Source organism: Notolepis coatsorum (assembly GCF_963971535.1).
Source record: "Notolepis coatsorum genome assembly, chromosome: 6".
Classification (NCBI taxonomy): domain Eukaryota; kingdom Metazoa; phylum Chordata; class Actinopteri; order Aulopiformes; family Paralepididae; genus Notolepis; species Notolepis coatsorum.
The window spans coordinates 190,444,148-190,516,236 of record NC_140170.1 but is presented as its reverse complement, the minus strand read 5'-3'; the positions used below and the strand labels follow the sequence as shown (position 1 = coordinate 190,516,236).

At 43.1% G+C, this 72,089-nt stretch overlaps 1 protein-coding gene across 1 annotated transcript; it reads right to left on the bottom strand.

The window, feature by feature from the left end:
* Positions 1-36,323: 36,323 nt before the first annotated feature.
* On the bottom strand, positions 36,324-50,741 carry LOC311231067 (protein NLRC3-like). Its single transcript, XM_084317535.1, has 7 exons — positions 50,670-50,741; positions 46,027-47,833; positions 42,149-42,322; positions 41,641-41,814; positions 37,620-37,793; positions 37,462-37,505; positions 36,324-37,148 (listed from the first exon to the last, which is right to left on the bottom strand). The coding sequence occupies exons 2-7, from the start codon at positions 47,721-47,723 to the stop codon at positions 36,613-36,615; spliced, it is 2,799 nt and encodes a 932-aa protein (XP_084173661.1). The 5' UTR covers positions 47,724-47,833; positions 50,670-50,741; the 3' UTR covers positions 36,324-36,612.
* Positions 50,742-72,089: the final 21,348 nt, after the last annotated feature.

Sequence of the window (72,089 nt, the reverse complement as noted above, 5' to 3'; positions counted from 1 at the left end):
AAGGAGAGGAAGAGTTGAAGTATCGTCGGCATAACAATGATAGGAGAAGCCATGAGACGTGATAATGTTCCCGAGTGATTTAGTGTAGAGGGAGAAGAGACTGCGATTCAGACAGGTGGGCGGGGCATTCGGCGGTGGCAGCAGGAAGTGACGCGCAACCCCCTCTCTACTCTACCAACAGACACCCAGCACACACATGTTTGAATTCAAACAAAACATAAATGCTGAGTTTTTGTTGGTTGGTCAGGATGTTATGAATGTTATGTTATTGTTGGAAATATGAAGTAATTTCAGATATTAACAGACAGTGGTAGCGTTGCTAGTCTTGTTACCCGACTGAAATGATTCTTGATGTTTGGCTGTTGGTATTCAAATATTCTTGTCTGGATATTTCAAACATAACTGAACATTCAAAGCTTCTATTGAAGTATTCGAATGAAGCTTCGAATGTCTGTCGTCATATTTTATGACGTAATCATAATAATCTTTTTTATTAAATCAACTTTCTTTAACACATTGAGTGCCACGCCCCTTCCGGGAAGTGACCACTTCCGTGCCGTCCATTAACCCCATGTAAACGTAGTTGTACTTTGTAGACCTAAACCTATATTTTATAGTATAGCTATGGGTCTAATAACGCTGTCGAGTCTCATTGAGCTGCTTCTGGTCAACATGCAAAAAACAGATTATTTTTTCATCCGTACATTTCTGTTTTATACCGATTTGAATATGAACATAGTCCGGCCGCTTCTGAGCAATTCCAGGGAAAAGACACGAAAACAGCGTTTTTGTGTAATTCAATAAACACGTTGTCATTTTTTGCCTGATTATCGGATCTTCCTGAAATCAATGCTAGATCATCACTATTATCCTTCCTCATGCACGCATCCAATGTGATTTAGACTGGCGCGCCCCCTCCTGCAACCCAACGGCATACATCCAAACAGCTATAACACAGATAGCTTCAATCGCAGTAGAAATAAATATCAGATCAACGCAAGCTTTTATAGATGGTGTCCTTACCTGCAGTGTTAATTTTGTTGACTAAATTGATGACGAAAGATGTTCGTCAACGAAGGTTTTTTTCTTGACGACAACGAGACGTGACGTCACGTTATTGAATACCATGTGACGCTAACGAGACTAAATAGTTTATTAAATATCGTTGACCACAACTGACGACACAAAAATGTAATTTATAAAAACCAGGACGAAATTTCTCTTCATGTATGTTTATATTGTTGACTAAAACAAGACGAGACAAACTAATTATAACTTTTCTTAATGCCATCATCCCGACAGAACAGTGTGACGGCTGACGGGAGCTCTGTGTTATTAGCATTAGCTGAAGATCTATTTGAAAAGCTAGTTTTATCTTAACGTTACCTTGGCTAAAGTTGGGACTATTCATAATCCAGCTGCAGACCTGCAAGCAAAGTACAGCAAGTTGGCAAAGGAGTATTCCAAGGTAAATAACTTTGTCACCAGTAACGTTACATTGTTTGTATGTCCATCTAGATCGCGTTAGCTAGTGGCTAAGCTAGCTCACGCTAATGTGGCTAACTGCACACAATTAATGACATAATGCAGACAGCCATACCGGTGACAATGTTTAGCTTTTAGTGCCAAATGATAAGAGTCTGAGGCGGAGTCTCAAAGGAGAATGTTGAATATTTATTTTGCATTAAAAATCACAACAGTGCCTCTGCTAGGAGCTAACTGAACCACCGGAGCCGACTGGATAGGAAGTGCGCAACAACGTTTCCGTGGGTGAAGCATAGTTGAGCATAGTTGTCATTTAATGATACTAATACTAATACAACCACCTGTTGTTGAATAAATACCATTACTTTCTAGTTATTACTAAAAAACAGTATATATAAAACAGTAGCTGTAAAAAAAGAAGAAAAAAAAAGTTTTATCATTTATATAATATAATTCTTTTTAGTACATTAACTAAAAATAGACAAAAATGTCATCCGTTTTCGTCAACTAAATCTAGACTAAAACAAAAAGACAAAATTGAGACAAAAACTGACTAAGACTAAAATGCTCAGACATTTAGTTGACTAAAACTGACTAAACGAAAAATAAATGAAGATGACTAAATATGATGAAAACGAAAAAGGAGCACTTGACACATGACTAAGACTAAAACTAAAATGAAAATAGCTGCCAAAATTAACACTGCTTACCTGGTCTCTGAAGTAATGCAAAAAAAGAATCCAATAATCTCATCGCCATTCCAGTTATCCACAGCGATCGTGCCTCTGACGTTGTAAGACATTGCACTTCAACGGGCGGGCGGGGTCAGTAGTCCAAACCACCCCTACAAGCGTGTGTTTTGCCGGAGTGTTTAGGACCCACCCCCATGCCGCAGCTCAGTAGAGAAAATAAACCAACCCGTTTCTAACGGGGTGCATTACTGGCCGAAGGCGTTAGAGGGCGGTATAATACCGTCTGACAGCTCAGACACCCTCTGAACAGTATGCACAAGGTGCCCCGCTGAATTATGAATGGCAATAGATAATAAAAGAAATACCGTGACAGAAACGTAGATCTACGTTTTCGACACTCAACGGTCGGGCCACAGAAACGTAGATCTACGTGAACGGCAGTCAATGTGTTAATGAATATAACTCGTCAGTTTCGTCAACATAAATAATCCAATAAGGGCACGGTTGGTACGAAAGTGATGGTGACGTCTTGATGGAGCGCAGAGCGGATGCAGATGTTTTATTTAAGCATTACATCACGCAACAGAGTGTGTTATACTCATTAGATCACGCCTAGGGGTGGTTGTTAGGCCCGACGTGCAGCGGAGGGTCGTTAGACCCCCCTATGCGTGATCTAATGAGTATAACACACGACTTCAAGTGATGTAATGCTTTTGTACAATGGCCGAATTCACCCAACCTTATTGCTATACAATAAACACACAGTAATTGAAGCATAATGGAGATTTATTCACAAAACCATCCACAGAAAAAGTAGGTAAAAAAAAAAAAATTGCCTCCGCGTCTAGAAGCAGAGGGAGGTGCTACAAAGCATGCCATCTAACAACAAACTTCATATAAATCCCGCGATTTATTATTGTTTTGACAATGGGTCACGACAAACCAATTACATAATCCAACATATGTGTAACGAACTAACATATTCCAGTTGACTGTATCTTTTTTGGAGGATTCGTTCAAAATATATTCATACTTCCATTGTGTCTATCTATGGCGGATTCATTCAGTCTCATTCAGAAAAAGAAAAAACTAGTAATTCGGTTGTGGGGAGGGATCTGGGGTCACGTGGAGTGTTATACGAAATAACAATGTCTAACTTGACTGTTTCAGCCAATCAGAATCAAGAAATGTGCATGCCATTGTATAATTAAATTTGTATGACGAGTCATATACTATAATAGTATAATACTATAATATCAGTGTAGCCTAATCTTTATCTGCAACTGTGAAGAGAAGCAGAATGAATAGACACGTAATTATTATTATAATTTTTTTTCAAATACATGTTGATTTAGAATTTGAATGTCAACGTTATAAATGAAGCTTCGAACTATTCGCTACATCCCTAGATACTTTGCTGGGCGTTTAGCCACCTGGCATGCTAAACACCAGCCCTGCCTAAACCTCTTGAATCTTGAATCTCTCCACGGAGATCTATGTATCCCATAGGGCTGTACCGAATAGTTCGAAGCTTCGAAGCTTCATTCATAAAGTTGACATTCGAATTCGAAATCAACATTCGAAATCTTTAGTATAGTAATATATTTAATAATAGTATCCCAGTTTTTTGTGCTATAATGTTGTGTTATAATACATTTTTATTTTTCTTCAAATTTTGCTTTTGTTGCTGGTTGATTCTCCTCAGCTTCTCTCTGGTACTATAAGAGAAGATAAATATAACACTTTTAAAACCCTTTGTTTCTCTTTAGATCAGACATTTAAAAATAACTAAATTATCTAATCTAAATCAAACCCCCCCTCTTAAAAACAAAAACCTGTGTTTAACCTAGCCATCTATAAAACATCATGCTAAAACTGTGAAACAAATGTCCTACTTCCCTAAAGAAAGAAATACATAGCAAACATGACTCAGTTATGCAATAATGCTGCTGCTTTTTATTTGGTTAAAATCGTTTAGTTAATAAGACTAAAAGACTACAATATGACTACAACAATTTCATGCCGGCTTCCGGTTTGCGGAGCTATGCTCGGAGCATTAACGTTACATTTTCAACAAGATTGCTGCTAATTAAACACTTCATGGAAACGGGGTAACGTTAGCGTTATGTCGAGTTCATACGTGTAGTGTAGTATGAACTCGACATAACGTTAACGTTACTCCGTTTCCATGAAGTAATTATATTGTGAATTATAAGGTGGCCAGCTAGCTAGCATAAGCTAACGGAATAACGATTAGCTAACATTAGCTAATAGCTGTAACGTTACTAACAACGCATCAGCTGTTGATATTATGAGCCATCAGTAGACAATGTCTCATGTATTAAACTAAAGTTAATGGTTTAATGTTTAATGCTTTGTTGACAAGAAGACACTGAAGACGGGTCTGTGAGGGGGAGGAGGAGGGGCCAGCGTGCTCTGCAGCAGCGTGTGTCTGTCAACAACTTGCGGTAGAAGACTGCGAGCAAGCCAGCTGGTATCGATACTGCAGAAAGTATCGATATTGCGGGAAATGAGTATCGAAACCGTTTTAAATATTCAGAATCGATATGTATCGATTTTTCGATATTTTTGACAACACTATAGCAGTCTGACCCCTCCATGTTTTCTGCTCCTAGCAGTCTGACCTCTCCTTGTGTTCTGCTCCTAGCAGTCTCACCCCTCCTTGTGACCTCTGACCCCTCCTTGTGTTCCGCTCCTAGGACAGCTCCTCTCCTCCCCAGATGGAGTTTGTTCCGTACAGGAGGACAGAGGAGATCTACTGCCTTGACCCCCGACCTCTCTCTGACCCCCACAGACACACAGGTCAGTAGCACACACACACTCACACGCATGCACACACACGCGCACGCGCACACACGCACACACGCACACACACACACACAGTAGTGAGTAGGTTCAGATCTGTTTCTGAAGGCGTCTTGGGTCGTCTCTGAGGTTTCAACCAGGGTTCTACCTCCCTCCCTCCCTCCTTCTCTCCCTCCCTCCCTCCTTCTCTCTCTCTCTCCCTCCCTCTCTCACTCCCTCCTTCTCTCTCTCCCTCCCTCCTTCTCTCCCTCCCTCCTTACCTCCCTCCCTCCCTCCCTCCCTCCCTCCCTCCCTCCCTCCCTCCCTCCCTCCCTCCCACCCTCCCTCCCTCCCTCTGCTCTCTGTTCCCAGAAGCCCTCTGGCCTGGCAGCCCCTCCCCCCCTCCTCCTGCTCCTCCCTCCCAGGCAGACCCTCACCGTAAGCAGGAGATCCTGAGAGGCCTGGCCCAGCTGAGACAGGTACACACACACCCCAACACACACAGGTACAACACCCCAACACACACACACACACACACACACACAGGTACAACACACACACACACACAGGTACAACACACACACACAGGTACAACACCCCCCCCCCCCCTCCCCCTGTGTTGACCCTCTCTGCCCACATGGAACATTTCAATCCGGCTACCAAATCGACAGCTGGGGTGAGTGGCGTAGTTCATGGAAATTGAAGACCTGGAGGACATTTTGGATTATCGCATTCATGCTACTCGGCTTTGGAGCACTTGCGTTACGTGGTTGTCTACGCTATGAGAAGATTTGGGATCTGTTTGCCGCGCACAGGACCTGCCTCGATGAACTGACTCGACCTAGCATACCGTGCGGCAAAGGGAACTGCTCCCGCCTACCTCCGGTCAATGGTCTCTAACTACACACCCTCAAGACCCCTACGCTCTGCATCTTCTGGCCGCCTCAGACCTACTCCTATCCAAGCTCCGGGAGGGTCATCAAAGAGAAGTCGCCTATTCTCAGTCCTTGCCCCACAATGGTGGAATGAACTACCCACCCCAGTTAGGACAGCCGAAACACGTCCAATCTTTCGCCGTCGACTAAAGACACACTTCAACCATTATCTGAATAAAAAAATAAAAAAAAAAAATAAAAATCTAACCATACTGTCATGCACTTGTCCTAATAAACTAACCTACACTGTAGCACTCAACACTTTGATGAACATTGTTACTCAGCTGATAGAGTTGTGCCCTTCCTGATGGCTTGTCGTACAGAACTTGTAAGTCGCTTTGGATAAAAGCGTCAGATAAATGACTAAATGTAAAATGTAATGTAAACTGACTAAGACACTTGCTGCGTTCCACACAGAGGACCTGCGTCGATGAACTGACTAAGACACTTGCTGCGTTCCACACAGAGGACCTGCCTCGATGAACTGACTAAGACACTTGCTGCGTTCCACGCAGAGGACCTGCCTCGTTGAACTGTCTAAGACACTTGCTGAACTGACTAAGACACTTGCTGCGTTCCACACAGAGGACCTGCCTCGATGAACTGACTAAGACACTTGCTGCGTTCCACACAGAGGACCTGCCTCGATGAACTGACTAAGACACTTGCTGCGTTCCACGCAGAGGACCTGCCTCGATGAACTGACTAAGACACTTGCTGCGTTCCACGCAGAGGACCTGCCTCTATGAACTGACTAAGACACTTGCTGCGTTCCACACAGAGGACCTGCCTCGATGAACTGACTAAGACACTTGCTGCGTTCCACGCACAGGACCTGCCTCGTTGAACTGACTAAGACACTTGCTGCGTTCCACACAGAGGACCTGCCTCGATGAACTGACTAAGACACTTGCTGCGTTCCACGCAGAGGACCTGCCTCGATGAACTGACTAAGACACTTGCTGCGTTCCACGCAGAGGACCTGCCTCGTTGAACTGACTAAGACACTTGCTGCGTTCCACGCACAGGACCTGCCTCGTTGAACTGACTAAGACACTTGCTGCGTTCCACGCAGAGGACCTGCCTCGATGAACTGTCTAAGACACTTGCTGCGTTCCACGCAGAGGACCTGCCTCGATGAACTGTAAGACACTTGCTGCGTTCCACGCACAGGACCTGCCTCGTTGAACTGACTAAGACACTTGCTGCGTTCCACGCTCAGGACCTGCCTCGATGAACTGACTAAGACACTTGCTGCGTTCCACACAGAGGACCTGCCTCGATGAACTGTCTAAGACACTTGCTGCGTTCCACGCAGAGGACCTGCCTCGATGAACTGACTAAGACACTTGCTGCGTTCCACGCAGAGGACCTGCCTCGTTGAACTGACTAAGACACTTGCTGCGTTCCACACAGAGGACCTGCCTCGTTGAACTGACTAAGACACTTGCTGCGTTCCACACAGAGGACCTGCCTCGATGAACTGTCTAAGACACTTGCTGCGTTCCACACAGAGGACCTGCCTCGATGAACTGACTAAGACACTTGCTGCGTTCCACACAGAGGACCTGCCTCGATGAACTGTCTAAGACACTTGCTGCGTTCCACGCAGAGGACCTGCCTCGATGAACTGACTAAGACACTTGCTGCGTTCCACACAGGACCTGCCTCGATGAACTGTCTAAGACACTTGCTGCGTTCCACGCAGAGGACCTGCCTCGATGAACTGACTAAGACACTTGCTGCGTTCCACGCAGAGGACCAACGGCTGCATTCAGTCATTTTGGACGGAGTTGTCAAAATTCACTCCGCTACTACTCAAAGTAAAAAATTACGGAAAGTGACCTGAAATGGATGAAGACCACGTGGCATTTTTCCCTTCTGAAAATGCCTGCCAGCCAAAACAAAACAAAACAAATTCCGGCGAGAAGAGAGAGCGGACGACCCACAGGGCTGATAAGACTTTTCCAGCTGCCCACGCCATCTTGGGAACACTCCCTGCCTGCCCCCCCCCCCCCCCCCCCCCCCCAGCTGCTACTGTGCCTGGGGCGGACACCAGGTTGCTGATGATGTCTTGCCCTCCCAACACCCCCCCCCCCCCCACGCGCACCTTAGCATGGCGGCGGAGATACACATACATCGGTCTCAAGACCAGTCCTGCATGTATCAACAAATGCGCATGTTGTTGTGAATTTATGTGTGCCATTATTACTACCAAATGTAATAATTGTGGAATATTCCTATAATGAGGCTGTATGTGTATGAACCAAACATTTCACTGTAATGTACATGTACTTTATACGTGACTAATAAAATCAACTTGAACTTGAACACACAGGTACAACACCCACACCCACATTTTAATACTTTATTTGGTTCCACAAATTATATTACATAAACAGGGAATCAAATGTATCGGGGCCAAGCAGCACTGAACACTTAAGGGTACACATAGCACCTCCTTCTCCACGTGGCTAAGCTGCCAATAATAGCTGAGACAGAGCAATATTTGGCAATTTGTTTGGCTTTTCTTTTAGACATTGCAGCAATTCTCAGACCGGTCATGGTGGATTTGTGTACATGGCCAAGACTTCCGAACACAAGTACACCATATCTACACCTATACCCAAGGTCAGCCATCACACTGAGCAGTGGTTGGTATTTGATATACTTGTCCCGGAAGGCCTGGTCTGTGTACAGATCAAAGGTACAGCCTACTTCTATGACCAGCACCTCTCCGTGGCTGGTGTCAACAAAAACAACGTCCGGTGTATTGGGTATGTTAGCAAAAACATCGTTGGTAAGGCCAAACCACTCTGGTTTCACTCTGGCATGTTTGTACATTGCTGCACTAGATGGTGATATGTTCCGTACCGCATCAGACACAATGTCCACAATACGGTCATGACGAGCGATGTACAGGTGTTTGTATGCATTACATCCGTTTGTTATGTGTGCAATGGATTCTAGGTGTTGTGAATCCTGATGGTTTAAACAGAATGGACTGTGAGTTTGAGGATACCAAGTGGACAGATTGTATTGTACACACACACACACACACACACACACACACACACACACACACAGGTACAACACACACACACACACACACACACACACACACACACACACACACACACACACACACACACACACACACACACACACACACACACACACACACACACACACACACACACACACACACACACACACACACACACACACACACACACACACACACACACACACAGGTGGCGACAGTGGCTCAGGAGGTAGAGCAGTCATCTGGTAATCCGGTAATATTCCCGGTTTGATACACACACACCTACACACACAAAGGTATGTGGAAGTAAATGTCTGACACCTGTGGGTGTGTGTGTGTGTGTGTGTGTGTGTGTGTGTGTGTGTGTGCGTGTGTGTGTGTGCGCGCCTGTGTGTGTGTGTGTGTGTGCCTGTGTGTGTGTGTGTGCAGGGTTTGTTTCAGAAACAGAAGGAGCTGGAGACTGGTCTGAACTCCATGACAACAGGCTCCGTGACAACAGGCTCCGTGACAACAGGGTCAACACAGTGACCCCCCCACCAGAGTCTGAAACTGTAATCCCTTAAGCCCCTTTCACACATGCACTGGCCTCCCGAATTTAACTGCACATTAATCAGGGCCTCCACTAACAGCAGCGCTAGCTTCATGTAGCTCCAGGCTAGAGTCAGCGCTAGCTTCATGTAGCTCCAGGCTAGAGTCAGGGCTAGCTTCATGTAGCTCCAGGCTAGAGTCAGGGCTAGCGTCATGTAGCTCCAGGCTAGAGTCAGCGCTAGCTTCATGTAGCTCCAGGCTAGAGTCAGGGCTAGCTTCATGTAGCTCCAGGCTAGAGTCAGGGCTAGCTTCATGTAGCTCCAGGCTAGAGTCAGGGCTAGCGTCATGTAGCTCCAGGCTAGAGTCAGGGCTAGCTTCATGTAGCTCCAGGCTAGAGTCGGGGCTAGCTTCATGTAGCTCCAGGCTAGAGTCAGGGCTAGCTTCATGTAGCTCCAGGCTAGAGTCAGCGCTAGCTTCATGTAGCTCCAGGCTAGAGTCAGGGCTAGCGTCATGTAGCTCCAGGCTAGAGTCAGGGCTAGCTTCATGTAGCTCCAGGCTAGAGTCAGGGCTAGCGTCATGTAGCTCCAGGCTAGAGTCAGGGCTAGCGTCATGTAGCTCCAGGCTAGAGTCAGGGCTAGCGTCATGTAGCTCCAGGCTAGAGTCAGGGCTAGCGTCATGTAGCTCCAGGCTAGAGTCAGGGCTAGCGTCATGTAGCTCCAGGCTAGAGTCAGGGCTAGCGTCATGTAGCTCCAGGCTAGAGTCAGGGCTAGCTTCATGTAGCTCCAGGCTAGAGTCAGGGCTAGCGTCATGTAGCTCCAGGCTAGAGTCAGGGCTAGCTTCATGTAGCTCCAGGCTAGAGTCAGGGCTAGCTTCATGTAGCTCCAGGCTAGAGTCAGGGCTAGCTTCATGTAGCTCCAGGCTAGAGTCAGGGCTAGCTTCATGTAGCTCCAGGCTAGAGTCAGGGCTAGCTTCATGTAGCTCCAGGCTAGAGTCAGGGCTAGCTTCATGTAGCTCCAGGCTAGAGTCAGGCCTAGCTTCATGTAGCTCCAGGCTAGAGTCAGGGCTAGCTTCATGTAGCTCCAGGCTAGAGTCAGGGCTAGCGTCATGTAGCTCCAGGCTAGAGTCAGGGCTAGCGTCATGTAGCTCCAGGCTAGAGTCAGGGCTAGCTTCATGTAGCTCCAGGCTAGAGTCAGGGCTAGCTTCATGTAGCTCCAGGCTAGAGTCAGGGCTAGCTTCATGTAGCTCCAGGCTAGAGTCAGGGCTAGCTTCATGTAGCTCCAGGCTAGAGTCAGGGCTAGCTTCATGTAGCTCCAGGCTAGAGTCAGGGCTAGCTTCATGTAGCTCCAGGCTAGAGTCAGGGCTAGCTTCATGTAGCTCCAGGCTAGAGTCAGGGCTAGCTTCATGTAGCTCCAGGCTAGAGTCGGGGCTAGCTTCATGTAGCTCCAGGCTAGAGTCGGGGCTAGCTTCATGTAGCTCCAGGCTAGAGTCGGGGCTAGCTTCATGTAGCTCCAGGCTAGAGTCGGGGCTAGCGTCATGTAGCTCCAGGCTAGAGTCGGGGCTAGCTTCATGTAGCTCCAGGCTAGAGTCAGGGCTAGCTTCATGTAGCTCCAGGCTAGAGTCGGGGCTAGCTTCATGTAGCTCCAGGCTAGAGTCGGGGCTAGCTTCATGTAGCTCCAGGCTAGAGTCGGGGCTAGCTTCATGTAGCTCCAGGCTAGAGTCGGGGCTAGCTTCATGTAGCTCCAGGCTAGAGTCGGGGCTAGCTTCATGTAGCTCCAGGCTAGAGTCAGCGCTAGCTTCATGTAGCTCCAGGCTAGAGTCAGGGCTAGCTTCATGTAGCTCCAGGCTAGAGTCAGCGCTAGCTTCATGTAGCTCCAGGCTAGAGTCAGGGCTAGCTTCATGTAGCTCCAGGCTAGAGTCAGGGCTAGCGTCATGTAGCTCCAGGCTAGAGTCAGCGCTAGCTTCATGTAGCTCCAGGCTAGAGTCAGGGCTAGCGTCATGTAGCTCCAGGCTAGAGTCAGGGCTAGCGTCATGTAGCTCCAGGCTAGAGTCAGGGCTAGCGTCATGTAGCTCCAGGCTAGAGTCAGGGCTAGCTTCATGTAGCTCCAGGCTAGAGTCAGGGCTAGCGTCATGTAGCTCCAGGCTAGAGTCAGGGCTAGCTTCATGTAGCTCCAGGCTAGAGTCAGGGCTAGCTTCATGTAGCTCCAGGCTAGAGTCAGGGCTAGCTTCATGTAGCTCCAGGCTAGAGTCAGGGCTAGCTTCATGTAGCTCCAGGCTAGAGTCGGGGCTAGCTTCATGTAGCTCCAGGCTAGAGTCGGGGCTAGCTTCATGTAGCTCCAGGCTAGAGTCAGGGCTAGCTTCATGTAGCTCCAGGCTAGAGTCAGGGCTAGCTTCATGTAGCTCCAGGCTAGAGTCAGGGCTAGCTTCATGTAGCTCCAGGCTAGAGTCGGGGCTAGCTTCATGTAGCTCCAGGCTAGAGTCAGGGCTAGCTTCATGTAGCTCCAGGCTAGAGTCAGGCCTAGCTTCATGTAGCTCCAGGCTAGAGTCAGGGCTAGCTTCATGTAGCTCCAGGCTAGAGTCAGGGCTAGCGTCATGTAGCTCCAGGCTAGAGTCAGGGCTAGCTTCATGTAGCTCCAGGCTAGAGTCGGGGCTAGCTTCATGTAGCTCCAGGCTAGAGTCGGGGCTAGCTTCATGTAGCTCCAGGCTAGAGTCGGGGCTAGCTTCATGTAGCTCCAGGCTAGAGTCAGGGCTAGCGTCATGTAGCTCCAGGCTAGAGTCAGGGCTAGCTTCATGTAGCTCCAGGCTAGAGTCAGGGCTAGCTTCATGTAGCTCCAGGCTAGAGTCGGGGCTAGCTTCATGTAGCTCCAGGCTAGAGTCAGGGCTAGCTTCATGTAGCTCCAGGCTAGAGTCAGGGCTAGCGTCATGTAGCTCCAGGCTAGAGTCGGGGCTAGCTTCATGTAGCTCCAGGCTAGAGTCGGGGCTAGCTTCATGTAGCTCCAGGCTAGAGTCAGGGCTAGCTTCATGTAGCTCCAGGCTAGAGTCGGGGCTAGCTTCATGTAGCTCCAGGCTAGAGTCAGGGCTAGCGTTATGTAGCTCCAGGCTAGAGTCGGGGCTAGCGTCATGTAGCTCCAGGCTAGAGTCAGGGCTAGCGTTATGTAGCTCCAGGCTAGAGTCAGGGCTAGCGTTATGTAGCTCCAGGCTAGAGTCAGGGCTAGCGTTATGTAGCTCCAGGCTAGAGTCGGGGCTAGCTTCATGTAGCTCCAGGCTAGAGTCGGGGCTAGCTTCATGTAGCTCCAGGCTAGAGTCAGGGCTAGCGTTATGTAGCTCCAGGCTAGAGTCAGGGCTAACCCTGCTCCACAGCAGCATGGGATCACAAGACAGGGAGAATAGGAAAATAAATAATTAATATATATATACATATCTATAGAGTGAAACATCTATCCAGCACCCCAGGGACCCAGAACATCAATCTCAATGACACTCCGACTCCCCGAGACCCACCAGCCCAAAGCCATGACCATCAAAAAAACAAAAAACAAACAAGGGCCCCAAACACGCCACCCCCGAATACACAAGCATAGAGATACAAATGTAATATTGAATACAATTATAATAATAAAATGATAATGCTTCGCCGTTAAATACTGTTGATATCTTTTCTGAAATAGGGTTCCACTGTGGCCCAGCACCAGTGGAATATGGATCATCACCTCCACATTACATAAAACCTTGTTTCACATGATCAACTATTTTTCAACAACCAGAAATATGATGAAAATCACATGAAACCAAATTAAATGCATCCTGGGAACGATCTTGATAGACAAGCTGTTCTTCTAATACAGACAAATACATTACAATACAGAATTAGTAGGCTGTAATTTTAAAGCTTGTAAATTATATTTGTTCTTAGTTGGAGAGATCAGAGTATCTTTGGCTAGATTAAACACAAATATTTATTTAATTGATTGTCCTATTGTTTACAATTTTGTTTTTGTTTGTTTTGTTTATTTACACATATAAAAACAATTACATATAATACAATATAATCCACAAAGAGATGTGAAGGAGAATTGCCTAAAAATCTGAAGATGATTCACTTGATGAACCTAATGAAACAGAGGCTGAGAAGAATGACTTCGATGTACACAGCTGATTTTTTTTAATTTACACTGGTGGCAGCAGTGTGTTACCTCGGCAACGCTCCATATTTCATGCTGATCCATATTTAATATGACACCAGCATTCATTGAGAATATCAGATTTGACCACAAAGAGTTAAAACTCAGATCTCCTGTTTGTAATGAAATCCCAATTTCTTTTTAATTTGAAGTGAGGAGATTATGGCACTTTATTTGTTCAAAGTACTGTAATAGCCTATTGAATGTCTTGCTGGTAGGTGTGTGTGTGTGTGTGTGCATGTGCGTGTGCGTGTGCACGTGCGTGTGTACGGCTGCGACTGCTTCTCAATACGCTCAAAATAGTTATGGAAAGGTTTTGATTTCACCAAACTGTCTACAAACGACAACATATAGAAACTGTTTGTGGCGTGTTAACCCTTTCACTGCCACACGACAGAAGGTTAACCCTTTACTATCACACAACCGACGGCGATGCTCCATCATTAGCATCATTGGCTATCGTGGGGCAGTGAAAGGGTTAACACGTGGCGGCCGGTCCATAGGGGGCGCTGGGGCGCCGCCCCCCCCCCCCCTGGTGAAGAGAGCAGGAGAAGAAGAAAATGTTTTATTTTTATTTTTATTTTAGACTCCTAAAAATAAACTAAACATGTTTAAAATGAATAATATTTACTCATTTTAAGTGTTTGTGTTTCAAATGCACAATAACGTTAATATATCAAATATAAATCATTGTTTTGTGATTCACATGACGTCACTGTCTCTCCTGATATAGAGAGTACCTCTAAAGCTGGGCGCATAGACGTAGCGTGCACACTGTGCACGTCTCTCTCTCTCTCTCTCTCTCTCTCTCTCTCTCTCTCTCTCTCTCTCTCTCTCTCTCTCTCTCTCTCTCTCTCTCTCTCTCTCTCTCTCTCTCTCTCTCTCTCTCTCTCTCGCAGTACGCGTTGACTGGAATACAAAAAAAAAAGCTTTACAATTTACATACTGTAGCTGTCCCTTTGTTCATGAATGTTTAACCTAAATGTAGAACAACTCGCCAAAAGTGACCATTGCACTTGCATTTGAAAAAAATCTAGGAAGGTGGGGGTTTTGCCCCCCTTCACCCCCCCCCCCTCCCCCTACCCCCTGCGCCCACCCAAAAGTGGATCGGACCGGCCGCCACTGGTTAACCACAATGTGAATTGGGAGACGTGGCTCCTGTGGCTTTCATCATCTTGATATTAATATCTCACTGTTGAAGTACCAAATGAACCATGAAGTATCAAATGTATGATTTTAGCTCATTGTCCTTGAAGGTCCTGTGATTTGTGAATGTTAAATAAAGTATAAATTTTTAATAATATTGGTGTATCTGTTCTTTTGAAACAACTAGGGGCCTTGTTGTGTATACAAATGCTTTACATTCAATAATGTGTCATTCGAAATTTGTTGTAAAAGAAGTTATTGAACTGTGAAATTGTCAAAAGTTAGCATCTCTATGCTAGGTCCTGACTTGACTGGAGGTTGTCATAGTGGCTGTGCAGACATGAGAGGCTGTGCTGACATGAGAGAGAGGGTGTGTGGGGTGAGAAATCAACACCAGCTAACTGCTGCTAATAATTAATAATAATAATAATAATTTTGGTAAGTTCGTCTACACTTCGACAGGTACTAGGCTCTTTCATATTGTAACCCCCACACTATACCGCCAGTTAAATAGAAGTGAGGGCCTGTTGTAAATGTGAAGCCAGAACCTTAGCTAGGATTTTCTGGCCCACATTTAAGAGAAATATGGGTCTATAATCGGCACATTCAAGAGGGTCTCCGTCCTAGAATTAAAAGTGTGTTCACAATTGAATAAACTATAGCATGAGATGGCCGAGTGTTTAAGGCAAAATACTGTAGAACATTACATATTAGCATGATGATTTATTAATGCCAATACTGAAGACTACGCAATTGGCTCTTGACAAGTGTAAATGATGGATTAGTCCATTGCAGTCAACATCACACCCTTTAGCGCAACTAGTGAGTGCAGCTGCCTGTGGATCCTATGGTCCAAGGTTCAAATCTCTTAGTTGGACACGTTTTTTTTTCTTTTTTTTTCCCATTAATTTATGCTTTATCCACCCTGGTTGGATGATGTATTGTACTGTATAATGACAATACATTTTAATCGGATCTCATCTTGAGATCGCTACCTGTTGAGTGGATCAGCATGGTGCAATGCCGAACCTCTGAAGCTGTTTTATATACGGCACATTTCGCCACTATCGTGTTCATATGGTTGTGTTTACCTCGGCCTGAGTAACGCCCCCCATTGATGACGGAGGACGGTGGAACATTGGTTCTCCTTAAATAGGTGTCGTCAGGCATACCTGTCAACAGTCCAGTTTTTCCCGGGATTGTACTGTATTTCAACCTTCTTCGTGCCCTGTTCACGGTTCACAGAATTGGCACGTTTTTCCAAAAAAATATATATTGGGTCGCACCTAAATCGTCGGTCGGCAACCGGAAACAAACCATTATTTTTTTAGGCCTAAGTGGTTGCCTAGTGGATATTTAGGATTCACTGACTGTACACTGTAAGAAAAAAAGCTGCAAGAAAACTAAATGTCTGGCATCAATGGTTTCCAAATACTGTCAAATTACAGTAAAATCAAATACATTTACCGATTACAACCTTTATTTAATGGTTAATATTTTGATAAAAGGTAATTTACTGTATTTTTATAGCATTTACACTTACAGTAGGAAAACAAAAGTAATCTGTAAAATAATACAGTGAATTTCCTTAATACAGGTTTTGACCAGCAGATGGCAGCGACGATGCAGCTCCATTGGGAGGGGGCGGGGCCGGGTGGGAGGGGGCGGGGCTAAAATATGCAAGTTTTTTCTCCTGCCAATGTTGACAGCTATGAGAGCACCAAGGTTCAGAGGCTCCAGAACGGAGCCGGAGCTTGAACCGGAGCCCTGCCGGTGTGAAAGGGGCTTGAGTGACTTTCAAGATTGATAAAACTAAGCAATAGGACCACGTGGCAATGTGTTGCAAATCCATTGTCCTCTGCACGACAGGACATGTGTTCAAGATTAATAAAATTATGTTCTACAAGATGAGGTGGCTGAGTGGTTTAGTCAATGGCCTTCTAATACATTCTTCTCTGCATCCATGGGTTCAAACGCCTTCATCTTAGATCCAAAAATGATCTACCCACAATGGTCGAGTGCACTGCAGAACTACGAAAAAGTTACAACCTTTTAGTGAAATAAAAAATGTGTTCACAATTGATTAAACTATAGCATGAGTTGGCAGAATGTTTAAGGCAATAGTTCTACTCAAACATTCTGTTCTCCATTTGTCGTTTCAAATCCCATTCTCGTTGATCAAAATATATTCCATCCACAATAATAGGGCATACAGTAGGACAGAATTATGAAAAAGTAACAACCCAAATCCAATTTCAAAATTTATAAAACTAAGATCTATAGGATGAGATAGCGGTGTGGTTAAGGTAATGGAAAGTGAATCCATTGTGCTCTGAATGTGTGTATTCAAATATCATCCTAGTTGATCAAACCTTTATCCAGCCACAGTTGTAGAGCGCATGGCAGAAAACTATGAAAAAGTGACAATGTGTAGCAAATTTCCAAATGTTTACAATAGGATGAGGTGGCCGAGTGGTTAAGGCGATGGACTGCTAATCCATTGTGCTCTGCACGCGTGGGTTCGAATCCCATCCTCGTCGATCACAATATGTTCCAGCCACGATAGTAAAGCACACGGCAGAACTGCAAAAAAGTGACAAACCTTGAGTGACTTTCAAGATGGATAAAACTAAGCAATATAGGACCATCTGGCAATGTGTTGCAAATCCATTGTCCTCTCCACGATTGGGTTCCAATCTAATTTTGTCTATTGAAATATTTTCCACCACAATAGAAGAGTGCACTGCAAAACTATAAAAAAATGTACAACCTTGAGCGAATTTTAACGTGTTCAAGATTAATAAAATGATGTTCTACAAGATGAGGTGGCTGAGTGGTTTAGTTGATGGCTTTCTAATACATAAAACGAAGTACTATAGGACGACACCCACTGACCAATCAGCTCAATCGTCACAAGCACAGGCTCTATATTATATACATAATGTAAAGGCTTGTCTTTTTTTGTTGTTGGTTTTTAAGAAAAATGGCAGCAAACCTAAGCATGTTGAACAGAGCGCTGACATAGGATTTATCTATCAGATACCAGCCCGGATTGCTTTTATATTACACAGTCATACTGGGCTCTGCCAAATAGCAGAGCCTCTCCAAAAATACTCTGAACTCCTAAGTGTTCCTCTCCACGGAAGTCTTTAGTAAAAGGCGGACGGCTTATACGTATTGAAGAGAAACCAGAATCAATATAACCCCAACCCCTACGAGGCCTTGAGCATCCTCAGCTGCCTCTGGCAACAGCCAAACGGTGCATTGCCCATCAAGGCGGGCGCCTTCTTGTACGCTGTGACCTGCTGGGGTAGCGGACTGAGAGCAGGGGACACAAACAGGCTGGATAAGCTGGTCAGGAAGGCCAGTAGCGTGGTTGGGGTGGAGCTGGACTCCCTAGCAAGGGTGGCGGAGAGGAGGAGCCTTGCTAAGCTCCAGGCCATCAGGGAAAACCCCTCCCACCCACTACACACAGCCTTGGCTGACAGGAGGAGCATGTTCAGTGCTAGGCTCACACTACCCAAATGCAGCACTGAACGGCACAGAAAGTCCTTCATTCCAACAGCCATCAGACGTTACGATGCATCACTGTGCCTAACTCCATCACTGAGCACAGGGTGACAGTTACCATCTTCCTGGACTCCTACTTTTGAAACAGCACTGTGCAATATTACACCTACTGTAGACCTCAGTATATTTGTACTGTATTTATTTACTGTATATTTTATTCCATTTTTATTCTACTTTATTTTACTCTTATCTTAGGCAATTTGATTTGTTTTGTTATTCTTATTCGTGACCTCATTTCTGTCTAAATGTTTATTGTTGAGCGATTTGCAGTGTCAAATTTCCCTCGGGATAATACAAGTATTTCTATTCTATTCTATTCTAACCATAGTCTGTCGTCCAAGTTGACTCACAAGTGGCCCCACCCACTGACCAATCAGCTCAATCGTCACAAGCACAGACTCTACATTATATACATAATGTATGGGCTTGTATTATTTGTTGTTCTTGTTGTTGTTGTTTAACCCTTGAGAGAACAAAGGGATTTCGAATGTCTCCCAAATGCTCAGGAAGAAATCGGTAAAAATAGAAAAATGACATATTCGAGTGCTATTAGATGTTATATATATATATATATATGTCTCCTTACTTGCTAAACTTAATACGACTTGTAAATATGTTTAATTCTTGCTCAATTGTATAGTTCTAATTACCCCCGTATTCATGGGAACTACAACGCGTCACGTACACGTCACATGCGCACACACAAACAGCGGCGTGTGCGGTTGATGGGTGTTAAATCACTGAGTGATGCCAATACATTCCATGCAGAGCGAGAGGGGGGAGGGATCGTTTGTTTCTCACAGTTTGTCGCTGTCTGTGACCTCACTGCTCTCTGAAAAGCTATCTCGGCCATGGGGCTGCATATTTCTCAAACAAATCATATACCGTTTATAAGATCTATTTTCTGATATTCCAAGTTTTAGTTAGGATAATGGAACCTGCATTATCATTCTCGAGAATCCACTTTTCATTGGCCGTGTTTCCAGCTCCTCACGGACCCCGACGGAACGTTATGAATTAAACGTTTATTTATAATAGCATTTGAATCCACCATTTAGGGCTAAACCGTTACAGTGTATAAATATAGCCTAACAAATAAAATGTAATGTGTCTCGGAACATTGGCTTGCAGTTGCATTATTTCAAACTAAAGAAATGTGAATTCAAGAAGTTAAGATGAATAACAGGCTGAAAAAACGATTGTTTTAGAAGCCTATATTTTACGCACAACGAGCTCCCATTGGCTGGTGCAGATTTTTGACTACGTGATTGGTTCAGATGCATCAAACCTGTCAAAACGCGGTGTGTGCTGTGAAACTAAACAACAGATTGGCTTTTCATAATATGTATGAATTATCTCTTGCAATCATATCCACGGGACTCGACTTTTTGCAGTCGTTGTGTTTTCAAGTTTCAAGTTTCTTTATTAGTTGTCATACAGAAGTACAGAATACTTTTATATAAAATGCTTCTTTCTGTTTTGCTCCAGAGATTGTGCTAGATAAAAATAGATAAGTATAAAATAAGTATAGTGAGTATAAAATAGAAGTCAAGTACGTAGACAAAAGTGTTCAATGTGTGTCACGAACACACACGCCAACTATATCCTGCGTGTGGAGCGGACATTCTCTCACAGCTGATAGAGAAAATAAAAGCAAAAGTATAGAGTTGTGCTCAGCTAAATGACTAAATGTAAATGTAAATGTATACATATCCCTTACCTACTCTAGTAGTTCATTCAAGCGGTCACGCAACAGGCAGATAAATCCCAGAAGGCCACGGCTGGCCGCCTGTTTTGTATCCACTGTAAGATGATGTAATGGGAAATATTAAAGGACAAAACAATGAGCCGTTTGGGTCATTATTAATAATAGAAACATAGTTTATTTCATCTGTGGCCACAAAATGAAAGTTCAGTTTACAGTCAGAGACAACATGTGTTCACACACTGAATCTGACCAGCAAAGTGACAAAGAGCTCTGGTCAGACGTACATTAAATACACAGTTTCAAGACGTAACACAATACATCAGATATGATGATGAAAGTAAATAAAAATGGTTCCCAGTTACGGTAATCAACCTTGGCTAGGCGGTGATGTTTGTTATGTTCTTAACTGGAAAGCTCAACAACCTTGCTAGCAGAGGAAAAGATTTAGGTAAAAAGTCATCCTCTCCTCACATTAAAGGGACCGTAGTCTCTGCCAGTGTCTGACTAGCAAGCTGTACAAAGATAAAATGATATCTCAACACAGATCTATAATGACATGATAATATATTCCACGACAATGAAGACCCCCTGGAAGTGCGATGAATGTGGTGTGGCCCTCTTTCTCATTCCAGACAGGAACTGCTTTTTTCGCAAGTGTCAATCAATCAATCAATCAATCAGATTTATTTATATAGCACATTTAACATGACACGTGTCAACCAAAGTGCTGTACAGAGGGTAGACAACAATCACACTCCGTTTTATGGGCAAACACATAGGAAAACAGGGCATGAGTCAGTGAACGGGAAAGGCTAGTAGGTAGAAGTGGGTTTTAAGCCTCGATTTGAAGGCATCTATCGAGGAGGTGAGCCTAATGGAGGTGGGGATGCTGTTCCACAGTTCAGGGGCTGCGATAGCAAAGGCACAGCCCCCCCTGAGCTTGAGGTTAGACCTCCGGACTGTCAGGAGCCTCTGATCAGCTGACCTGAGGGACCTGGTGTTGGAATAGGGGGATAGGAGGTCTGAGATGTAGGAGGGGGGGGTGACCATTAAGGGCTTTAAAAACAAATAGGAGAACCTTAAAATCTATCCTGTAGCGTACTGGAAGCCAATGAAGGGAGGCAAGGACAGGGGTGATGTGGTCTCTCTTCCGGGTTCCGGTCAACAGTCTGGCAGAAGCGTTTTGTACCAGTTGTAAGCGGTACAGGGAAGACTGGTTAATGCCTATATAGAGGGAGTTGCAGTAGTCTAATCTAGATGAAATGAAGGCGTGGATGACTCTCTGAAGGTCTGCAGGGGAGAGAAGGGCTTTGAGTTTGGCAATGGTGCGTAGTTGGAAAAAACATGCCTTTACCACTGAGTTCACTTGTCTGTCGAATTTAAATTGTGGAGCAAAAAATTACACCTAGGTTCTTGACATAAGGCTTGACCAGGGAAGACAGGTTGCCAAGGCTGTTGGTAAGGGTGGTGACAGCGTCTGGGGGACCGAAGAGGATTATTTCACATTTGTTTTGATTTAGTTGTAGAATGTTTTGTGCCATCCAACATTTAACGTCATCCAGGCAGGACATGAGACTGTTAAGTAGAGACTGGTTTTTAGGTTTCAGGGAAACGTAAAGCTGTGTGTCGTCAGCATAACAGTGAAAAGAGATGTTGTGCTTCTGAATGATTGGACCAAGGGGTAGCATGTAAAGAGAGAACAGGATCGGGCCAAGGATGGACCCTTGCGGGACCCCACAGGAGAGGGAGGTTGAGGGAGAGGAGCAGTTGGCGATGTTGACAGCAAAGCTTCTATTTGTGAGATAGGAGGAGAACCATGCTAGTGCAGTGTCACTGACACCAACCCCATGTTGGAGACGATCTAATAGAATGGTGTGATCAACAGTGTCGAAAGCTGCGCTGAGGTCAAGCAGCATTAAAACAGAGCAGTCACGGTTGTCAGCGGCGAGGAGTAGGTCATTTGACACTTCAAGGAGGGCTGATTCTGTGCTATGGCCAGTCCTGAACCCTGACTGAAATGTCTCCAGGATGCTGTTCTGGTGCAGGTAGGGAGACAATTGGCACAGAACAACCTTTTCGAGTATTTTTGACAGAAAAGGAATCTTGGAAATGGGCCTGTAATTACTGTGCAGGGTGGGGTCGAGGTTTGGTTTTTTCAATAGGGGCTGGACTACTGCATGTTTAAAGCAGGATGGAACAGTACCAGTTGCCAGGTAGCTGTTAATAATGGAGAGGATGCTGGGACCGGTTGTGTGAAAAACCTGTTTCAGGAGAGCAGTGGGAACGGTGTCAAGGGGGCAGGTTGCAGGTTTCATAGAGGAAACTATCTCTGTGAGGGTGAGTAGACTGATGGGCTGAGAGCAGGTCAGTGTGGATGAGCAGACCGGAGGGACAGCTAGGTTACGTGTGGGGGGTGAGATGTTCCTTCTGATATCTTCAACTTTGGTGGTGAAAAAAATTGAGAATTCCTCACACTTAGCTGGGGACACATCCAGGCAGGTACTGGGGGGGGGGGGGGGGGGGGGGGGGGCTAATGAGAGAGTTGATGGTAGTGAACAGGGTCCTGGGGTTGTGGGAGTTGTCGATGAGGTCAGAAAAATATGTGATTCTCGCCCCTTTAACCGCTAGCTGGTAGTTAATGCGACTGTCCATAAGCATTTCAAGTGAAACTTGAAGTTTGTCACGTTTCCTCTTCCGCTCTGCCTTCCTATACTCTTTTCTCTGGGCTCTGGTGTTATCATTGAGCCAGGGCTGCCCTTTAGGCTTAGGTTTTTTCTGTCTAAGGGGGGCTACAGAGTCTAGAGTGGAGAGGCAGGTGGTGTTGAAAAGGGATGTAAGCTCTTCAGTGCTAAGATGGGAGGGAGAGGCTTCAATAGTGCAGGTGTTAGGGGCAGCTATGAAGGCAGTGGAGAACTTACTGGCAGTCGAGGGGTTAATGTTGCGAGAGAGACGTGCAGGGGGAAGGGATTTGGGTGTGGGGAGTAGCAGAGATAAGGTAAACACAACAGCCAGATGATCAGATGAACACTGGAAAACCAGATGTTAACACTAGATCTAGTGTATGGCCCAACCTGTGGGTAGAGTCAGTGACGAGCTGGGAGAGACCAAACGAGTCAATCAGATGTAAAAAGTCTGACACCATAGGCTTGGAAGAGCAGCATACATGAATGTTAAAGTCTCCAAGGATCAAAACTTTGTCATGCTTTGACATAATATTAGAGAGAAAATCCGAGAATTGTAAAATAAAGTTCTTACTACTTGGCGGTCGATACACAAGAACAATTAGGAGGGGAGAGTCCAAGTCTAGCATAATCAACTGTACCTCGAAGCTGGAGAAATTGTCACAGTTGAGAACATGGCAGTTGAAGGTTTTTTTTAAACAGCACGGCCAGACCTCCTCCTCGTCCGGAGGATCTGGGTGCGCTGAAGAAATTGCAGTCATTGGGGCATAATTCAACAAGGGGTGCAAACTCGCCAACGGTTAGCCAGGTTTCAGTTAGCAGTAGGAAGTCCAGTCCGTTTTTGATCACAAAGTCATTTAAGACGAAGGTTTTGTTGGAGGTGTGATTCGCGTTGATCAGAGCCATTTTCACTTCAACTGGGTCGGGGGCAGCAGTGGTGGTGTAATCCGATGACGGTGGTATCCACACCAGCGGGCGGAGGTTGTCAGAGACTACCCCCCCCCCGCGTTTCGCGCGCGGCCTAGAGGGGGAATCCCCGCCGTCGGCAGCCCATCCAGGTTTACGTTTAGTGTAATCGCGCGAAGTGAGATGTATCTCGGCTCCAGGGGACGTCTGTGGATGTAGTAGGAGGAGCGCTGAGCGGGTCCATCGTCGTAGAGCTGGAGGAGAAGGAGAACGGGAACCGGCGAGGCTTTTCAGCTTTAACCGAGTTACCTGCACGTTTACCCCGCCTTCTGAATCACCTCCTCCGGTAACAGGGGCAGCGCGGAGCCCATACTCCCTCAGGGAGACGTGAGAACAGGCAGCGGTGAGTATTCCCGCCGTTGGCGTCCGGGGTGCATATAGAGGGTCGAACACACACACATACGACGGTACAAACGGAGCGAGGACAAACGAAAAAATTAGGAGCAGCAGCAAGCGATGACAAGCAGCCAACAACACTGGCACGGCCATTTTGGAATGCTTGGAATGTGACGGTGTGTGAGAACAGCTGTCATCATCGGACGAAGTGTGATACAGAACAGGCGGATACAACCATGAGGAGACACCTATTATTTTTTTTATACATGAATTGTGCATAATTATTATTATTTTTTTTTTTTGGTTTTTTTGTACATGTAGATTTTGCCTAAATTCATCGCGGTCGCTCTCTGCCAAATATCATATGAGGCACCTATGTATTATTATTGTAATTCACAATATATTTCAAAATACATTTCTAATGACTGCACCTGCAGTGATATATAGGGTTGTTCATTGTACAATACAATTGATACAGTTGATGTTTCTTGTTGATTATCATTCTCTATGTTTTTTTTTATAAAATTGTGTGATATTCTATTCCAGTTGTGTTTTTTTAATTTATATAGTGATATAAACTAGATATAAAATTGTATACATGACATCAGCTAATCGGGAGGATCTCTCTCTCTCATTATATATTATATTACTATACTATTATATATCTAATGTGTTATATGTCTAATGTATTCACCTCTATATATCTAACGTGTGTACATAGCATCAAATCAAAGTGTTGTCACTGTAGGCCTGCCTGGGCCCAGTCAATGGAATAACTTAAGGAACAACAGACTATAAACTGGGCCTTTGTTCCAGGTGTGAATTGGTCTAGTGACATTGACATTGACATCACATTGCATTCTGGGAAGGAGTGTAGTTCTCTTTTCATTTAGCTGAATTCACTGAATTCTTTCAGACCCTCCTGCTACGAATTGGTAAGGATATTATGAAGATTTGTTTTTGAAAATTCTTAAGGAGGAGGAGCATATCTGGCTAGACTTCAGAGGGTTAAGAAAAATGGCGGCAAAACTAAGCAGGTTGAACAGAGCGTTGCCATAGGATTTATCAATCAGATTCCAGCCCAGATTGCTTTTATATTACACAGTCATACTGGGCTCTGCCAAATAGCAGAGCCTCTCCAAAAATACTCTGAAGTGTTCCTTCTCTGAAGTTTTCTCTCCTCCACACTGCCTGTGGAGCATTTTTCCCTATTGTTAGGTTTTAGTGAGTTTTTCCTTACCTTCGCGTGGGGTATGTCTGGGAGTGCTTGCATTCTTTCATTTATTTGCATTTCTTACATTTTTTGGACCTTATGGTGTTCTTGTTCCGTTCTTGACTTATTGTTATGTTTTCTTCCTGACTTGTTTAACGAAGACCTGTACGGCCCATGGGGACATTAACGTGTGTTGTCGGGCCCTATAAATAAATTTGATTTGATTTGATTCCTCTCCACGGAAGTCTTTAGTAAAAGGCGAAAGGCTTATACGTATTGAAGAGAAACCAGAGTCAATATAACCCCACTCCCTACGAGGCCTTGAGCATCCTCAGCTGCCTCTGGCAACAGCCAAACGGTGCATTGCCCATCAACCATCGACTGTCTGTCGTCCAAGTTGACTCACGAGTGGCCCCACCCACTGACCAATCAGCTCAATCGTCACAAGCACAGGCTCTACATTATATACATAATTTATAGGCTTGTATTTGTTGTTGTTGTTGTTGTTGTTGTTGTGTCAGGATGACATAGCATAGAGTTGCAGTGTAGGCCAGTATGAGTATAGTAATATAGTATATAGCAGCGTAACATAGAATAATAATATATTAAAATATTGTTTTTTGATCAATTTTTTCTCCCATTTTCAATTTTTTTCTCCCATCCCAATTTTCGTATCATCCAATTCAACCCTCCCCTGTCTTTGAACGCTGTTTCTTGCCTCCCACAAGCCGGCTGCAATGTGGACTAAGTCATACATAGCACGAGTCCCCTACGATACTCGAGGTAACAGCCGTCGCATCTTTCCACCTGCACGGCTCGATCTTTCAGCGTCAGGGGTCTGGGCTTTGGAGGGGCCCCGCCCCCGTCACTTCCTGATTCTACTGCGCAGGCGCACCAACCGACCTGTAGGAGTCGCTGTCCACAACGCCCGATCCCCACCCATCAGTTTCCCTCCCCCTAATACTGCCAATGTGTATTAGTGCGGACGACCAGCTAAACTGAAAGCAATGTGGAGCCTTGTTCGAGCCCAGTCTCCAGTATTCGTGGTGAGCGCCTTGCTCACTGCACCACGTAGCCGCCCATGACTGTGTGGTACGGAAACACCACCGTCCATGATAGGGGACATTTAGAACGAACTGTACACACAGCGTCAAAAATCATCGGCTGTGAGCTCCCCTCTTTGGCCTCCATTTATGCCACACAAATCCGGCGGAAAGGGGAAAAGGTGATCAGGGACCCTTCTCACCCTGCTTACAACCTCTTTAACCCCCTTCCCTCTGGCAGAAGACTCCAAAGTCTCAGGTGCAGGACATCCCGTTTTAAAAACAGTACATATCCCGAGGCTGTCCGTCACCTGAACTCGAGTACAAATGTACAGGCACTTTGCATCACTAGGGCTAGCACCAGCCGACATGCACTTTAAGGCAATATGCACTTTAAAACTGGAACACTGAGCAATTTATTTTAGGTACTGTAGCATTTTTTCTTTTTAATTGTTTGTGTAAAACTCTTTATTGTGGGGATTGTACTCTTGTGTTTTTATATTGTATTCTTGTGTTTTTATATTGTGTTCTTGTGTTTTTATATTGTATGTTTTTAACATTGTCTGTACTGTACGTGGCACCAAGACAAATCCCAATCAACAGTGTTGAAATGGCAATAAAGTTTCTATCTATCTATCTATCTATCTATCTATCTATCTATCTATTAAAATATTGTATAATACTGTACCAATATGGTGTAGTATAAATAGTATGATTTAGTTATATTATAATAAAATAGAAATGATATAGTATATAGAAGTATAATATAGAATAATACATTATATAAATGTATAGGTACATGTGTGTGTGTGTGTGTGTGTCTGGGGCCACCAGAACCCTGGAGTTTATCCGTAGGAGGTTTTGGTGGCCAACAGAGGGGGGGATACATGCTCCTTTGTGGCGGCCTGCCCGGTGTGCGCGCACAGTAAGACCTCTCGCTGTGCACCGGCGGGTCTCCTCCAACCGCTTCCTATTCCCAAACGTCCCTGGTCGCACATATCCCTGGATTTTTATTTCCGGCCTTCCCCTATCAGATGGGTTCACTGCCATCCTGGTGGTAGTGGACCGGTTCTCCAAGACGGCCCACTTCATTCCCCTTCCCAAGCTCCCCTTGGCTCGGGAGACGGCTGACCTGGTGGTGCAGCATGTCTTTCGGGTCCATGGGCTTCCAGTGGATATTGTGTCCGACCGGGGTCCTCAGTTCGCCTCCAGGTTCTGGAAGGCGTTTGCGGATGGGTTCCATCCGCAGACGAACGGGCAGATGGAGCGCGTCAACCAGGATCTGGAGGGTGTCCTGAGGTGCTACGTTGCTGGGTGTCCGGCAACGTGGAGTAGGAGGTTGGCCTGGGCAGAGTATGCGCATAATACCCTCCTCTCCTCCTCTACTGGTATGTCTCCCTTTCAGTGTCAATATGGTTTTCAACCTCCTTTGTTTCCCGAACAGGAGCAGGAGGCTGAGGTGCCGTCGGCCCAGGCACATGTGGCTCGTTGTCGCAGGACGTGGAACAGGGTTCCGGCGGCTGCATCCCGAGGCCCCTAGGTGAATGTCAGGTGCCGTTCGTCGGGGGGAGGTACTGTAACGTTCAGGGTTCTGTCCTACCTTAGGATGGTATCCTACTGTCTGTCTGGTGTACTTCACCTTGTTGTTTGGGTTGCACTAATTGTATGTCACTTCTGATTTGCTGTCTCGCACTGATTGTCTGTCACATCTGGAAGCTGTCACTGGCTGTCATGCTGGCTGTCACTAATTGACGTTGGAATGTTAGTATGTGGCCTTATAATGAAGTCTCTGTTCTCTTGTTCCCTGCTAGAGCTTCACTATATTCTACGAGCAGTACCGCCTGAACGAGTGCTGCCCCAACTCTCTTATCTGTGCTCTGTTGACACTTGGTGTCCGTGTATACCACTTCGGCTTGTTCTCTTAATAAAGAGAATACCTTTGTTTTGAAGAGCAAACACTTCTCTGTCTCTTTCCTCGACCATTGGAACTCCCACTTACCTGCTATCGTAACACAACAGGTCTATTTTACCCCCTCCAAACTACATGGATTCAACTCTAATATCTTGTCCCTCTGCTTTAGGTGTGGTCAGGAGGAGGGCACGTTCCTTCACTCCACTTGGCATTGCATTAAGCTGCAAAGTTTCTGGCAACGGGTCTGTGAGGCTATATCACAAATTCTCAATATAACATTTCCAACAGATCCTGAATCATGCCTTCTTGGTAACTTTACAAACTCCAACCTTACAGTCATTCCATCAAGCTTGTATTGTATAACATGTATTGCAGCAAAGTGGAAGTCAGATCTCCCGTTGCCATTTGGGATGTGGCTCTCAGAGGTGAAGAGCTGTATCCCACTAGAAAAGGTGACTTATTCACTAAGGAACAGGGTTGATCGTTTCTATCAAATTTGGCAGCCTTTTCTGGACTATCTAGGAGTTCTCCCACCCATCTTTTTTTTTTTTTTTTTTTATTGATCTTTTTCCCCCTCCATTTTCCTCCGATTTTCTCCCATCCCAATGTTAGTCGTATGCCAATTCCCAGTCCCTTCCTGGTCGCTGCGCACTTACCCCCCACAGTCAGATCATCTGGGAGAGTGGAGGCTACCACGTGCTTCCTCCGACACACGTCCAGCCAATCACCGCTTCTTTTCACCTGGCAGCGCGGATTCTCATCGAGAGGGCATAGCGTGTGGGAGGATCACACTATCCCCCTCAAGTCCTATCCGCGCTTAGCAGGCGCCCCGACCGAACTGTAGGAGTCGCTGTTTACAACGACCCGGACCCACCCTGCCAGCTTCTCCCACCCTCTAATACTGCCAATTGTATTAGTGCAGACGGCCAGCCAAGCTGGTGACAACCCCGGAGCTGTGAGCTGGATTCAAACAGGCGAATCCAGCTCACAGCTCCGGGGTTGGTGACGAACGCAATCTCCGCTCGGCCACCTAACCGCCTTCTCCCACCCATCTTGATTGAATGACCATTTCAATGATCTCTCTATTAGCTCCATTAGAGAGGTCTCCCAGGTACTGCACAACACCCTTTCTCACCTTGACAGTCAGAAGGGGGACTATGTGAGATTGCTGTTCATTGAATAGTTCAGCTTTCAATACCATATTCCCCACCGTGACCAGACTGGCTGACAAGTTGATCGATCTGGGTCTGAACTCCACCCTGAGCACCTGGATCCTGGACTTTCTGACCGACAGGCCCCAGGCGGTCAAGGTGGCTGGACATACCTCCAACTCAATCACCCTGAGCATCGGGTCCCCCCAGGGCTGTGTCCTCAGCCCCCTGCTGTATTCACTGTACACATGACTGTGTGGCCAGGTTCAGCTCCAACTCCATAGTGACGTTTGCGGACGACACAGTGGTGGTGGGGCTGATCTCGGACAACGACGAGAAGGCCTACCGGGAGGAGGTTGATGTCCTGGCACGCTGGTGCCGGGAGAACAGCCTACTCCTGAACATTGGTAAAACCAAGGAGCTGATCGTGGATTTTAGGAGAATACAGCAGGAAACACACAAGCCACTGTGGATAAATGGGGCTGTCGTGGACAGGGTGAGCAGCTTTAAGCACCTGGGAGTCCGCATCACAGAGGACCTGACATGGACACAACACACATAGACACTGTGGTAAAAAAGGCAAAGCAGCGCCTCTATCACCTGAGACAATTAAGGAAGTACAGAGTATCGGGGAATGATACTCCAGTCCTTCTACTCTGGGGCTGTAGAGAGCATCCTGACTGGGAACATCACTGCCTGGTTTGGAAACAGCACGGCCCAGTACAGGAAGGCCCTACAGAGTGTGGTGCGCTCAGCAGAGCGTACTACAGGTATGGCACTACCACCCCTGCAGGACTTATACAATAGGAGGTGCAAATCCAGAGCCTGCAGAATAATGAAGGACGCTCACCACCCCAACAATAGCCTAGTCAAGCTGCTGCGGTCAGACAAGAACAGAGAGACTCACCCAGGCCATCAGAACATTGAACACTGATCTCTCCACACACAAGCACACATGAACACACACACACACACACACACACACACACACACACCACACATTCTGCACTCTCTCACACACAAACACACCACAGGTCACTTTGAACACATAAGAAAAGGTTACTTTAAAGGAAAGAAAAAATTTCACTTTAAAGGAAAAAAACATAACTGGATGTGTTTGTATAGTATATTTAGGATAGCATAGTAAATTTGTTACTCACATTTTACCCATTTACTCTCACATTCACTCACACAACCATGCAAGGTGCCAACCTGCTCATCAGGAGCAATTAGGGGTTAAGTGTCTTGCTCAAGGACACATCGACACGATGCCCGGGAGGAGTGGGAATCGAACCGGGAACCTCCGGATTTCCAGACTTGTTCCTGTTTGCGGACGACTCAGCCCTGCTGGTCTCTGACAAGAACAAGTTACAGGTTGAAAAAACCCTCAGCTCGGAACTAGGCAGAATCTGCATATGGCTCGCTGATAACAAACTATCATTACACATGGACAAAACAGAGTCCATTCTCTTCGGTTCAAATAACAAACTCAGCAAGACCGACGGCTTCTCAGTTGCAGTGGGTGACAATATTGTCACAAGGAAAGATGAAATTACCTACCTGGGTTCCATCCTAGAGGCTAATCTTTCCTGTGACAAAATGGCATCCAATGTAATAAAAAGAAGTCAACCAACAAACTCGATTCTTATAGCGGATCTCCTCTCTGGTAAATACCCTGAAGACTCTGGCAGGAGCACTCATTCAAGGGTACTACGACTATGCTTGCACCTCATGGTACCAAAGCACCTCAAAGGCGCTAAAAACAAAATTACAAACATCTCAAAACAAAATGGTCAGACTACTACTTGACCTGACTCCTAGAACCCACCTCACCCCTGCCCACTTTAACAACCTAGGATGGCTTAGAGTAGACGACAGAGTACAGCAACTTGCAATGGGCCTGGTCTACAAGATACACTACACGACCAAGGTACCCATGTACATATCAAAATACTTCCCAAAGGTCAGTGAATACCACGATCACAACACCAGAGGGAGCTCCACAAATCATGTTAAACCCAGATTCGGCTCAAACAAGGGACTAAACGCGTTTCGCAATTATGCCACATCAATGTGGAACGCCCTACCCAAAGCTGTAAAGGAATGTGAATCACTACCCACTTTCAAAACCACTCTCAAGGAACACCTACGGCAGACTGCAATTCGAAACTGGCCCCTGTAAATGTCATAACCCAACCCCCTCCAATGTACAGTAATTTACCTAGTATTGTTGTCAATATTCCAATGTACAGTTTTGCTTGTTTGTACAATGTCCCCCCCCCCCCCTCCAATGTAAATTACCTAGTATGATTGTCAATATCCCAATGTACAGTTTTGCTTGTACAGGTGTACAGTGTTTCAATTGTGTGTATTGAGCTGTACTGTATTGTACCCATTCTGCAATCTGTTAATAACGTTTTCAATCAATCAATCAATCAATCAATCAATCAATCAGACGACTGCTCTACCTCCCGAGCCACTGTCGCCCCATAATAGCGACATATAGGATAACTGTATATTGTATAGTAGTGTACATATGACTCATTACCTTTTCATTCGTAAGCTTAGCATTGTATTGTATTTTATCTTAGTACTTTTATCATGTCTATTTTATTATCTATTCTATTTTATTCTATTATTATTTGTATTTTTTGCACAATCGAAGCGGGCATGGCCACCTTCATTTCACTATATGTCTTGTGTATGTATGTGATGAATAAACCTCTTCAATCTTGAATCATTCTGGTAATGTTGTGTTGGGGTCACTTTGTATCTCTCAATGTCTCTGAACGTTTTTTTGGTTTGTTTTTTGGTTTTGTTTTTCTTGGTATGTTTGTTTGATAGGGGCCTTTATCACTTTATTCTACATATGTACAACGGAATTACCGTAGGCGTATATACAGTATGTACCCACATATAGTTGCTGTTATTGTTGTTGTTATTGTCCTGTAAATGTCTCAGTATTGTAATTTTGTATGTTTTGAATATTGGAAAATATAAAGAAAATATAAAAAAAATAAAAATTATAAATCTTAAAAGTCAACTTAATTTCCCTGATTACAGTTCCACTTTGGACCAATCAGCTGCCAATCAGGCTGCGTGAGCAGAGAAGGAAGTTGTGAGCCAATGTAAAAGTTATGTTCATTCTGTTATTTTAAACCTGAAATTATGGGAAACTATTCTAGAAATCAAGACAGATACTGAAATATACCAAATAAAACAAAGGTTGAAAGAAAACATATTTTAATCAGTCAATCACAAATATCAAGAACGCTCAGCTGAACAACAATAACTGGATTATGTCAATACACTGTCTAAACATCTCATTTATTACATTTTCAAAATATAAAATACATGTCTTTGTGTATTTGTATCATATAAAAACCATGAATCTACACACAGAATACATTACATTTACGCTGATTCATGAGTCATGTTTGTTTAGTAAAATAAGTAGCTAATCACTTTACAAATAATACACATCAATAATCACACCTTCCTCCAAGTGTGTGTGTGTGTATGTGTGTGTGTGTGTATGTATGTGTGTGTGTGTGTTCTTGTATTTTATTTTTTAATTATTTTTTAAACAAACACATAAACAAACATGACAACACAAGATAAGATATACAAGCATTAATTAACAGTGCACATCCAATGAAATCACCATTTAGTTAAATGTCTTATACAGGATATACCCCTAATACCTGCTATCTAATACCCTACACACATATGCTCTAGCTCGTACCCCCCCTCCCGGACCCCCCATTGTGTGTGTGTGTGTTCATAGACGGAGTGAAGTCTAAAGTAAACCATCATTTCAGCAGCTGTCTTTAGGCAGGAGTGTGACTGTTCCTCCATGACACACGCTACTCTACCTACTCTATCTGACACAGGAAGCTACTCTACCTACTCTATCTGACACAGGAAGCTACTCTACCTACTCTATCTGACAGAGGAAGATACTCTACCTACTCTATTTGACACAGGAAGCTACTCTACCTACTCTATCTGACAGAGGAAGATACTCTACCTACTCTATTTGACACAGGAAGCTACTCTACCTACTCTATCTGACACAGGAAGCTACTCTACCTACTCTATCTGACAGAGGAAGCTACTCTACCTACTCTATCTGACACAGGAAGCTACTCTACCTACTCTATCTGACACAGGAAGCTACTCTACCTACTCTATCTGACAGAGGAAGATACTCTACCTACTCTATTTGACACAGGAAGCTACTCTACCTACTCTATCTGACACAGGAAGCTACTCTACCTACTCTATCTGACAGAGGAAGCTACTCTACCTACTCTATCTGACACAGGAAGCTACTCTACCTACTCTATCTGACACAGGAAGCTACTCTACCTACTCTATCTGACACAGGAAGCTACTCTACCTACTCTATCTGACACAGGAAGCTACTCTACCTACTCTATCTGACACAGGAAGCTACTCTACCTACTCTATCTGACAGAGGAAGCTACTCTACCTACTCTATCTGACAGAGGAAGCTACTCTACCTACTCTATCTGACACAGGAAGCTACTCTACCTACTCTATCTGACACAGGAAGCTACTCTACCTACTCTATCTGACAGAGGAAGATACTCTACCTACTCTATCTGACACAGGAAGCTACTCTACCTACTCTATCTGACACAGAACGCTACTCTACCTACTCTATCTGACACAGGAAGCTACTCTACCTACTCTATCTGACACAGGAAGCTACTCTACCTACTCTATCTGACAGAGGAAGCTACTCTACCTACTCTATCTGACAGAGGAAGATACTCTACCTACTCTATCTGACACAGGAAGCTACTCTACCTACTCTATCTGACACAGAACGCTACTCTACCTACTCTATCTGACACAGGAAGCTACTCTACCTACTCTATCTGACAGAGGAAGCTACTCTACCTACTCTATCTGACACAGAACGCTACTCTACCTACTCTATCTGATACAGGAAGCTACTCTACCTACTGTATCTGACACAGGAAGCTACTCTACCTACTCTATCTGACAGAGGAAGCTACTCTACCTACTCTATCTGACAGAGGAAGCTACTCTACCTACTCTATCTGACACAGGAAGCTACTCTACCTACTCTATCTGACACAGGAAGCTACTCTACCTACTGTATCTGACAGAGGAAGCTACTCTACCTACGCTATCTGCAGTGTCGAATCCTTATGGAAGCCAACGGAAGCCAGGCCTCCCTATCAAAATATGAATTAATATCAAATATCAAATATGATTTTTTTTTTTTTAATAGTTGACATTCTTTTTATAATTATTATTATTATTATTTTTTTAAATGTCTCCCTCTTCTCCTTCTCACTCTCTCTAACACACTGTCAGACTCACTATGCTCACTGCAGCTAGAGGAGAGGCAGGGGTAGGTGTCTTTCTCCAGCCTCAACCATGTGATTCATGTATGTAGAGTCCAAAACCGATACTAGCCAATCAGATTCGAGCTGACTGCCACACCTTAAAAGTTTAAAACGGGGCTGTGAGCAGAATAATTAGTCTGGCATCCCCTCTGCACACACCTCCCCTCTGCACTCTGAACATTGTATTAACCCGTGACTGCTCCCACGGGCCGAATATTGCCCCGATCCTCGCGAGATTAAATCCACGGGTACCTCTCGGCGTGCCGATGCTTTTCCTAAATCACTTCCATCATCGAAAACGAGGGGAAAAGGTCGGCTCGCGACCCTGAAAATGTCGCGTAATTTTAAAAACGCTGTATTAAGTGAGCCTATTATGGGATCCACGCGAGCTTTCTATGGTGGAAACATCTGGGCGTCCCGCAACCTTTACTCATTCACATGTAGCCCCGAAAATGCTTAGAAAAGGAAAGTCGAAAGCGTGGAATAAACTCGCCGAAACGGAAAAGTGTCCCACGGGCGCGCCGTGATTCCGATCCGCGTGAAAATATTCACGGCCATAGAGGAGACCGTGGGACACCTTTTTGCAACCGAATATGTGTCTCGAATTTGCTCCCACGCGGCGCGCAAAATCGTGCAAGGAAAGATCGGACCAAAAATTAACCAATGCTCCAGCAGTATTAATGACCCTGATGTAAACAAGACAAACGTCTTTCTCTGGTCTGCATCCCCTTATACAATTGTGTGTATTGAGCCGTACTGTATTGTACCCATTCTGCAATCTGTTAAATAAATAAAAAGAAAGTTTGACTGGCTGCCGAGCCATACTGTAGTGTACATGGTGACTGCTTGACTTAAAAAAAATAAAATAAAAAATTAATAAAAATATTTAAAGGGGAACTATCTTATAAATGGCCTTTTTGAGTGTTTAGCATTATTTCCTAGCTATGTGGACTTATATTAATAGGATCTATGTCTCTAATTCTCATATTGGCGCATTCTTCCAATTCTCCTCTCACAATATTCACCCTCACTGAACTGAGTCGTTTGAAAATGTGCATATCTGTGATGTCAGAGAGACACCGCTGCATGTTAATGTTCAGGGGAACACGACGGTGCAGTAACTTACCACAGTGGTTTAGGTGGCACCTGCAGCTGCGGCTGCAAAACAGCTCGAGATCTTGAGGTAGAAAAATGCTGTTTTATAGACTCACAGGAATTGTGTAAAAGTGCCCAAATAGTGAAAGAAATAGTAAAATAGTTCCCCTTTAATAATTTCTTTTTTAATCAATTTTTTTTGGCTTCTCCTGTTATTTTACCCACGCGACGCCACTGGCTATCTGACACATGAAGCTACTCTATCTGACACATGAAGCTACTCTATCTGACACATGAAGCTACTCTATCTGACACATGAAGCTACTCTATCTGACACATGAAGCTACTCTCTCTGACACATGAAGCTACTCTATCCGACACATGAAGCTACTCTATCTGACACATGAAGCTACTCTCTCTGACACATGAAGCTACTCTCTCTGACACATGAAGCTACTCTATCTGACACATGAAGCTACTCTCTCTGACACATGAAGCTACTCTATCTGACACATGAAGCTACTCTCTCTGACACATGAAGCTACTCTCTCTGACACATGAAGCTACTCTCTCTGACACATGAAGCTACTCTCTCTGACACATGAAGCTACTCTATCTGACACATGAAGCTACTCTATCTGACACATGAAGCTACTCTATCTGACACATGAAGCTACTCTCTCTGACACATGAAGCTACTCTATCTGACACATGAAGCTACTCTATCTGACACAGGGTCACGAAGGAGCCTACACCATAAACCCTAAACCCAGGGTAGAGGGGCTCAGTGAAAGTGCAGAGGAAGGTGTGTAGGTGTGTCAGTTTGTCAGAGGAGACTGTGTAGAAGGACAGAGTGCCAGCAGGACAGTCCAGATACACTGCTACTCTGGTGGAGCCCTGGGGGGGGTCAGGTATGTGTGTTACTCTGTCATTGTGCCTGGCAGCGTATATATCATCATCACAATACAGACTCCAGGACTTATCATTAAATCCAATCCAACAGTCAGCAGCCTCTCTTTTCCTTCCGATGCCTCTATATGTAACTCCTATAACAACCCCTCCTTTCCTCTCTACCTCCCAGTAACAGCGTCCAGTCAGACCCTCTCTACACAACACCTGTGGCCAGTTGTTAAATCTCTCTGGGTGATCAGGATACGACTGACGCTGTTGTCCCCGTGTTGCCGTTCTGTTCCTCTCAGACAGAGAGAGGCGGTTGTCTGCTGTGTTTGGGTCCAGTGTGAGTTCACAGGCATCTGATGGAGAGACCATGACAGGATTTATCACACAATACATCATACTCATCTTCATTCACGCTAGGATGTTTAAAGCTGCATTGACCGTTTCTGACACGAGGATCATGTAGAAGAAAGAGCATTCGTACGTGGTTGAGTCTACATGGTCCTCGTTTAAAAACCAGTTCATGCAGCTTTAACTTCCTCAACTGAATAAACCTGTTGTATTTATTTTATAATCGATCAACTGAGTTCTTCTGTTATTAATGAAATGCCTCCGTATTCTGAAGGGAAGCTCAGTCTGTACATGTGCAGAACAACAAGCTCAACTTACATTTCCTGATCGGTTCCAACCGACACTCTCCACCATGGTCAACACTGTAGGAGAGGTAGACACAAGAGACCTTTAGACACACACACACACACACACACACACACACACACACACACACACTCACACCATCTATTAACCCCTAAAGTACCATATCCTACCGGAGAGTCTCGAGTCCACAGTGTGGATCCTCCAGAGCAGCAGAGAGCAGCTTCACTCCTGAGTCTCCTGGGTGATTGTAGCTCAGGTCCAGCTCTCTCAGGTGGGAGGGGTTGGAGCTCAGAGCTGAGGCCAGAGAAGCACAGCCTTCCTCTGTGACCAGACAGCCTGAGAGCCTACACACACACACACACACACACACACACACACACACTCACATATATACACACACACACACACACACACACACACACACACACACACACACACACACACACACACACACACACACACACACACACACACACACACACACACACACACACACACACACACACACACACACACACACACACACGATAACTCCTTACAGCATTTCACTGTGAGGCTGTTTTGCTTCAACCTGAAGAAGATTAATAGAACAGTGGAGAATATAATAGAATATGACTACTAATATGACAGAGCCTCCGCGAGGGGTGTGCGAGAGGTGCAGTCGCACAGGGCCTCGCACCTAGGAGGCCTCGCGGGAGGAAAAAACGATCACTTTCCATCACAGACCTAAAATCTAGTTTTGCTTACATCCATGCTTATATATTTCACATTCGACACCTGCCTCACTATGCCTGCGACAGCGTGACTGCGTGCGTCATCTACAGATGTGGGATTGGAAAACGAGGCGTCTCCCGCCGGTAGCAAGCTAGATGCCGGTGGTTGACGCAAGATGACGTCTTTTGACGCTGCTCTGCCTGGTTCAACCAGTAGGGGGAGTCGAGTTACACGGTGGAGAGAGGGAGCTATTCTACAATTGTGTGTGCATGCGACACTAGTCTTGGACATATTATTTTGCAATGTAATGCTTTTCTGTAGATTATTTGACTGTCATTGGTACAGTAATGGTGTGGTATTTTCGATTAACGTGCGTTTTTTATGGATAATCATCTAGATACAGTGCAGTATTATTCTTTACGAGACAACCCAACGTGCTGGCACCGAAGACCCGCCCCTACTCTGCCTCTGATTCGCAGAATGTGGCTCTAGTTTGGCTCTGGGGGGAATGTAACTGGATGGAACCCAGTTGTGAGTAGGCTGGTGGATCGTGTAGTGAATTAACTGGTAAGATAACTTAGGTTTACCGTTCGTTTGTTTACTGCAGTTATGTCAGAACGACAATCAACTAATCAACTAACACTAGCAACTGCGCAAATAAAGCATATGAAGCATAGCATGTCAAGTTAACGTTATGGTCCCTCGAAAATAGAATGCGACCGCAAGGCTGGCCGTAATATTAGCTAACGTTCATTTAGCTGGATAGATGTACAGTACAGTAGCAGTACTGTCTATCTGTATGTCGTGTATGTCATATATGTTATGATGAATTGAAAATACAATGCATTTATCTATGTTAAAATGTAAACTGGACCGTCGACTCTTGTGATCAGGTTGTCCTGTGGATCGAATAATCATATTTTAAAATAAATGCAACTACTGCAGAGTAGGAATATCATTAGAATATTATTCTTTTGGTAACGTTTTATTTCTGACTACAGTACAGTATGTATTGTAAAAAAGCAGCCATTAAGCGCTGGCACGTGGACTGGTGGTCACAGGTGTGTAGTAAGGTGGAGGGTGTGACTGAGTCAGAGTGGTGTTTTTTTAACTTTTTAAACACAATGTCGACGAGAGAACACGATAAAGGGCGGTAATTTGCCTCAGGGAATGAACAAAGAAAAAAGAAGTGTTCAATACCTCGCTGAGAGGTTCATTTGATAAATGTATCACAAAAATCAGCGACCCGACCGAAGCAGCCACAGGGCCTCGCGGCGTCGGGACAACCGAAAATGGGAATTATGCTTTGGAGAAGCTAGCAAGCGAAGCTAGCAGCACCAGGGCTGCCCAGCCCCAGGTGACAAATGTGAAGAGCAGTGAAGATGAGGAGGATGGCGAGGCCACACAACTGTTCAAGTTGGCAGATAAAGTATCTGCATTCAATGCCAATATGGAATTGTGGGGGCAGCGAGTGGACATTTGACAGTTTCAAACATTAGCAGGGATTGAGGACACCGAAACAGAAAACAAGCCTAGGGCTCCCATTGATTCTGCGTTATGGTGAGTTGTGTCTTTCTGTTCTGTTGTGTTAATATGAACCTGCCGTGGTCTCTCTCTCTCTCTCTCTCTCTCTCTCTCTCTCTCTCTCTCTGTCTCTCTCATTCTGTTGTGTTAATATGAACCCACCGTGGTCTCTCTCTCTCTCTCTCTCTCTCTCTCTCTCTCTCATTCTGTTCATTCTGTTGTGTTAATATGAACCCACCGTGGTCTCTCTCTCTCTCTCTCTCTCTCTCTCTCTCTCTCTCTCTCTCTCTCTCTCTCTCTCTCTCTCTCTCTCTCTCTCTCTCTCTCTCTCTCTCTCTCTCTCTCTCTCTCTCTCTCTCTCTCTCTCTCTCTCTCTCTCTCTCTCTCTCTCTCTCTCTCTCTCTCTCTCTCTCTCTCTCTCTCTCTCTCTCTCTCTCTGTGCCGTATTAACGGTATCATTCACCAGTAGTGCCGAATTTCTCAGTTATCCGCTTGATGTAATTAATACAAATGTCCATTCTAACGAAATTCGTTCGCTCCTAAAATTCTTAACATGTTAAATGTGATTATAACAGACTGCTGTTTAATGTCGGGCCGACTGCCCACAGATGGACTTTCGGAACATTCATTTGGGAGAAATAAATAATATGTTTAATAATAAGAGACAACGGATAAGTTTAAGGAATTCCATATAAATCGATGACACACACACACACACACACACACACACACACACACACACACACACACACACACACACAGATACTAGTTGTTCTGAAGGTCCAGATTAACACTGAAAGTCTGCGTTTATTATTTTGTATAACTTATATATTGTTTATATATATAAGATATATATTTCTCAAGTCATCTGTTTGCCTAACAGTATTCATCATTCGCCCTTTGTATATGTCCCATTCTTGACGCCGTAGGCGCCGGTGCGCGCGCCCCTCTAGACATGTTTCAGAACATGTTCAGACATGCCCGGACAAATGAGAGAGCGCATTGATCTGTGTGCGTGAACAGGCTCAGTCCTCAGGTAACCAATATAGAGTGTGTTGTGGAGAAGGCGTCTCTCTGCGGTCCACAGGAAAACTAACAGAGTGAGAGAGAAGTAACGTTGGTGCAGTTGTGAACAGGACGGCAAGGCAACGTATCGTTATAGAGAGCCGAACGGCTAATTAGATACAACTATAATATTGTCGAGCCATTATTGGCGCAGTATAGTGACTTGTGTAAGCGAAGTAACGTGGAGAGACTTATAGTTGAACCCAGCGACGTTCTGGACATAACTACTCATTGAAGACTTCCTGCGGGTTAGCTTTAAGTACAAACGGAGCTAACTAGCTATCATCCATGCCAACGGGCTTTTGGACTAATAGCTATTAATCCTGCCATCGGGCGCTAGGAATACAAAGACCAGTCCGTACGAGACCCTCTTTCCCAGCGACGACAGGATTATCCCACCAGTCTGCAGTTTCTCTGGAGTTGGAACTCCAGAGAGAAGTACCGTCTCCATCTACCATCTTGCTTTTCCCTGTACTGCTTCGCTTCGTCTCCGTCTCACTCCATTCAGAGCTCCAACGGTCGGGTACCCGTAGTATAGGAACTATCGTTACCGCGGACATTGTGGCATTGATATTAAAGTGATAACAGGAGATCTGTGTTCATATTCTATGTATGCTTTCTATCCCTATTAAAGTGATTGTTTAACTCGGTTTCACTGTCCCCTCGCAGTTAATGGAGTGTCCGCCATTTTGTGTAACTATATTGTCTGGCTAACTAATATCTCTAGTAGTGGTTTAATCTAAACATTTAAATACAGTCAGGGTTGTGTAGCCCCTTAGCTACACTAGTATTTAACCAACACACCAAATGTACATATTTCTTATTCATCTGATGTTTCTAAAAGATGTTTTACATGGTTGTCTGTTGAACTGGTCCAGGAACACTGACCTGAGAGTCTGCAGTCTACAGTGTGGATCCTCCAGTCCAGCAGAGAGCAGCTTCACTCCAGAATCCCGCAGGTAGTTGTTACTCAGGTCCAGCTCTCTCAGGTGGGAGGGGTTGGAGCTGAGAACTGATGATAACTCCTTACAGCATTTCACTGTGAGGCTGTTTTGCTTCAACCTGAAGAAGATTAATAGAACAGTGGAGAATATAATAGAATATGACTACTAATATGACAGAGCTGAGAAGCACAGCCTTCCTCTGTGACCAGACAGCCTGAAAGCCTACACACACACACACACACACACACACACACACACACACACACACACACACACACACACACACACACACACACACACACACACACACACACACACACACACACACACACACACACACACACACACGTAGTATTTAATCAACACACCAAATGTACATATTTCTTATTCATCTGATGTTTTTAAAAGATGTTTTACATGGTTGTCTGTTGAACTGGTCCAGGAACACTGACCTGAGAGTCTCCAGTCTACAGTGTGGATCCTCCAGACCAGCAGAGAGCAGCTTCACTCCAGAATCCCGCAGGTCGTTGTTACTCAGGTCCAGCTCTCTCAGGTGGGAGGGGTTGGAGCTGAGAACTGAGGCCAGAGCTTCACAGCATCTCTTTGAGAGGTTACAGTCACCAAGTCTGGATATGCAATAGAGATACCATTAGTTTTTTTTTTTTTTTTCGTACAATATTTTTATTGGGTTTTACAGTACACATTTCAGGTTTTCATTGTCGTCAGTTATTCTTAATTCCTTTTCTCCACAAGATTATACGTATACCCACATACCCCTCCCCCTCCCCTTTTCTCTCTCTTAGCATCTTTGAGTTTGTTTTTACTGTTGTCATACAGAAATATTACGTACATTCATTGGTACCTCCATTAGAATAGCTCGTACACAAATATAAATAATTGAAAAGAAGAAAAGAAAATGTAAATAAAAATAAAAAGAAATAAAAAATAAAAATAAACGACATCTTTACAACACCTTCACTGACGTGCCTCCGCTCTCTCCCGGGGTCCGGGTCACGGCTGACCACGGGAGAGAGCGGGGGGACTCATCCTATAGCAGCCCTCCTATATCTTCCCTTCTCAGATATTCATTAAATGGTTTCCATATATCCTTGTAAACCTCTATATTGTTCCTGAGGATATAATGTTATTCTCTCCATAGACATGCATTGTGCCATGTTTTTAATCCAAGCACCGATTGTGGGTGCGTCTGTTTTCTTCCAATTGAAAGCTATTGTTCTTTTTGCCTGTAGTATAGCAAAATCAATACATTTAAATTGTTTGGTTCTCAGGTTCAGATTTATTGGATATAAATGTAACAATATCATTTTGGAGTCTAGTGGGATATTCACTGACAGGATATCTTTGATTTTATTCACCACCTCCCCCCAGAACTTCTTGATTTTGTCACATTCCCAAATACAATGTATAAAAGTTCCCCGATCCTTGGTACATTTAAAGCACCTATCTGGTGTGTTGCTGTTGTATTTATTCAGTTTGACAGGGGTTATATAAGTCCGCATCAGCCATTTGTATTGAAGTAGTTTTAAGCTAGTGTTGGCTGTTTGTGTCTGAGCCTCCTCGCATGCTCTGTTCCAGTCCTCGTTTGAGATCTCCTCTCCCAAGTCCAGCCTCCATGACTCCAATCTAGATAATGATGTCTCGTCTGAACCAGATACAATCCAGTTATAGAACATTGATAACAGGCCTTTGCTATTGCAGTTCTTGATGATAATTTTTTCCAAAGATGAAAGTGTAGGAATTGCCAGTGATTGGTTTTGCCGAGAGGAAATTAAACTTCTCAGTTGCAAGTATTTACAAAAATGCTTCCTTGGGATGCTGTATTTTATTGATAGTTCCTCAAAAGGCATCAAGACCCCATCTTTGTAAAGGTCAGATATTTTACTTATTCCTTCTTTTGTCCATAGTTTGAATCCGGCATCCAGTTTGCCTGGTTTAAATGAGACGTTTCCCCAAATTGGGCTGAATTGCGAAATGGAGTTGTTTATTTTCATACATTTCTTTACCTCATACCATACATTAATCATGTTGAGCACTATGGGGTGTGTAGTATGTTTTCTTAAATATTTTGGCTCAGCTGAATACATGTATAAATGTAGTGGTAGTTGCATTGGGTATGCTTCCACTCCCATCCATGATGGTGGATCTTCCTTAGAGAAATAAAACATTACAGTTCTCAATTGTGCAGCCAGGTAATACCAATGAAGGTTAGGACAGGTCAACCCCCCTGCATCGAATGGAAGATACAACAGAGATAGGCGGACTCTAGGACATTTCTTGCGCCATATACATTTTGAGATGAGAGACGCAATCTTTCCGAACATTCTTACCGGTGGTGCCAGAGGGATATTTTGAAATAAGTATAGGAACTTTGGTAGTATGGACATCTTTAGTATGTTTATCCTCCCTATCACAGAGATGGGCAAGAACATCCATCTCTCTATGGATTTGAATACAGAGTCTATCATAGGTTCATAGTTTATTGATGCTATATTTTCTATTTGGGGTATTATTTTGATGCCCAGATAAGTGAAGCTGTTCGAGAGCTTGAAAGGGAATTCTTGTTGGTCAGAGGTTTTTCTCTCGTTGTCATTAAGCAGCATAAGTGATGATTTTGAGGCGTTTAGTTTATATCCGGAGATACTACCAAACTGGTCAATTATATCAAGCAGTGCGGGTATCGATGTATCTAGGTTTTTTAGGAACAAAATGACATCGTCCGCAAAAAGGGCTATTCTGTGATCGTTATTATCGATTTCAATCCCATGTAGCTGTCTGTTAGCCCTGATTGCTATTGCTAACGGTTCGATAGCTAAAATGAACAAAAGCGGTGATAAAGGCGAGCCTTGAGGGCAACCCCTGATGATATTAAAGGGTTTAGATGTCACTTCGTTTGTTAGTACCTCAGCTACAGAGTTTAGGTGTAGTAATTTGATCCAGTTACAAAAGTAATTTCCAAATCCAAATCGATCAATAACATCAAAAAGATAAGCCCATTCCACCCTATCGAAGGCCTTCTCCGCATCGAGCGAGAGAAGACCTGTGTCCCTCTCTCCTTTTTGGTTGTATAGGATGTTGAAGACCCGTCTGACATTGTGAAATCCCTGTCTCCCTTTTATGAATCCATTTTGATCATCTCCCACTATCTCTGGGAGCACGTTCTCTATTCTTTTGGCCAAGATTTTACTAAGGATTTTGGTGTCGTTGTTTATCAAACTTATAGGACGGAGGTTCTCGCATTTAGTATTGGTTTTGCCTGGTTTTGGGAGCAGGATAATCAGGGCCTCTTTCATTGATGCGGGTAAGTAACCATTTTCAAAGGATTCTAGGTACATTTCAAAAAGGGGGGTCACTAATTTATCTTTAAAGTGTTTATATAGGTCAATTGAGAGGCCGTCTGGTCCCGCTGTTTTTCCAGGTTTTAATGCTCCTATGGCCTCTGATATCTCTGTTATGTTTAATTGTTCGTCCAGGGTTTTCTTTCTTTCTTCAGAGATTTTGGGGATGTTAAGGTTATCAAGAAATTTAGTTTGTGTATCTTCACTAATGTTATATTCTGAGCTATATAGTTTTTCATAAAAGGTTCTAAATGTTGTGTTAATCTCTAATGGATCGATTATATTATTTCCATTTCCGTCCTCTATGTTAGTGATTGTCCTCTCAGTCTGTTGTTTTTTGATGCGCCATGCAAGGAGTCTACCAGGTTTTTCTCCTTGGTCGTAATAATTCTGTTTTAGCCTCATCACATTTGCAGCAGCTTTATCGTATGTTATCTCGTTGTATTGAGTTCTAAGTATTAATAATTGTTTTGAAATGAGATGTTCGTTCTGTCCTTTCTGAAACCTTTCATTCTCAAACATTTTGATTTTGGATTCCAGATCTCTAATTTCTTTCGTTCTTTCTCTTGTCGTTCTACTTGTGTAGCTTATAATTTGACCTCTAATATATGCCTTGAAGGGTTCCCATCTAATTGTGGCTGACGTTTGAGTCGTGTTAATTTCAAAGAATATATCAATTTGTTCTCCCAAAAAAAGTAAAATTTTTGGATCTTTCATCCATTTTGTTTGAAATCTCCATTTATGAGATTTGTGTATCAGTTTTGGCTCCACATATACCATAGACACAGCTGCATGGTGAGATACCATTAGTTACATTGAAACGTGCTATATTATTTCTTAATACATAATAATAATAATAATAATAATAATAATAATAATAATAATAATAATAATAATAATAATAATAATAATAATAATAATACGTGTAAAAAGCATTAAGAGAATACAATGTATTAAGATATAAATGTACCCACAGAGATATATTCGAGTCTTTGACCACTGGCAGCAGCCTCAGAAGAGCCTCCTCTGAAGCAGAGTATTTCTTCAGCTCAAACACGTCCAGCTTCTCTTCTGATGTCAGCAACACAAAGACCAGAGCTGACCACTGAGCAGGGGAGAGTTCGTCAGTGGAGAGCCTTCCTGAGCTCAGGTACTGTTGGATCTCTTTCACCAGAGACTGGTCATTCAGCTCATTCAGACAGTGGAACAGATTGATGCTTCTCTCTGAAGACAGATTCTCCCTGATCTTCTTCTTGATGTAAGTGACTGTTTTCTCATTGATCCTTGAGCCGCTTCCTGTCTGTGTCAGCAGCAGGCCTCGTAGCAGAGTCCGATTGGTCTTCAGTGAGAGACCCAGCAGGAAGCGGAGGAACAGGTCCAGGTGTCCATTCTCACTCTGTAAGGCTTTGTCCACAGCAGACCGATAGAAGCGGTCTTCAGGTGTGCGTTTTACCAGCTTGTCCACAGCAGACCGATAGAGCGTCTTCAAGGAGGTTGACCCTGGTTCAGACAGTAGATTGACACCACTGCTGATGAATGAGAAAAAGACATGAAGAGCAGCTAGAAACTCCTGAATGCTCAGATGGACAAAGCTGAACACCGGCTCCTGGGGCAGCACTCTCTCCTCTCTGAAGATCTGTGTGACCACTCCTGAGTACCACGAGGCTGCTTTGACATCAATGCCACACTCTGTCAGGTCTTCTTCATAGAAGTTCAGGTTGCCTTTCTCCAGCTGTTCAAAAGCCAGTTTTCCCAGAGACTGAATGATCTTCTTGCTCTCTTCATTCCAGCGTGGATCTGTCTCAACGCTGCCATGATACTTCTTATTCGCCTGTATGGACTGAAACACCAGGAGGTGGACGTACATCTCAGTCAGGGTCTTTGGCAGCTCTCTTCTCTCATCTGTTCTCAGCATGCTCTCCAGAACTGTAGCAGTGATCCAACAGAAGACTGGGATGTGGCACATGATGTGGAGGGTCCTTGATGTCTTGATGTGTGAGATGATTCTGCTGGCCTGCTCCTCATCACTGAATCTCTTCCTGAAGTACTCCTCCTTCTGTGGGTCAGTGAACCCCCGTACCTCTGTTACCATGTCAACACACTCAGGAGGAATCTGATTGGCTGCTGCAGGTCGGGAAGTTATCCAGAGGTGAGCAGAGGGAAGCAGATTACCCTTGATGAGGTTTGTCAGCAGCACGCCCACTGAGGTTGGCTCTGTGACATCAGTGCAGACGTCGTTGTTGTGGAAGTCTAGAGGAGGTCGACACTCATCCAGACCATCAAAGATGAACGCAACTGTGAACTCATCGTAGCTGCGGATTCCTGCTTGTTTGGTTTCCAAGAAGAAGTGATTAAGAAGTTCCACCAAGCTGTATTGTTTCCCCTTCAGTCGGTTCAGCTCTCTGAACGTGAATGGAAACATGAAGTGTACATGCTGGTGGGCTTTTCCTTCAGCCCAGTCCAGAGTGACCTTCTGTGTTAAGACTGTTTTACCAATGCCAGCCACTCCCTTTGTCATCATCACTCTCCGTCCAGATGTAAGGATGTCTTCAGGTTTGATCAGTGTTTCTGGGCTCGCTGGCTTCCTGGATGCTGCTTGGATCAGGCTGACCTCATGTTCAGTGTTGACCTCTCCACTCCCTCCCTTTGAGATGTGGTTCTCTGTGTACATCTGATTCAGAAGGGTTGGGTTTCCTTCTTTAGCGATTCCCTCAGACAAAGACTGGCACTTCTTCTTCAACTTAGATTTGAGTTTACGACGACACTTCACAGGAAGAGTCTCTGAATGAAGATAGAAAACATAGACAACATTAATAATAATATAATAATGGGCGGTCAGGTGGCGTAACGGAGATTGCGTTCGTCACCAACCCCGGAGACGCTGGATTCGCCTGTTCGAATCCAGCTCACAGCTCCGGGGTTGTCACCAGCTTGGCTGGCCGTTCACACTAATACAATTGGCAGTATTAGAGGGTGGGAGAAGCTGGCGGGGTGGGTCCGGGTCATTGTAAACAGTGACTCCTACAGTTCGGTCGGGGCGCCTGCTAAGCGCGGATAGGATCTAAGTGGGATAGTGTGATCCTTCCACACGCTACGCCCTCTCAGTGAGAATCCGCGCTGCCAGGTGAAAAGAAGCGGTTGATTGGCTGGACGTGTGTCGGAGGAAGCACGTGATAGCCTCCACTCTCCCAGACCGACTGTGGGGGGTAAGTGCGCAGCGACCAGGAAGGGGATTGGGAATTGGCATAACGACTAACATTGGGATGGGAGAAAATCAGAGGAAAAAGGAGGGGGGAAAAGATCAATAAAAAAATAATAATAATAATAATATAATAATAATACTTTATTTGTATAGCACTTTTCATACAGAAGTTGCAGTTCAAAGTGCTTTACAACAGTAAAAAATATAGTCATAAGCGAGCATGAGCAAGGTAAGGTAAATCACAGTGTTTCACATTAGGACCTAGTATCCCAATAGGTTCTCTGTTTACAGTTTCATTCAGTACAAAAATAGTTTAAAATGATTCGGTTTAGAAATAAACTAAGAATTATAAAATGGAACAGACATACAACAGGGTATTTAACATAGAACAGTGATAAAATAGTTCAATTTTGAGCAGTGCTCTTCAATATTCAAGGGGCTTTCACAATTATTACATTTGGTAGTAATAATGGCACACAGTCTTAAATTCATCAGCAATGATATCAATAATGTATTTTTTTGGTAAATGTGGGAAACATATAACGTATAGACTTTTGTATATTCTGTGTCATTCTGTTATCTACAGTCATTATTGCTTAATAATATATTAGTGGTTTGACAACCTGGCCACAACTGGTCCTGATTTTGTGTGTTGTGTATTTAATTTACACCAGTGCTCAGCATTTCATACCAACATTAAATAATCACCAGTTTTACCACATAACCACTGGGGAATATATAGATTTACTGAGAGGTTTTTGAATGTATACATTTATAATTTCCCCTACTGACATCCATCTATTATTCAAATAGTAAAGACACTATTTTACTGTTATCCAGAGAGAAATATAATAAAGTAGTGAAGACAGAGTCTCTTACTGCCAGAGACATATCATCATATTAAACTAGTGAAGACAGAGTCTCTTACTGCTCTCTAGTGACATATCATCATATTAAACTAGTGAAGACAGAGTCTCTTACTGCTCTCTAGAGACATATCATCATATTAAACTAGTGAAGACAGAGTCTCTTACTGCTCTCTAGAGACATATCATCATATTAAACTAGTGAAGACAGAGTCTCTTACTGCTCTCCAGAGACATATCATCATATTAAACTAGTGAAGACAGAGTCTCTTACTGCTCTCTAGAGACATATCATCATATTAAACTAGTGAAGACAGAGTCTCTTACTGCCAGAGACATATCATCATATTAAACTAGTGAAGACAGAGTCTCTTACTGCTCTCTAGAGACATATCATCATATTAAACTAGTGAAGACAGAGTCTCTTACTGCCAGAGACATATCATCATATTAAACTAGTGAAGACAGAGTCTCTTACTGCTCTCTAGAGACATATCATCATATTAAACTAGTGAAGACAGAGTCTCTTACTGCTCTCTAGAGACATATCATCATATTAAACTAGTGAAGACAGAGTCTCTTACTGCTCTCTAGAGACATATCATCATATTAAACTAGTGAAGACAGAGTCTCTTACTGCTCTCTAGAGACATATCATCATATTAAACTAGTGAAGACAGAGTCTCTTACTGCCAGAGACATATCATCATATTAAACTAGTGAAGACAGAGTCTCTTACTGCCAGAGACATATTATCATATTAAACTAGTGAAGACAGAGTCTCTTACTGCTCTCCAGAGACATATCATCATATTAAACTAGTGAAGACAGAGTCTCTTACATGCTCTCCAGAGACATATCATCATATTAAACTAGTGAAGACAGAGTCTCTTACTGCTCTCCAGAGACATATCATCATATTAAACTAGTGAAGACAGAGTCTCTTACTGCTCTCCAGAGACATATCATCATATTAAACTAGTGAAGACAGAGTCTCTTACTGCTCTCTAGAGACATATCATCATATTAAACTAGTGAAGACAGAGTCTCTTACTGCTCTCTAGAGACATATCATCATATTAAACTAGTGAAGACAGAGTCTCTTACTGCTCTCTAGAGACATATCATCATATTAAACTAGTGAAGACAGAGTCTCTTACTGCTCTCTAGAGACATATCATCATATTAAACTAGTGAAGACAGAATCTCTTACTGCTCTCTAGAGACATATCATCATATTAAACTAGTGAAGACAGAATCTCTTACTGCTCTCCAGAGACATATCATCATATTAAACTAGTGAAGACAGAGTCTCTTACTGCCAGAGACAATCTATGAAAAGCAGAATGCCAACAACAATGCCACCTGCAAGAGAACATTTTATATTAGTAAAATTACAAGCTGTTATAAATAATACTGATTCTTTTGGATCAGGCAGATAGGGCTAATTTCATTTAGCAGACAGAGACGTTACAAATATCTAAACCCACCACTAGAGCCTCTCCCTCTACATCAGGATCAATTCATTTATAATTAATGTTTCATTCACCAGTTTCAATAGGTCCAGAGGCTCCAGCAGTGCCTCCAGTCTCTGAGTCAGTTGATCTTGTCTCAGCTTGGACTCCTGGAGAACAGAGAAGACATCAGCAGCAATGATATCAATAATGTATTTTTTTGGTAAATGTGGGAAACATATAACGTATAGACTTTTGTATATTCTGTGTCATTCTGTTATCTACAGTCATTATTGCTTAATAATATATTAGTGGTTTGACAACCTGGCCACAACTGGTCCTGATTTTGTGTGTTGTGTATTTAATTTACACCAGTGCTCAGCATTTCATACCAACATTAAATAATCACCAGTTTTACCACATAACCACTGGGGAATATATAGATTTACTGAGAGGTTTTTGAATGTATACATTTATAATTTCCCCTACTGACATCCATCTATTATTCAAATAGTAAAGACACTATTTTACTGTTATCCAGAGAGAAATATAATAAAGTAGTGAAGACAGAGTCTCTTACTGCCAGAGACATATCATCATATTAAACTAGTGAAGACAGAATCTCTTACTGCTCTCTAGTGACATATCATCATATTAAACTAGTGAAGACAGAGTCTCTTACTGCTCTCCAGAGACATATCATCATATTAAACTAGTGAAGACAGAGTCTCTTACTGCCAGAGACATATCATCATATTAAACTAGTGAAGACAGAGTCTCTTACTGCTCTCTAGAGACATATCATCATATTAAACTAGTGAAGACAGAATCTCTTACTGCTCTCTAGAGACATATCATCATATTAAACTAGTGAAGACAGAGTCTCTTACTGCCAGAGACAATCTATGAAAAGCAGAATGCCAACAACAATGCCATCTGCAAGAGAACATTTTATATTAGTAAAATTACAAGCTGTTATAAATAATACTGATTCTTTTGGATCAGGCAGATAGGGCTAATTTCATTTAGCAGACAGAGACGTTACAAATATCTAAACCCACCACTAGAGCCTCTCCCTCTACATCAGGATCAATTCATTTATAATTAATGTTTCATTCACCAGTTTCAATAGGTCCAGAGGCTCCAGCAGTGCCTCCAGTCTCTGAGTCAGTTGATCTTGTCTCAGCTTGGACTCCTGGAGAACAGAGAAGACATCAGCAGCAATGATATCAATAATGTATTTTTTTGGTAAATGTGGGAAACATATAACGTATAGACTTTTGTATATTCTGTGTCATTCTGTTATCTACAGTCATTATTGCTTAATAATATATTAGTGGTTTGACAACCTGGCCACAACTGGTCCTGATTTTGTGTGTTGTGTATTTAATTTACACCAGTGCTCAGCATTTCATACCAACATTAAATAATCACCAGTTTTACCACATAACCACTGGGGAATATATAGATTTACTGAGAGGTTTTTGAATGTATACATTTATAATTTCCCCTACTGACATCCATCTATTATTCAAATAGTAAAGACACTATTTTACTGTTATCCAGAGAGAAATATAATAAAGTAGTGAAGACAGAGTCTCTTACTGCCAGAGACATATCATCATATTAAACTAGTGAAGACAGAATCTCTTACTGCTCTCTAGTGACATATCATCATATTAAACTAGTGAAGACAGAGTCTCTTACTGTCAGAGACATATCATCATATTAAACTAGTGAAGACAGAGTATCTTACTGCTCTCTAGAGACATAACATCATATTAAACTAGTGAAGACAGAATCTCTTACTGCTCTCTAGAGACATATCATCATATTAAACTAGTGAAGACAGAGTCTCTTACTGCCAGAGACAATCTATGAAAAGCAGAATGCCAACAACAATGCCATCTGCAAGAGAACATTTTATATTAGTAAAATTACAAGCTGTTATAAATAATACTGATTCTTTTGGATCAGGCAGATAGGGCTAATTTCATTTAGCAGACAGAGACGTTACAAATATCTAAACCCACCACTAGAGCCTCTCCCTCTACATCAGGATCAATTCATTTATAATTAATGTTTCATTCACCAGTTTCAATAGGTCCAGAGGCTCCAGCAGTGCCTCCAGTCTCTGAGTCAGTTGATCTTGTCTCAGCTTGGACTCCTGGAGAACAGAGAAGACATCAGCAGCAATGATATCAATAATGTATTTTTTTGGTAAATGTGGGAAACATATAACGTATAGACTTTTGTATATTCTGTGTCATTCTGTTATCTACAGTCATTATTGCTTAATAATATATTAGTGGTTTGACAACCTGGCCACAACTGGTCCTGATTTTGTGTGTTGTGTATTTAATTTACACCAGTGCTCAGCATTTCATACCAACATTAAATAATCACCAGTTTTACCACATAACCACTGGGGAATATATAGATTTACTGAGAGGTTTTTGAATGTATACATTTATAATTTCCCCTACTGACATCCATCTATTATTCAAATAGTAAAGACACTATTTTACTGTTATCCAGAGAGAAATATAATAAAGTAGTGAAGACAGAGTCTCTTACTGCCAGAGACATATCATCATATTAAACTAGTGAAGACAGAATCTCTTACTGCTCTCTAGTGACATATCATCATATTAAACTAGTGAAGACAGAGTCTCTTACTGCTCTCCAGAGACATATCATCATATTAAACTAGTGAAGACAGAGTCTCTTACTGCCAGAGACATATCATCATATTAAACTAGTGAAGACAGAGTCTCTTACTGCTCTCTAGAGACATATCATCATATTAAACTAGTGAAGACAGAATCTCTTACTGCTCTCTAGAGACATATCATCATATTAAACTAGTGAAGACAGAGTCTCTTACTGCCAGAGACAATCTATGAAAAGCAGAATGCCAACAACAATGCCATCTGCAAGAGAACATTTTATATTAGTAAAATTACAAGCTGTTATAAATAATACTGATTCTTTTGGATCAGGCAGATAGGGCTAATTTCATTTAGCAGACAGAGACGTTACAAATATCTAAACCCACCACTAGAGCCTCTCCCTCTACATCAGGATCAATTCATTTATAATTAATGTTTCATTCACCAGTTTCAATAGGTCCAGAGGCTCCAGCAGTGCCTCCAGTCTCTGAGTCAGTTGATCTTGTCTCAGCTTGGACTCCTGGAGAACAGAGAAGACATCAGCAGCAATGATATCAATAATGTATTTTTTTGGTAAATGTGGGAAACATATAAGGTATAGACTTTTGTATATTCTGTGTCATTCTGTTATCTACAGTCATTATTGCTTAATAATATATTAGTGGTTTGACAACCTGGCCACAACTGGTCCTGATTTTGTGTGTTGTGTATTTAATTTACACCAGTGCTCAGCATTTCATACCAACATTAAATAATCACCAGTTTTACCACATAACCACTGGGGAATATATAGATTTACTGAGAGGTTTTTGAATGTATACATTTATAATTTCCCCTACTGACATCCATCTATTATTCAAATAGTAAAGACACTATTTTACTGTTATCCAGAGAGAAATATAATAAAGTAGTGAAGACAGAGTCTCTTACTGCCAGAGACATATCATCATATTAAACTAGTGAAGACAGAATCTCTTACTGCTCTCTAGTGACATATCATCATATTAAACTAGTGAAGACAGAGTCTCTTACTGTCAGAGACATATCATCATATTAAACTAGTGAAGACAGAGTATCTTACTGCTCTCTAGAGACATAACATCATATTAAACTAGTGAAGACAGAATCTCTTACTGCTCTCTAGAGACATATCATCATATTAAACTAGTGAAGACAGAGTCTCTTACTGCCAGAGACAATCTATGAAAAGCAGAATGCCAACAACAATGCCATCTGCAAGAGAACATTTTATATTAGTAAAATTACAAGCTGTTATAAATAATACTGATTCTTTTGGATCAGGCAGATAGGGCTAATTTCATTTAGCAGACAGAGACGTTACAAATATCTAAACCCACCACTAGAGCCTCTCCCTCTACATCAGGATCAATTCATTTATAATTAATGTTTCATTCACCAGTTTCAATAGGTCCAGAGGCTCCAGCAGTGCCTCCAGTCTCTGAGTCAGTTGATCTTGTCTCAGCTTGGACTCCTGGAGAACAGAGAAGACAGAGTAAGTTAGAACACATCACACAGAACAGAGAAGACAGTTTGAACACAGAACAGAGAAGACAAAGTAAGTTAGAACACATCACACAGAACAGAGAAGACAGTTTGAACACAGAACAGAACAAAGAAGACAAAGTAAGTTAGAACACACCACACAGAACAGAGAAGACAGTTAGAACACAGAACAGAGAAGACAAAGTAAGTTAGAACACATCACACAGAACAGAGAAGACAGTTGGAACACAGAACAGAGAAGACAAAGTAAGTTAGAACACATCACACAGAACAGAGAAGACAGTTGGAACACAGAACAGAGAAGACAAAGTAAGTTAGAACACACCACACAGAACAGAGAAGACATTTGGAACACAGAGCAGAACAGAGAAGACAAAGTAAGTTAGAACACATCACACAGAACAGAGAAGACAGTTGGAACACAGAACAGAGAAGACAAAGTAAGTTAGAACACATCACACAGAACATAGAAGACAGTTGGAACACATCTAGAAACCTGCTACAGCTGCAGGGCAGATTCTGATTCAAATTGAAGAAGATAGTTGACACAATATCTTCTAAAACAAGGTAACATTGTGCACCACATCACTCATGCATTCATTATCTTCTTCTCAGTGTTAATGAAAGGAATGATATGGGTTAACTAAATAAGTATTCTAATATGAATGAATATTCCCTTCATATTACATATCAAATAGTGAATGAAGGAGTGTTGTGATATGAAGGAAATAATGCACTGTTAAAGTTAGAGGTTATATATAGGATTGCAAGTAACTGAGTAACTGTCTAACTGTGCATAACTGTTTCCACTGGAGGGCGCTATAGGCGGAGCTGTAAATGCTGCTGCCAGGTACGAGGTACAAAAGGAGTTGGTTAACTCCCCCTCTGTCTCTTCCCATCTACCTCTCACGGAGAGAAGATCTCATGTGCTGCTGTTGTGCAATGTAAATAATAAACCACGCCGATTAAAGGCTAAAGATAGAAACCATGCCTCATGAACATATTATTGTCGCCCCATAGCCAATTCTGTCAACATGCACAATCAACAAGGATCTATCTCTGCAGTTATTTAGGCTAGAGATAATCTATGAAAAGCAGAATACCAACAACAATGCCATCTACAAGAGAACATTTTATATTAGTAAAATTACAAGCTGTTATAAATAATACTGATTATTTTGGATCAGGCAGATAGGGCTAATTTCATTTAGCAGACAGAGACGTTACAAATATCTAAACCCACCACTAGAGCCTCTCCCTCTACATCAGGATAAATTCATTTATAATTAATGTTCCATTCACCAGTTTCAATAGGTCCAGAGGCTCCAGCAGTGCCTCCAGTCTCTGAGTCAGTTGATCTTGTCTCAGCTTGGACTCCTAAGAACAGAGAAGACAGAGTAAGTTAGAACACATCACACAGAACAGAGAAGACAGTTTGAACACAGAACAGAGAAGACAAAGTAAGTTAGAACACATCACACAAAACAGAGAAGACAGTTGGAACACAGAACAGAGAAGACAAAGTAAGTTAGAACACATCACACAGAACATAGAAGACAGTTTGAACACAGAACAGAACAGAGAAGACAAAGTAAGTTAGAACACATCACACAGAACATAGAAGACAGTTGGAACACAGAACAGAGAAGACAAAGTAAGTTAGAACACACCACACAGAACAGAGAAGACAGTTTGAACACAGAACAGAACAGAGAAGACAAAGTAAGTTAGAACACATCACACAGAACATAGAAGACAGTTTGAACACAGAACAGAGAAGACAAAGTAAGTTAGAACACACCACACAGAACAGAGAAGACAGTTTGAACACAGAACAGAGAAGACAAAGTAAGTTAGAACACATCACACAGAACAGAGAAGACAAAGTAAGTTAGAACACACCACACAGAACAGAGAAGACAGTTGGAACACAGAACAGAACAGAGAAGACAAAGTAAGTTAGAACACATCACACAAAACATAGAAGACAGTTGGAACACATCTATAAACCTACTACAGCTGCAGGGCAGAGACTGATTCAAATTGAAGAAGATAGTTGATTGAATTGATTGATTGAAAAGTTTATTAACAGATTGCAGAATGTATTTTATAAGTATTTTAATATTATTCATATTCCCTTCATATTACATATCAAATAGTGAATGAATGACTGATGTGATATGAAGGAAATTATGCACAATCAACAAGGATCTATCTCTGCAGTTATTTAGGCTAGAGACCATCTATGAAAAGCAGAATACCAACAACATTGCCATCTACCAGATATACATCTTATATTATTATTTTCTTCTTTTCCTAAAAATGTGAACTGTCCCTTTAAACATCTATCTCAGAGGCAAGAGAGAAAATCACTGAAAGCTAAAGGCATACACATATTTATTCAAAGATAAAAGAGGTAGAGGCTGACATGAATACCTGCTTTTAGAACTTCCACCAGATCATTCCTGTTGAGATGCTTCAGTATCTCCTCTGTAATCTTCACAGCTACATCAGAATAGTGCTGCACCATCAGATCCACCACGTCATGTTTGTCAGCCTTGTCCAGCGGGCCCTTCGGGATGGGAGGGTAGTCCTTCAGGACCTCTTGGTTCAAATACCACCGGAACGACTTCAGCTCCTCCTTTCTTAAATCCTCCAGGATTTTGGACAGTAGTTTTGAATGCGGTGCCATTGTTGATCACTGGTAAAACAGAACAAAGCTTGTAAATGTTTTCATCTTGAGACCCTGACGTATATTGTAATAAGCATATAGGTAGTTATATAGCATACTGGCCAATCGCGCCTCGCATGGTCACGTGCAAGTGAGGTGCATGTAAAAATTTTCCACGGGCCCAGTAGGTGCTGGAGAGATGATATCTCATAATGGCAGAGCGAGACGCTCAGCCAGTATTCATATAACTAGGGTTATAGGATAACCTTCGTTATCCAACACAGTTTACTGAAGGAGAGGAGATGATAAAATGAGGTTACCCCAGACTCCAATAGCGAGGGGCAATAAACTTGGATTCCCAAAACATGGTTTCCCTTAGTATTTTATTTGGCTGAGGCCCAGAGAGAGTTGGTTCAACACAAGGGAAGAATGATAATATTGTGCATTATTACATGGTTATCAATACTCTTTACATTCACCTGGTCCAGTGCATTGACCTTACATTCGTCAACTAACAGTTGTTCAATATACATTCAAACGTATAGTTACTCACGTATGGCACAGCATCTCAAGCTGGGGCGGAGGAGGTCCAGACTTCCTGTGTGGCCTAACTCCTAATACTTTCAGATGGGGTTTATATACCCTGTTATGATGACATCATACACTGTCACACTTGCCTGGCCAATCAGAGTGACATTCAAACATTGTATCCTCCATTCAGGTCCTACTTACAGACCAAGAGTGGCCTTTGGTTTAAACTTTATCTATGGGTGTGTCTTCACGCTGTAACTTGTCGCTAACATGTGACTTTAGATAATCACACTTCAACTGGCCATTTTTATTGCCTCCCTCCCTCCTTGCATTCCACCCAAAAACTGAATTTCAGTCCAGTTGGAGCTGTTTTGTAATCTTCACTCTGCAAGTAAATGATTTTTCCGGTTCGCACACACACATATTATTAGGGGCAAATACGAGGGAAATGCTCGCACTGTAGAGCATATATATAATTATATATATAATTAGTAAACTGTCTGGGCTTTGGTAAATTTTCGAGGGCATTTTGCCCCAAGCCCCCGTTAATATATGTCATGTATGTCATATATGTCTATATGAATTGAAAATGGGGGACCCTGATGGAAACAAGACAAACGTCTTTCTCAGGTCTGCATCCCCTTAACAATTGTATGTATTGAGCCGTACTGTATTGTACCCATTCTGCAATCTGTTAAATAAAGTTTTCATTCATTCATTCATTCAATTTCGAACCCTGGTTGTTGTTGTAGAACTTGAAGGCTAGTAGTAAATAAGTCTGCATCATTTGGACCTCCATGCTCCCGGGGGTCTGCCTTGATGAATGCTGTCTGGACGGCACTGAGAGGGACTGTGTCTATGTAACAGGTACAACCTTGTACCTGCCGCGTGAATATTAAAGGCAACCAACTTGTGTTCAGCTTTTCGTTCAGCGTTTCTCTGATTGGCCACACGGCCAATCAATCAATCCACTAGCACACGCCCTCGCACAAAGAGAGACGCGGCAAAAGCGCTGGTCGAACCAGCGGTGTTCTGTTGTGTGACTGTACTCTACAGCAGTGTTCTGTTGTGTGACTGTACTAAACACTTCCACCACATGACCGACATTTGACATACAGTACACCTCCTATCTATGTTGGGATTATGTTTGGTCATGACAAAACAATAAAAATCGCTACTGTTAGTAATGCTGCCACCACCCACTTCAATTACAGAGCTCTCATATTTGCGAATGCATAAACTATATCTTAAATTATGGCGATGTGTCTAATATGGCTGTCGCAAAGTCATTGATAAGCGACAGCCATATTAGACACATAGCCATAATTTAAGATATAGTTTATGCATTCGCAAAATATGAGAGCGCGCCGCTGTCATTGAAGGGCTTCCTACAACAGAGCACCGCCGCTGCTGCTGCTGAAGCTGTATCAAGCCGGCGGCGGTGCACGGACGCCGGGGAAAAACCACCGCGTCGCCCCGCTGGCGCTTCAGGCTCAGCAGCCTCCACGGGCGAAATAACATATAACGTTACAGTTCCACACTGATGTACAGTGAGTGTCTAATATGGCTGTCGCGAAGTCATGCCTCTCCCTCTGACAATATCATAATGATGTGTTTTCTATATTATATCCACAATCATTCATCTAAAAGATTGTATGGGCTTTGATTAAACATGTAACCTACACCTACTGTAACTTACTGTACCTCTGCTTCCTACAGCACAGCAGGTAATGGCGTTAATCAATGGAACGCGAAACATAATAACGTTACGCTTTCTAGTTCAGCGCATTTCATAACTGTGTGGGCTTTTATACACGAGTGAATCTGGTAGTCTATGATACACAGCGTGGATCGGCTTTCAGAGGGAGAGGCATGACTTCGCGACAGCCATATTAGACACTCACTGTACATCAGTGTGGAACTGTAACGTTATATGTTATTTCGCCCGTGGAGGCTGCTGAGCCTGAAGCGCCAGCGGGGCGACGCGGTGGTTTTTCCCCGGCGTCCGTGCACCGCCGCCGGCTTGATACAGCTTCAGCAGCAGCAGCGGCGGTGCTCTGTTGTAGGAAGCCCTTCAATGACAGCGGCGCGCTCTCATATTTTGCGAATGCATAAACTATATCTTAAATTATGGCTATGTGTCTAATATGGCTGTCACTTATCAATGACTTCGCGACAGCCATATTATTAGACACATCGCCATAATTTAAGATATAGTTTATGCATTCGCAAATATGAGAGCTCTGTAATTGAAGTGGGTGGTGGCAGCATTACTAACAGTAGCGATTTTTATTGTTTTGTCATGACCAAACATAATCCCAACATAGATAGGAGGTGTACTGTATGTCCACTGCTACCGCAGCTGAACACAAGTTGGTTGGACTTGGAACAGCAGCCCAACGAGTACACAAGTTGGTTGCCGCGCTGCCGCTCGCTTGCTCCTTGGATTTCATTTGGGACGTGCGCTTGCCTGCGCGTGGGGGCGGGGGGCGCGGCCAATCAGAGAAAAGCCGAACACAAGTTGGTTGCCTTTAATATTCACGCGTACCTGCCACCAAACTTCGACCGCTCCTTGAGTGGGAGTCGAGCCCCGGGCGTCCGCACGGGGGGAAGCAACACAAACCGCTGCGCCAAGAGAGGAACTCCTCCCTAAGCGCTCACTTTGAATGCCTCTGGGGAGTGAGTTTTACTTCCATGCACCGTAGTCACACTATCGCGGTGCATATCCGTTACATCTATAAACCTTAGAGCCGCTGACCTCTTCTTTTTCAGACGATGACCCCTTTGATGCCGTTCTCATCGCTGATAAACTGAAGGAGGTCGGCGACAGACTGAGTCGAGACGCAGAGTTTCAGGAGGCGCTGAAGCAGCTGAAGCAAGCGGTAGCACAACAGGTAAACACTACACACACACACACACACACCATCCAGACACCACACACACACACCATCCAGACACCACACGCATCACTAACACTACACACACACACACCATACAGACACACACCATCCAGACACCACACACGCATCACTAACCCTGGCAGCGTTAGTGCCTTGCTCTAGCCATTGAGCTACACATGGAATTGAACCCCTAACCGTTTACACAGTTACCCTACTATTACACAGTAGTAGTAGTACTAATTTATATATGTTATGCCCAGTTTAATCACCTGTACATTGTATATTATTACTATTGCACTTTACTGTTACATTTGCAGTTGGACGGCATCTGGCTGGATGCCAAACTTATTTCTGTTGTGCTGTATGATGACAACTACATTTGACTCTAATCTAATCTAACCACCCGCCCCTGTTGTCTCACTCCACCACGGCTCACTCCCAGTGCAGGTCAGCGTAGCCACGCATGCTCCAGCAGGTCCTGTCCGTTTCCCAGAACCAGTTTGTCAGCTCAGAAACCACACAACACACAGCTGCCACCGTGATGACGACATAATAATAATAATAATAACACCTTGTAGAACTGAGAGGCTGCAAGCAAAGTACTAGGGCTGTGTGTTAAATACTTTCGAAGCTTCGTTCAACGGGCGCGGGATTCGAACGGGGGAATACAATTTGAATATATTAAACAAAGAAAAGAAAAACTGGTTAGTTGGCTTATTGGCTAACCTCTCTCCTCTCTATCCTCTCTCTCCTCTCTCCATAGTAGTAGGGCCTAAAAAAAATTATGGTTTATTTCCGGTTGCCGACCGACCCTGCCGATTTAGGTGCGACCCAATATATTTTATGAGTTTAAAAAGAATATATATATATAAAAAAAATCAAATATTTTTTTTGAATAAAGTTTTATAGAAATCTTAGTCAAACCTTTAGTATTATGGATATTAAACATGCTGGCAGAGTACATGCATCCATGTTGTTGTGAACATTTTAATTAAATAAAGAAATGCCCTATCCATAGTCGCCGTGGGAAAGAATACAAAAAAATTAAAATAAATCCCTACCTACCCATGGCCTTAACTGACAACCAACAGGAAACAAACTATATTTTTTGTTATGCCTAGTTGGCTAACCTCTCCTCTCTCCTCTCTCTCCCCTCTCCTCTCTCCATGGTAGTAGTAGTCAAGTCAAGAGTCAAGAGTTTTATTTGTCACGGCATACGAGTATACAATGAAATGTGGGTGGTCTTGCATCTAGCTAACCTCTCCTCTCTCCATGGTAGTAGTAGTTGGCTAACCTCTCCTCTCTCCATGGTAGCAGTAGTTAGCTAACCTCTCCTCTCTCCATGGTAGCAGTAGTTTAGCTAACCTCTCCTCTCTCCATGGTAGTAGTAGTTAGCTAACCTCTCCTCTCTCCATGGTAGCAGTAGTTAGCTAACCTCTCCTCTCTCCATGGTAGTAGTAGTTGGCTAACCTCTCCTCTCTCCATGGTAGCAGTAGTTAGCTAACCTATCCTCTCTCCATGGTAGCAGTACTTTAGCTAACCTCTCCTCTCTCCATGGTAGTAGTAGTTAGCTAACCTCTCCCCTCTCCATGGTAGCAGTAGTTAGCTAACCTCTCCTCTCTCCATGGTAGTAGTAGTAGTTAGCTAACCTCTCCTCTCTCCATGGTAGCAGTAGTTAGCTAACCTCTCCTCTCTCCATGGTAGTAAAAGGAGCTCAAATGTTTAAAGGCTTCCAGATGTGCAAGATTGGGTTTAATAACCAAAAAGAAAAATGAAATAACACAATTAATGCAAAATGTGTGCAATGTTGAATTGGTGAGATCCAAACTGGAAAATGAACTTCCACAACTGTGCAGTGACCTGGGTGCAAGCAATGACTTGCTATTTTTTGTGAATTACTGACCACAGAGGAGATGCAAAGTGATCAAGATGACTGGTATGACCCCAAAGCGGAGTCTCTTCTGGAGTACAAGGCTACAGTTAAACATTGGATTGCTGCTGCTTCCGTTCAGAGTGAATCAAATGTTGTAAAACCAGGTGACATAGTTTCACAGAGGTCAAGGTCAAGGTCAAGCACCACCAGAGCATCTCTTGGTGATAACTTAAGGTTTCTCTGGAATGTAAGGAGGCGGAACTTTTGGCAAGAGCTGACATGTCACGTGTAAATGATCTCTGACTAGAAACCCTTATGGAATACATGCAGACCAGGCTGCAGAAACAAATTAGTGGGGGGGGGGGGGGGGGGGGGGGGGGGGGGGGGGGGCATAAAATGTTCTCGGGGGGGCACAATGGTTTTTCAACACAGGTTCCCTTTTATACGTTTCAGCTGGGACAGCGGCGCTGTGGCTTGCTTGGCGCTGCCCACGGTGCTGAACTAAACAGCAGAGAGGCAATTGAAAAATCTAATTTCTCTCTATCTTAAGAACATTCACTTATACAAAAACAGACTGAACGGATATATATAACAGACCTGCTGGGGCAGCGGACTGAGAGCAGGGGACACAGACAGGCTGGATAAGATGGTCAGGAAGGCCAGTAGCGTGGTTGGGCTGGAGCTGGACTCCCTAGCGAGGGTGGCGGAGAGGAGGAACCTTGCTAAGCTCCAGGCCATCAGGGAAAACCCATCCCACCCACTATACACATACTTGGCTGACAGGAGGAGCATGTTATATAGGCTCACACTACCTAAATGCAGTACTGAACGGCACAGGAAGTCCTTCATTCCGACAGCCATCAGACTATACAATGCATCACTGTGCCTCACTGCATCACTGAGCACAGAGTGACAGTTACCATCTTCCTGGACTCTTACTTTTTAAATAGCACCCTGCAATATTACACCTACTGTAGATTTCAGTATATTTTTACTGTATTTATTTACTGTATCTTTTATTCTATTTTCATTCTATTTCATTTTATTCTATTCTTAGGCCATTTGTTTTGTTATTCTTATTCGTGACTTGTTCTGTCTAAATGTTTAATCTAGTATCACTAAAGTTACAGTGTGGGTTCGAGTCCCTGTGATCTAGTATCACTAAAGTTACAGTGTGGGTTCGTGTCCCTGTGATCTAATATCACTAAAGTTACAGCAATATGTACTGGGAAGTATGTTGGGAATTACAGGAGTATTACTGAATAGAGAGCCTATTAGGATGCTAGATCCTAACTGTGATTTGCCATATCTTGCTATGCTCGCTCATGCCTGTATTTTTTATGTCCGTTCTATTTTATAATTTTTTTTACTATTTTTAAACTGAATCATTTTAAACTATTTTTACTATTTGTGTTACTGAAAACTGTAAGCGGAGAGCCTATTGGGATGCTAGATCCTAATGTGAAACACTGTGATTCTACCTGTCTATCTTTTTATGCTCGCTTATGCCTGTATTTTTTACTGTTGTGAAGCACTTTGAACTGCAACCTCTGTATGAAAAGTGCTATACAAATAAAGTTATTATTATTATTATTATAATGTTGAGTGATTTGCAGTGTCAAATTTCCCTCAGGATAATACATTTCTATTCTATTCTATATCTTTGAAAAGTCATTTATTCAACACTTCTGAATTCACTGACAAACTGAACTGAACTAACAAAAATAAGGTGCATAAAAAAGCAAACAAAATTCCTCCACAGGCTACTCACCATCATTAGTAGAGCGGCAAGCGGCGTTTGGGGACAGAGTGAAATCTTCTTAAAACACTGCCCCTCCACTCATTCCTGAAGTCCTTCTCAAATGCCAACTGAATTTAATTGGCCTTGCGTCGATGAAGCATACTAAGGCGATGTTCTGTAAAGACGTTCTTGAGGGTAGAAAATGAATTCTCACAGAGTGCCGTGCTAGCTTCAGTAGTGTTGTTGTTGACATCAGTTCCCACTAGGGCTATCCCCGACTAAGGATTTGGATAGTCGACTTTGATTGACAAATATTATTATTATTATTATTTTTTTTTTACCAGGGTGGCAGTGGCGGCCCGTACATTCTTCTCCATGGGGGGCGCTATACCAAACATTTTGCAAACATGTACCACGCATTGGCGAATATTTAATTAGGTACAACTATCACCATTGCCATCAATCAATATATGATCACAGTCAGTCAAATGCAGCCAATATGCCCTACACAATCAGAGCGAGAGAGAGAGAGAGAGAGAGAGAGAGAGAGAGAGAGAGAGAGAGAGAGAGAGAGAGAGATATCGCAACTCTACCTTGTTGTTAAGTTGAAACGCACAGTGGTCCAGCAGGCAGAAGGGCTTGATAAAGTATATCCACTCCACTGTCCAGACTGTGTTGATGTCCATGCATGTCCACACTGCATCCATATATAGCTTCTTGTTGTTAGCCAACAAGTACTGTGTGAGAGCTGTGTCTTTGCCCATTTCCGCGTCGAACAGCCTGCAAACTACCTGGCGTTCCTATTGCCCTGCTCCAAGACAAACTCTAACCTTAACCAACTTTGAAAGAGTGCCTAAGCTTAACCGCCGAAAGAACTTGCCGTCACGCTCCAAGACAAATAGCTGCATCACAACAACACAACAGCTAGCATAGAGACTATCTACTGTAACTAACCAGAAACTGGCGCTGGCCAATCAGAGAGAGCGTCTCCGTGAAATGCGGCTACGGAAAAAACTGACGTCGGCCAATCAGAGAGCGTCTCCGAGAAATGCGGCTACGGAAATTATAGACGCTGCTTGCTTAGACCGCTTCAAAACGCGCCCGGCTTCCATCATAATACATCATATTTCAACTCACAGCGCGTTACGCACTGATTGGCTGCGACGGATACAGCGATGAAACAGTGCACGGCGTGCACGCGCACTCAAAGCGATATTGCGTCTAGCCCGAGAGAAATGCGGCTAGGAGAAATCCTACGGTAACGGAACGTATTCTCTATCAGACAGTGAGTCACTTCCTGTTCAGGAAAACGATTATTTATATTTGATATATTAACGTTATATTGTGCATTGGAAACACAAACACTTAAAATTAGTAAATATTATTCTTTTAAACATGTTTATATTATTTATAGGGCTATAAAACAAAACAATTTTTTTTTCTTATTCTTCTCTCTTTTAACCAGGGTTAACCAGGGGGGGCGGCGCCCGAGCGCCCCTAGTAGCGAGCCGCCACTGCAGGGTGGGCACAGCTGACTCAGTGGGCGGGCCCGGCCCCCTAATGCCCGCCCATGGCGCCGGGTCTGAATACATGTGTTTCATGTGTAATGCTCTCTGACTAGAAACCCTTATGGAATACATCTGTTTCATGTTTCTTATCCTGAAACAATGTCTACTTGTACCATCCATGACGAATAAACACATAATGAGACACATAATACAAATGTACCCATAAAACTGCATATGTATTAAGCCTCTCAGAGTGTTAGTACTGATCTAGCGTCAGATTCAGTCTATTAGTCTAAATAAGGTCCTGCAGACGAGTGCTCCTGTTCACTGATCTAGAGTCAGATTCAGTCTATTAGTCTAAATAAGGTCATGCAGACGAGTGCTCCTGTTCACTGATTTAGAGTCAGATTCAGTCTATTAGTCTAAATAAGGTCATGAAGACGAGTGCTCCTTGTTACTGATCTAGAGTCAGATTCAGTCTATTAGTCTAAATAAGGTCATGAAGACGAGTGCTCCTTGTTACTGATCTAGAGTCAGATTCAGTCTATTAGTCTAAATAAGGTCATGAAGACGAGTGTTCCTGTTCACTGATCCCAGATCAACATTCCTGCTTTGGGAAGCTTTGTAAATATGGGACCAGATATCAGTAACAAAAGAAAAAATATAGCTTCATATCGATATACAGACGAATAATGTGTTTTAAAGTAATCATATTAGGGCAATATATGTTCTGTTATGCTCTGATGTAAGTTGCATGTTTGCAGCTTTTCCAAAGCTCCAAAGTTTCATCTTGTTAAAACTGGGACACAATGCTGCTCACCTTCTGACTGACTTCATCCTTCATGAGACACAATGCTGCTCACCTTCTGACTGACTTCATCCTTCATGAGACACAATGCTGCTCACCTTCTGACTGACTTCATCCTTCATGAGACACAATGCTGCTCACCTTCTGACTGACTTCATCCTTCATGAGACACTCAGTGTTTAAGTCCTTGGGGATTTAAACACTGACTTTCTCAAGAAGGACTCTACTATTTTCAAAGCTTGTGATACCTTTTGTAGATTGTTTGATCTTCATCAGATGATTAAGGAACCTACTCGTGTTACACACACCTCCCAAACCATTATTGATCTGGTTTTGGTATCGGATAGGACCAGGATAAGCAAAAGTGGAGTAGTAGAATATACTATCAGTGACCATTCCATGATCTTTGTGACTAGGAAGATACAGAGAAATATATTTAAGTGTCACAATACAGTGAAAATTAGGTCTCTGAAAAACTACAGCAAAGCTGCTCTCATCGAGTGTTTTAATAATGTAGATTGGGCAACTGTACTGAAATGTAATAATATTGATAACGCCTGGATATGTTTTAAATCTATTTTTCTAAATGTAGTGGAGAAACTAGCACCAAGCAAAGTGGTAAGGATCAAGCGTAGAACAGAGCCCTGGGTTACTGATGACATTTTAAAACTGATACATTTAAGAAATCTAAGTTTTTCAAAATTTAAGAAATCAAGGGATAATTCAGACTACCAAGAGTTTAAGAAACTAAGAAGTGAAGCGAACAGGGAGATTATGACAGCCAAAAAATCCCACTTTTCTGAAAAGATAGTCGAATACAGGAACAACCCCAGTAAATTGTGGAAATCATTAAAGGATCTAGGCTACAGCAAACGGCTAAAAACCAAACCTAGCAGCCTTAGTTTGAACCACGAGGGTAAATTGACCTCAGACAAAAAAGAGGTGGCGGAGGGGCTGAACACGTACTTTACATCAGTGGCAAGTAATCTGGTAAAAGATCTCCCACAGCATTCAGGGCGTTTCGGAGAAGCACAGGTTAATGAGTATTACTCACAACTAGAGCTGCAAGAGGACTCCTTTTCTTTTAGTAAAGTGACAGAGAGCGCAGTCCTCAAGAGGCTAAATCAACTTAATTCCAGTAAAGTGACAGGATTAGATCAGATGCCTGCTAGGTTTCTTAAAGACGCAGCAGAGAGCATCACACCTGCTATTACCCACCTAATCAATCTCTCCATTGAGCATGGGAAGGTACCAGCAGATCTATAGAGTGCTAGAGTAATCCCACTCTATAAGAAAGGTAATAAGTCAGACAAGGGTAACTATAGACCAATTAGCATTTTAAGTATACTATCAAAAGTCATGGAAAAAATCATTCATGAACAGATCAATACATATTTAGTGAGTAACAATATCCTATTTGAGCATCAGTCAGGCTTTAGACAATCTCATTCCACTGAGACTTGTCTGGTGTATTTGACTGACTGCATCAGAAAGGAGATTGATGCAAAGAAATTCTGTGGAATGATCATGTTGGACCTACAAAAGGCCTTTGATACGGTTGACCATAGTGTCCTTTTATTTAAATTGAAGGCGATTGGGTTTAGTTGGTCAGCGTTGAACTGGGTCACCTCATATCTATCAGGCAGGTCTCAGATGGTAGATGTAAACGGGACCTACTCCTCAGCCAAGGCGATCACCTGCGGGGTGCCTCAAGGGAGTGTCCTGGGGCCGCTCTTCTTTCTCATTTACATAAATGATATGAAGAATGCCTGTTCATCAGACCTTTTTCTTTATGCGGATGACTCAGCTATTCTGGTCTCCCATAAGGACTTGGCAGTAGTGGAGAGGACCCTTAGTGAGGAGCTATCAAATGTGCAGACATGGCTGTCAGATAACAAACTATCTCTTCATCTAGGAAAAACAGAGGCCATCCTGTTTGGATCAAAGAAACAGCTTGGTAAAGATATTGAAATGAAGGTAAGAGTAGGTGAGAAGCAAATAACAAACAAGGATTCTGTTGTATATCTAGGCTGCATACTGGACAAACACCTTACAGGAGAGGCCATGGCTAAAAAAGCCCACACTAAAATCTGCCAGAAAACGAAATTCCTAGCTAGACAAGGGAAACTACTGGACCAGGCAACACTTAAAATGCTAGCGGGCGCATTAGTACAGAGTCACTTTGACTATGCTGCCACCTCCTGGTTCAGTGGCGCTCCACAGGTCCTGAAAAATAAACTTCAGACAGCTCAAAACAAATTAATTCGAGTAGTCCTTAAACTACCTCCACGCACTCACCTAGGGCCAACTTTCTTTAGGCAACTAAACTGGCTTCCGGTCAATAAAAGGGTAATTCACATCAAATTAGGTCTCACACACAAGATAGTTCAAAATACAGGTCCGAAATATCTATCTAATTATTTTAATCGATTCCGTGACAATCATTCATACTCCACTAGAAGGAGCAGTACGGATTTTATTCTGCCAAGATTTAACTCCCTAATGGGCACAAATACATTTTTATATTCTGCAGCACTGGAGTGGAACAAGCTTCCAGTGGCCCTGAAAAACATCGAAGAGGGGGGGAGTTTTAGACGTGCCACAAAGAAATGGCTAGCCAGTGAAGTATAGAATAGCCATAGGAAGGAGAGGGTAGGAAGTGCTTTTTTGTATGGGGTTGCTATTATGTTTTATTCTGTTTTTTATTATGATGATCTTTGTTTTTATTATGATGCTCTATGTTTTATTATGATGCTCTATGTTTTATTATGATGCTCTATGTTTTTATTATGATGCTCTGTTTTAGTATGTTTTATTATGATGCTCTATGTTTTATGATGTCTGTCCATGTCCAAAATCAGGGACCATGATGGAAATAAGTGCTTGCACTTTCTCATGTTTTTATCCCTTGGATGCTGTCTTTTACTCCACAATAAAAATCAATCAATCAATCAATCAATCACAATGCTGCTCACCTTCTGACTGACTTCATCCTTCATGAGACACAATGCTGCTCACCTTCTGACTGACTTCATCCTTCATGAGACACAATGCTGCTCACCTTCTGACTGACTTCATCCTTCATGAGACACAACGCTGCTCACCTTCTGACTGACTTCATCCTTCATGAGACACAATGCTGCTCACCTGGTTTCATCCTTCATGAGACACAATGCTGCTCACCTTCTGACTGACTTCATCCTTCATGTGTTTCACCTCATATACATCATCATCTTTAATAGTATTTACTGGTTAGATTCTTACCTGGTGAATTCACCTCCAGCTCAAGGAGACATTCTGTCTTCGCGTGAAGAGGAAACCTTGAGAGAGAAGACACAGCTTGTTGTCCTTCGTCAGTCCTGAGTGTGTTTCTGGATGAGATCTGAGGGTGCGCTCACTTCCTCATAACTTCACTTTCAAAGTCTGGAGACATCAGGTGATCAAACCAGTCTAACCTGTAAGTGTCACCTTTAGGTATGTGCCCCTATTTATATCTTTAGGTATTGTAAACAGTGTATGTGCTCTTATTCATGTATTTATGTATTATGAACAGTGTATGTGCCTTTATTCATGTATTTATGAATTATGAACAGTGTATGTGCCTTTATTCATGTATTTATGAATTATGAACAGTGTATGTGCTCTTATTCATGTATTTATGTATTATGAACAGTGTATGTGCTCTTATTCATGTATTTATGTATTATGAACAGTGTATGTGCCTTTATTCATGTATTTATGTATTATGAACAGTGTATGTGCCCTTATGCATGTATTTATGTATTATGAACAGTGTATGTGCTCTTATTCATGTCTTTATGTATTATGAACAGTGTATGTGCCTTTATTCATGTATTTATGTATTATGAACAGTGTATGTGCCCTTATGCATGTATTTATGTATTATGAACAGTGTATGTGCTCTTATTCATGTATTTATGTATTATGAACAGTGTATGTGCCCTTATGCATGTATTTATGTATTATGAACAGTGTATGTGCTCTTATTCATGTCTTTATGTATTATGAACAGTGTATTTGCCCTTATTTATGTATTGGAGGACAGTTGATGTTTAAGTGGCACATAACATTGGACACAACAACAAACAGCCAAGCGACTAAACCAGTTGAACAACACTATAGTAGCAGGGAGGCGTGCAGTTTGTTGTTCTGTTGGTCGTAGTGTCGTCTAGTACCACTTCTTCTGCTTTCTCCTTCAGTGTTCCCTTTCTCGTTCCCAGGGAGGCGTGCAGTTCGTTCTACTCGCCTAGTGAGCGTGACCTCGCTCCCGCTCAGCTTAAAGGGATATTTCACTTTAGTATAACTAGTCAAGTTTCAGCAGTCTTACCTCTATGTAAAGGCATCTACAAGTAAACTAGTGACCAATGCATCGTTTCATTGAGTTATAATTAACACAAGGATTCAATGTCCCTCGACAGGGGCGTATCTCCCGCGGGGGACATTGGAATGTGTCCCCCGCATTTTTTCAGAATGCAGTTATGTCCCCTCCCCCTTCTGACTACCTGTCCTATTATTATGCAAAGAGGAGTAGATGGGGGTCGCATTCTTGCCCTTGCCTAGAGCTAAACCAGCAGCAGTGACGACACCAGCAGTGTGTGTGTGTGTGTGGTGCGTTCCTGAAATCAACTGGGAGTGCACTCGCTATTTGCATATCAATAGCGCCGGTTGTCATGTGTGTTAAATACGACCGGCGCTATTGATATGCAAATAGCGAGTACTTATCTGGGCTTGCACTTAGTGCACCCCCGTCCCATGAACAGTGATGTACCTGAACGCGTTCAATGAACGATCGTTCATGAACGCGTTCGTATTTTGGGCGAACGTGAACTGAACGTACTGATTATCCGCTAAATTGAAAACGTAATTGAGAACGCGTTCATTCTCAGCGCTGTGTAACGGAGTTCAAAAGTGCGTTCATTCTCAGCACTCTGTTATAACGGCGTTCAAAGATGTGCCAGATTTCATATGTATTTCAGCCGAAAACCCAGTTAAAATACACCGTAAACAGGCTTTAAAATTATGTGGAAAACCAACCGGCCTGTCAACCCCTGCTACGTCATCAGACTCATCACAACAACAGCTGAATCTGCGTCTGCGAGCAGAAGCTGAGAGCTAGTGCGCAGCAGCAGGTCGAGAGCAGCACTCGCTCAGAGAACTCTACCTCTTGACGTCGGTGCTTGGGGATTTAAAATAGTTTAACGTTAAAGTCAGTACTGACTCAGACGGAAACAATAGGCTTGTTCGAGATGGGATAGGCGGACGCAGA

Excerpts from the sequence above, each read along its gene's own strand:
- LOC311231067 (XM_084317535.1), bottom strand. The coding sequence starts at position 47,723 with ATGTACACAGAGAACCACATCTCAAAGGGAGGGAGTGGAGAGGTCAAC. Across the intron at positions 42,323-46,026 it reads AAAGACTCGAATATATCTCT|ACTTGGTGACTGTAACCTCT; the intron begins GTGGGTACATTT and ends TTGCATATCCAG. Across the intron at positions 41,815-42,148 it reads TGTAGACTGGAGACTCTCAG|GTTGAAGCAAAACAGCCTCA; the intron begins GTCAGTGTTCCT and ends AATCTTCTTCAG.